The 57,296-nt window shown below is 36.8% G+C and overlaps 1 long non-coding RNA gene across 2 annotated transcripts; it reads right to left on the reverse strand.

The window, feature by feature from the left end:
- Window positions 1–13,068: 13,068 nt before the first annotated feature.
- LOC114100714 (uncharacterized) lies at window positions 13,069–38,384 on the reverse strand. 2 transcript variants are annotated; one of them, XR_003584659.2, is made up of 4 exons: window positions 38,308–38,384; window positions 31,118–31,181; window positions 16,544–16,606; window positions 13,069–13,191 (listed from the first exon to the last, which is right to left on the reverse strand). It is a non-coding gene; the product is annotated as an uncharacterized lncRNA (long non-coding RNA). The 2 variants fall into 2 exon arrangements; XR_011706917.1 differs by lacking the exon at window positions 38,308–38,384 and adding an exon at window positions 34,429–34,515.
- Window positions 38,385–57,296: the final 18,912 nt, after the last annotated feature.

The raw sequence follows: 57,296 nt of genomic DNA on the forward strand, positions 1-57,296 counted from the left end.
AACACAGATAATTATCTTTCAAGGGTTATAATGGAAATTGCCACTTCAAAATAAAATTGCCACAGAGAGCAATACTTTCTACAAAGAAGATTGTTAGGTAGAAAATATAAAATTGAAAAGCACAAGAAAAAGAAAAAGTTTTTTTTTTTTTTCTGTGATATCTTCTTAAAAAGATCCCAGATAGCTATAAAATAATGTTCCTACATGTAACAGAAAGGAAATCAGAAAACTCTTAAACATCCTTTAGTGACTAGCACTTCAACTTGCAATCAGCCTCATAATTTCATTGTATTCCACAACATTTACTGAGTGCTTGGTATGTGGTAGGTACTTAGAACACAAAGATCATCCTGGACTCAGGAACTCAGTTTAGTGGAGAAGAGGATAAGCACTGATAGGGAAGAAGCTAAAATTAATCAATTAATTTTGTGCTAGACCTATTTATTGCTAGGTCATTTACACACTTTTTTACTTTTAATACTGGTGGAAAACTTATGAGTTAGAGTGTTAGTCAAGTTTTTCTTGCTGTGACTTAAATATCCAACAAGTATGACTTGGAGGAGGAAAGGTTTTTTTTCTTTTTTTTTTTTTTTTTGCTGCATGGTTCCAGAGGCTTAGTCTGTGGTGGGCCTAGAGTCTGTTGCTCTGGGCTGAAGTTGAGAACATCAGAACATCATGGCAGAAAGGTATGCTGGAAGAGCACTGCTTCATCCATGGCAGCCAGGAATCAGGGGGACGGGAGAGAGACAGGGCGGGAGGGAAGGTCACCAGGAAATTCCTTCCAGGGCATGTGCCTCCATGTGACCCACCTCCTCTACCTATGCCCCACCTGCCTACAGTTACCACCCAATTGGTCCATTCAAACTAGAACGGACCATTTAGGTTACAACTCTCATAATCTAATCATTTTATCTCTGAATATTCCTGCACTGAACAGGAGGTTTTTTTGGGGACATCTCATGTCCAAATCATAGCAGGTAGCTATTATGTGGAATATCTACTATATCACTTAAGAACTTGAAGATCAGCCAGCAGGTAGGGAAACTGGTATTCAGCACTAAGTCTCCAAAGCTGTGATTCTTTTCACGCCAATATGCTGAAAAAGTGGTGTGTGTGTGTGTGTGTGTGTGCGTGCACATGTATGTGTGTGTGTGTGTGTGTGTGTGTATATATATATATATATAAATGTATATATATATATATATATATATAAATGTATATATATATATATATATATATATATATATATATAAATGTATATATATTTATTAAATGTATAAACACATGTGTAAACACACAGGTACATTAGTCACACATAGACATACATAGATATCCTTTCTAATCCAAATCAAATGTATTGTGTAGCAATGTGTTGTATAGTTTTCAGTAAATAAAACCTATATTTCTTTAAAAGATATTATTTTAAAAGATAAAAAAATAGCTGAGCATGGTGGTGCATGCTTATAATCCCAGTGGCTTGGGAGGCTGAGGCAGGAAGATAGTGAGTTTAAAGCCAGCCTTAGCAACTTAGTGAGGCCATAAGCAACTCAGGGAGATCCTATCTCTAAATAAAATATAAAAAAAGGACTGGGGACATGGCTCAGTGGCTTGGCACCCCTGGCTTCAATCCCCAGTACCAAAAAAAAAAAAAAAAAGGAAAAAATAATGCAATATCTGAAGGGCATCCCATTTGTTCAAATAATGCTATAACAGTTTAAAAAATTATATAGTAATCTCTCAGGGGCTTTGGCATGTTATAAAGTAATTATAAAACCAATAATCTAGTTATATAATAATGCACCCATTAGTGCATATGTTTGGATGGAGATTGCAATAATAGTGCAGGATCCAATCCTAATGATAATTTCCTTCTGCAATAAATATGCACTGTAATGTAGAGCAACAATGCAGTACTATGTTGAAGTTACATAATGAACTCAAAAAATGCTTGGAAAAATAAGTGAGTCAATTTAAAAATATGTAGTGACTTACTGATTGAAGAACTGCTTGAGTGAGGTTGGTGGTAAGATGACAGGAGAAAAATGGAGGTTATCATCACTGTTGCTGTTTTGGTGATGAATGAAGGTGGAGTGAGAATGTCTTGGAGGAGAGTGAGTGGAACAGAAAATGCCTGGGGTTCATCTTTGTTCTGGTCAAGGGAACCGGTGGACAGGCTCCTCTTCTTGACAGCTGAGACTGTGGATGAGTCTGAGCAGCTGTCTGCAGTCATAGATGAAGCAATAAGGCAAAGCAACAAACTCAAAATGGGCACCTCTTGACATGGCCGCTCTGGTAACACTGCAGCGTGCTTGCCCACAGTGTGGGTGTGGGTGTGATGTTTTGTTCATGCCATGGCGACAGCCACTTAAAATGAGTTATTTTGTTTGTATGATCCCAAATTTCCTTTTTTGATATTGAATATTCATGACTCCTTTGCTTCCTTTATCTCCAATCAATAACCATTGACAAACACCGAATGGAATGAATTCCTCAGGTGTAAGCACTATACTTTTGATGCTAACAGTTTCAGTGTTTTCATGGTCTACTGAATTCAGCTTCCTTAGAATGATTTGATAGTTTTTCTCTGTATCACTTCCTTAAAACCTTGCTAGTCAGCATCTAACAGCCAAGCATGATTCTTGTAAACTTCACTCCTTAATATTGTGATTTTCTTTTCCCAGCCTGATTGCTGTGTCTGAGAGTTTTTGGTATAGTATGCATCTCATGTGGCTCCTGATTCTCTTGGCCCTACCTCCCTCTCAGGGGCTGCACTTTCTTCTGCTTGAAGTCGATCAGCCACAAGTCTTGATAAAACATCAGGGTGTGGTACACACCATGTTGTAGGGACCTGTCCTTCCACGTGATAGGGACAGGTGATGAAAACCCAGAAGTCCACTGGGAGGCAGGAGGTGGGGAGGAACTATAATTGCAAAGTAAGTTTCCTCTCCCTTGGTCTTTTTGATGTTCTGTCCAGAGCATTGTTTCTCCATTCACCCTGTTCAGAGCCAAGCCACTGGGCCTAAAGGGTGCAGCTGCCTAGCAACTGCATGTGTCTTCTTGCAGCACATCCCACCTCTGTGTCTTGGGGGGGTCATGCATCACCTGGTGTTGCTTCTGATCCTTCACTGTCTGACATCACTTTCTTCTCATTTATGCTGTTCTTTATTGCACATCCACTAAAAAGAATTCATACTTAGTCTGTGCTGTTGACTTTGTTTTCTAGGTAATCCAGATGGGAAAACTCTATCATGATATCAAAAGATATAGGGAAGATCAGTACTAGAAGAAGGGATTGAGAGGCAGAGTGGAGGGAGAGTAAAGGCGAGACAGTGTAGAATGAGTTCTTATAAAACATGTTATGTGTACATATAAATACCCCACGGGGAATTTTTCCTTTATGTATAAGTAAAAAAAAACAATTAAATATATATAAATATATGAGCATAAGAAAGTCTAGCAGAGTAGAGGAAGGAAAATGGGGGAGGGGAGGGATGCAGGGAGGGAAAGGGGTAGAAAAGGGGGGCGGTGTTGGTGAACTGAAATAAAATTCCATGCATTTATGATTTTGTCCAGATGAATCCAACCATTATGTATAACTATAAATCTCTCATAAAAATCTAATATAAATTCTCCATCAAAGTGATGTTATCTGTGTGAGCCCTCTGCGTATGATCTAGTATGTTAAGATGGTATATGGATCCACCGGTGACACAAATGACTGGGTATTGAAAGGCAAAAGGGCCTCTGAGATATTGTTACTAAGCTCGGAAACAAATGTGACAGCATCAAATTAAAAAAATTCTGCACAGCAAAGGAAACAGAGCAAAGACACAACTGACAGAATGGGAGAAAATTGTTACCAGGAATGACAACTTTTCTGATAAGATGGACCTGGAGAGTATACAAAGAACTAAAAACTTCATACCAAAGAAGCAAATAACTCAATCCATAAATGGGCAAATGAACTGAACAGAGACTGCTCCAAAGAAAAATTACAAATGGCCCATAGTTATGTGAAAGAAAAAAAGATGCCCAACATCTTTAGCCACCAGGGAAATGCAAATGAAAACTACACGGAGATTCCATCTCACCCCAATCAGCATGGCAATTACCAGGAATAAAAATAACAATAACTGCTGGTGATGATGTGGGGGAAAAGAAACCCATATACACACTGTGAGAATGTAAATTCGTACAGGCACTACAGAAAATGGTATGTAGGTTCTTCAAAAAACTAAAATTAGAACTACCATATGATCCAACTATATCACTCCTTGGTATATACCCAAAGGAGTTAAAGTCACCATACTATAGAAATACCTGCATACCGGTGTTTAATGCAGCATAATTCACAAAAGGCAAGTTATGGAATCAGCCCAGTTGCCTGTCAACAGGGGAACTGATAAAGAAAATATGGCATATTCACAATGGAGTATTACTCAGCCATAAAGAGGAATAAAAGTATGTCATTTGTAGGAAAATGAATGGAACTAGAGATCATCATGTGAAGTGACATAAGCAGAGGGCATGAGACTGGAGTATTTGGTGTGTCGTCAAACAGAAAAGAGGAACAAGATAGTTGGAGAGGTAGCCAGGCACCAGATCACCTAGGGCTTTGCAGCCATGAATGAGTGACTGAATTATAGGAAAGGGACACTGCATAAGCAATGCCAGAGGGGAGAAAGTGTGATTTTTTCCCCCTGGAATGGTAAGGCTCCAGAAAAGAGTGCATTTGTCTAGAGAATAGAGTTTATCATTTTTAGCATAGGTTCATGGTTCTCCTCAATGTCACTTCAACCAACTGTGAAGCAATGGCATTTTTTAAAAAACTAACCAGGCATGGTGGTACATACCTGTAATTCCAGTTACTCTGGAGACACAGGCAGGAGGATTGCAAGTTTAAGGGTAGCCTCAGCAATTTAGCAAGACCTATCTCCAGATAAATTTTTAAAAAGGGCTGGGGAAGTAACTCAGAGGTAGGGGTCCTTCTGGATTCACTCCCCAGAACCTAAAACAAACAAAACTAGATGGATCTGAAATTGGGCAGGATCATAAACCTTAGGCTAAGGATTTTGAACTCTGTTCTTTAGGAACTGAGTAACCTTTGAAAACTTTTGAACTATGCTATCAGAATTATGTTTAAAGGGCTGTGATTAAGGGTGCAATCATTTTGCAGGGCAATTGGACAATAGTATATTAAAATTTAAAATGAACATGTGGTTACTTAATAGTAAATTTGCTTCTAGCAATTTACCTTAAATATTTACCTACATATATTTATACAAGGATTGTCATTGCTTTATGATACATAATAGGGATAATTAGAAATAATTTAAATATCTAATGATTATTTTATAGGGGACCAATAAAATAATCATGGGACTTCAAACAATGGAATACTACACAGTTGTTAAAGGAAGTATGGCAATTTTAAGTCTACTAATATGGAAAGATGACCAGGACATACTGTTAGTAGGAAAAATAAAGTTTTAAAAGAATATGCATAGTGCATTTCCAAAAAAGAATATACATATACATGTTTGTATTTACATAGATAAATATCTAAGGAGAGACAATAACCTTTCTGGCTTCTTGGGAGTTGTGGTGGGTTGCAATGCATGGGTGGGCCTGGAGAGAAAAGGAAGGAAGCATAGCTTATAATAGTGAACACTTGCTATTTTAAAAAATAATCCTTTTTAGAAGAAAAATGAAAAAAGATGTTTTATCCAGCCAAAAGCTATTGATGACAGCCTACTTAGAACATTAAAGCATTTTCTGAAAAAGTAATTTTAATAAAGGATAATCAATTAAAAGCCTATTCATATAAGGCTACCAGAAATACTCATCTCCAGTGAAATTAATCTGTCTAGTCATATGTTCTTGGTTTGAAGACAATTAAAACATTGTTTCAGAGCACTTTCTAAAACTTCATAATATTAAATATAATTTAAATTAGCTCATTGAATATAATTATTGGTGAACTTCAGTACCAATAACCGATGTTATGCATTGGTTGGAATTAATGTGTTCTCTGCTGATTTAACATATGTTTCATTTTATGGTCATTTTGATGCTGGTGGTCAGTGTTTCTGATGGATTTCTGTTCAGATATAACCTAGAAAAGATTGTGCACAATATTACCAAATGAATATTTTTGAACTTGGTTTTATAATAAAATTTACATGATATCATTTAAAATATTTTAATAATTCAGAAATATCAAATGCATCTGTTATTTACTGTCCATTTATTTTTGGTTCCGCTTCCTATTATCAACCATATTGTTGGTCCATGTTTTTGTATCTAATTTTGCTTCACAAACTAGATATACAATATTTTGGAGCTACCAGCATGGGATGCATCCACAACTGGATGTGGACCTCATTCAAGATGACATAGAGCTCACTCAGGGCCCAGTTTTCTTTTTCTTTTCTTTTTTTCTTTCTTTTTTTTTTTTTTTAGTTCACCAACGTTAAAATTGTGACATATTTAAAATTTGCCGTCATTTCAGTGTGTTTCTATATTTCATGATTAACTTCAGACAGATGATCATTATGTGACCACAAGCCAGTGCCATACACAGATTTTGAGATTTTCCTCTGTCTTGTAAAGGAAGGCTGATTGACATCACCTCCCTCCTGTGATTGATCCTTTTGTGGGGCTATAAGCTTCTCTATGTTCCTGCTATTCTCTACTCCTATTCCCCTATTGTTCTTAGCCATTGGGTCAATAAACCCCATTTTTTTGATAGTCATAAACATCCCTTTGAATATACCCCTCTCTCATGTCTACTGTCTATACTTCAACATGACAGGAGGTCCCAGTTAAATGGTTCTCTCACTACATTGCACAAGAAGTTCTTCCATATTTTCATTTCCATGATAGGCCCTGGAATACTGTAGACATTTAATAAACACTGGAATAAAGCTTGCATTTTAATGAAAAGTTTGATAGTTGTCTCAGATCAAATCAGCAAACATGCATTGAATATCCATGCTGTATGAGCTCTGGGAAAGATGCTCTAGAGAGTATGTGAGGAGGTCTAAGATCCTAGATTCTTAAAATCTATGAAGCACATAGCAAACAGAATGGCACAGTAACCAAAGCACAGAAACACAAGCGGTACCACGAGATGCTCTATCACTAATGACTAGATTTGCTACACAAAACATGAGTGCTAACACTTCAGGGGAGAACTTGGCCCCTGTGGCTTGCATAGACCACAAGGAAGGAGATGTACCCTTGGTCTGGGAGAGAAACTTGACTTTTTATGAGTGGAGAAGTCATTTAAGGCTGAAGGGAAGAACTGGACAAGGAGCAGAGGAGGGAGAGGGAGTAGTAGCCCAATCTCCTGGATCAGCTTTCTTGCAAAGTGGTGTTCTTAAGTATTTTTAAGAACTGTTCTTGAGGCTACGGATGCCTGAAGAATTTGATAAATATTTTAAATTCTGTTTCAAAAAAACATAAAAACAAATGCAAAATTTGATATGCATTTGTAGGAGTTTAGGTACACGCAGCCTTCCTACGAACATCAGAAGGGAATCCTAGTCGCGTCCGTAAATCTCTCCACTTTTAAACATCTCAACAGAAATTAATAGGAAGAGTATGAACATCTTGAAGCACCTTAGAAGACTAAATAGAAGTAAGGGGAAAAACAGAAAAGCATTCAATTTTGATTCAGAAATTGCTGTTTCTCTTTTGACCCTTTTATATATAGAACAAGGATGATGATGATACTCCCCCGGACCCCCAGATTGCTGGAATGAATAATGGTAATGATGATGTACATACACTGTATGGGAAGAATGTTTTTGTTCTATAGGGAAGAAAAAATTCTTGGATATTTTTGATTCATAAAGAACATAATTAAAATGGAATTTTAGAAGGAAAACTGGGAAGGATGGAAGGAAAGAAGAAACTAACAGCTGATTATAGAATAGGGGCAAATTCTGAGGTCCCCATGAGCGAAGGAAGCCATAAGTAGCATTCTCAGCGTGAATAAGAGCAAGACATTTTTTTTTTAAATAGGAAAGAAATGTTGCCTAAGGAGGAGTTAGCACTTAAGAATAATTCTTCCTTTAAGAGGTCACTTTTCACAGGAACTTGCTCCCACTTAGTAATTTAGAAAGGCACAATTGCAATCATTATAAATGTTCACTTAAAATTTTTAAGAAGTAACAGTAACTAGAGTTGGTAAATAGATGCCTCTCTTGGAGCACTTCACACTAGAGTACATAGGAAGCAGCCTGCGATGTTCCCAAGAATAATGCCATATGCTTGGTTTCTGTCGGGGACAACTGACACATCTTTCTGCTCCTCAACTTCTCCCTTTTGCTTCATGATGGAAATTGGTCCCCATTGGTCCACAGGTCCTTAACAAGTGATGGGTCTATCTTCTCCCTGTTTCTGGTATACTTTATTTAGACCTATCTTTATATTTGACTTTTCTAACAGTTTCCTAAAGGGACTCTCTGCCCCTATGCCAAGCTTTCCTCTATTTAATGTGTTCTCTGCAGTGTAGCCAGAATACTATTTCTACAAAACATGACCACATCTCTCTGCTACTTTGAACTCTTTGCCAACCCCTCAAGTCCTATTGCATCAAGTCCAAAGTCATTAGCATAGATTAAAATCCACCATTCTACTTCCCCAGAGTTATTTCCAACCATTCCTGTTGACATGCTTACCTTCTACATAGCTGGCTGCTCCAGAGGCTGCCATCTCTTCTGAGAGGTCAGAACTCTTTTTCTTTGTGAAAAAAGATTTCAGTCATTCTAGTTTTAACTTAATTATAATTTAAAATATGTTAATCATGGAAATAATACTGCAAGGTGTTCTTGCTCTGCCTCTCATGGCAAAGTGTGATATTCCTTAGGAGCAACCAGATTCACCTCCCAGATATTTCCAGTATTTTTGTTAGTCTATCAGATCTATATCTATCACCTATCAATCATTTTTCTTATTTTGAAATTTAAAGGTACTGTGATTTCCTCCTGTATTGCATTGTTTCTAACAAGTTCATAGCAATTTAATCCTTAGTTCTTTGCATGTTATGTTTTTTTAGTGTCTTTAAAAAAATTTCCAACACTTCACATGTCATAACATTAAGTCTTGGTGCCAGTATTATTTATCAGTAGGACATCAGGTGTCAATTGTAAATTCAGATCCTTAAGTTCTAAGACATTTTCTTGAATTAGTTCCTTGATAATCGTTTCCTTTCTATTTTCTTGGTTGTTTGATTTATCATTAAACATTTTCATTATATTGATGTAGGCTTCCAGGCTCTGGGGATACAACAGTAGATACAACGACAAAAAATACTAACTTTTTGGAATGTGTACATTTTATTGGTAGAGATACATAGACAGATATATAAAAGTATGTTAAGTAGTGAAAAATGCTAAGGAAAAATAAAAAAGGTCACAGGCTGGGGATATAGCTCAGTGGTAAAGTGCTTGACTAGCATGCAAGAAGCCCTGAGTGTGATCCCCAGCACCACAAAAAAAGGGAGTTCAAAATCCACATGTACCGAAGGAACAGTGAACAAACAAGTGTGACGATAGTAAAGGGTACAGATGGGGGAGCTGAGAGGGTGAAGTTGAAGGCAACTGAGAATCAGATCACGACAAGACCTCATGGGTAGCAAGGGAGCCTGCAGGGTTTTGAACAGAGGGTAAATGTGGTTTGACTTATGTCTTGATGGGGTGTTGAAAATGGCCTGAAGGAGGACAAAGATAGAAGGAGGGTACCACTTAGGGGGCTGTTATAAGAAAACACAGAGAGGTAATGTTGGTTCATATCAGTTAGTGCCAGTAAGGCTGTACACGGTGGTGGAGTCCTTTTTTGTGTCTTGAAGATAGAGGTGTCATGATTTGTGCACAGACCACATCTAGGGGGAAAGACAAAAGACAATCAAGGAGAGCATCAAGGTTTTGACTCGAGCTTGAAAAAAGAAGTTGCTAAAAATTGAAGAGGGAGCAGTCCAGAAGGAACAGATTTTTATTTTGGTTGGGAGGAAGGGGAAAGATAAGGGCAAGTTGGGAATTGGGCATTGGAAGCATGAGCTGTCCATCACACATTTAAATTTAGATGGAAATTGGCAGTTTGACACTTAAGTCTTCATGTTGGGTGGGGGGGACATGTGCTCTGGCCATGTAGATGTGGAAGTCAACAGCCCAGGTGGTTCATATGCCCACAGAACTAGACGAGATGGCCTAAGGAGGGGGGATGAAGGTGGCTTATAAAGAGTAGAGACCTAAGGAGCACCTGGAGACACTGTCCATATGTAGAGATGACTAGGAGACAACATAAGAGGCTGAGAGGAAAGGCCAGGTAGGTAGGAGCGAAAGCAAGCATACCTGGAGTTCCATAAGCCAAGAAAAGAAAGATTTCTAAGGAGGAGGGAATGATGTACTTTGTCCAGTGATACTGATAATGTATGATGAAGGATGGGAAATGAACTTCTTATGGCTGATTTTCAAGGTGACCAGCACCATGACAGGGTCAGTTCCTGCTCAGGAAGTGTGAGCTGCCTAGGAAATAAAACGTCTGAAACAATCAGTAAGAAATAAAGACAGAACCAGAAATTAGATATGGAAAGGGGAGCTTCTGATGGGTCTTCTAGTCCTAATAAAAGCTGGAACTGAACAACTCAAAAAAGGCTCCGATTCTTTATTTAAGGGGGAGTACATCAAAGGCAGGGATACGGTGTCAGCGGGTGGGGTCTTGGTTCAGTGCTTACTTCTCAGTGAGGCAGGGGTCTTGAGTAAACAAGTTGATTGGCATTTTGGCAAGCCACACCCATCTCTGAGAGGCTGTGTGGTTCCAGCAGGTCACCCCATCTCTGATGCTGTGCTGAACTTAAGATGGAACTAGGCAGGATGCTACATGAACCAGACATTCTCAAACCAGCAACATTACTAATAGGAGTTCCTGATACCAGGCTTTTCTGCCTAATGGTTTCAACACTGCTTTAGTTCACAGATGGCTTCCCACACAATTATCTTGATAAAAACAGTTTTAGTGGAGTGATAGTGGTGAAAATTAGATGGGAGTGGGTTAAGAGAGGTAAGGGAAGGGTTGTAAATAGCAGATGTATACAGCTCTTTTAAGGCGTCTTGATTAAAAAAGGAAAGAAAAGAGATAAGATGGTAGCTGAGGCTCTATTCTTTATTTTGAGGACTCATATCAGTCATATGTTAAATATTTTGGGTTGCTACTCCTTGGTTTATACCCAAAGGACTTAAAATTAACATACTACAGTGATGCAGCCACATCAATGTTTATAGCAGCTCAATTTACAATAGGTAAACTATTGAACCAACTGAGGTGCCCTTCAACAGGTGAATGGATAAAGAAACTGTAGTATATATACACAATGGAATATTACTCAGTCTTAAGGAAGAATGAAATTATGGCATTTGCTGGTAAATGGATGAAACTGGAGAATATCATGCTAAGCTAAATAAGCCAATTTCAAAAAACCAAAAATTGAATGTTTTCTCTGATATACAGATGCTAATTCACAATAAGGAAGGGAGAAGGCTAGGGAAGAATAGAGGTACTTTGGACTAGACAGAGGGGAGTGAATGGAGGGAAGAGAGTATGAAAGCAGAAATAATAAGAGAATGAATAGGACATTATTACCCTATGTGCATATATAATTACATGATCTTTGTAACTCTACATCATGTACAACCAGAATGAGAAGTTATACTCCACTTATGCATCATGTGTCAAAATGCATTCTACTGTCATGTATAACTAATTAGAACAAAAAAAAAATTTAAGAAAGGAAAAAAAATATTTTGGGTTGATTGGCTTATTTTCTTTCTTTTCCATTTCCCAGTTGTTTATCTTGTTCTTCTATTTGCTGGGAGCATTCTTGATTTTTATCTTAAAACCTTTCTGTTGACTTATCCTGCTGTCATTTTAATTTTAAGAACTTTTGATTTTCTGACTGTTCATTTTTCATAGAACTGTGAGCTTTATTTGTTCTTGTTCTTCATCTATCAAAAGTGTTATTGAAGTATAAGAAAATGAATATCTTTTACTAGCAATAAAGCTTATGATTTCAATCTAGTTATACTTTTTCCTTTTCAAAAAAGTATCAAAGGATATTCAAGGTATTCAAATTTATATAAAGGATAATACAACATAATCTTTGTGTTTAAGATATAAATTTAAAAAAAATTTTTAGTCTCTCAGTTTTGTTTTATAAATATAGCATCTTCAAGTTTATTTTTTTCTTGAAATTTTCTTACTGATTACTGCCTAGATCTCTATTTCTTATGTCCTCTCCATCCTCCTGCTTCCCCGACCTCCGCCAACCGCCATGTTTTGATATGTCTTTCATGTGAGAGGATGTGTGGAGATTCCTGCCTGTCCAGCATGGTTAAGAGTGTGGCCCTGAAAAACTCAGTGAAGCTTTATGTGTCTGGGCGGTACAGACCAGCTACCATCAGGCAGTGGGTTGCAACTCAAGTTTCTCCTTGTGAGACTCCAAATGTCAACATCTAGAGTTTTCTTCTCTTAGACCATTCTACTTTCTCAGAGAAGAATTTTATAGTTTGCTGCCTAGAGGTGTAATTCCAGGTTTAGGAAAGGGGCTCGAGAACCTCACCATCCAGTGCATAGATTTTCACATCTTCCATCTCTTTTTGGTACCTTGCCCCTACCTTTAGCTATGCCTGGAGTTTGAGTTAAGAACCCCGGAGGTTCTGTTCTTCTTGGCAGTAAGCTTCCTATCTTTTGCCCAGAGTTGTGGGGGGAATTCTTCTGGTACTACAGAATGGAGGACACTTAAAAACTCCAGACAGGTTTTTTTTTTTTTAAGCTGCCTTGAGAGGTGCCTTGTGATTCCAGTCTAAGCCATTTTGAGATTCCGTGGAGCAAATACACTCCTTGCCCTGGCAGGCCCCAACTCTAGGCTTTAAGCTTCAGCCTTCTTTCTACTGCTCTCCCACATGACAACCCTTTCACTATAGTAGTCCCCTGTATTACTCAAGGTTTTCATTGCTGTGACTTATGTATATCTGACCAGAACAACTAGAAGGAGGAAAAGTTTATTCCGAGCTCATGATTTCAGAAGTTCAGTCCATGGCTGGCTGACTTCATTGCTCTGGGCCTGAGGTGAGGCAGAACATCACAGCAGAAGGGCATGGCAGGGAAAATCTTCAAAGCTCGTGGCAGCTGAGAAGCAGAGAGTGGAAAGAGCCCGAGACAAAATATTAGACCTCAAGGTACACCTCCCAGTGACCCATTTCTTCCAGTCGTGCTCACAACCCAGCAATCCATTCAAATTATTAATCCATTAAACGGATTAATCCATAATTTATTCTATAGATTTCATAGCCTGATCATTTTAACTCCTGCACTGATACAGGAACTTCTGAGGGACAGCTAATATCCAAACCATAAAACCTCCCTTATCTACAGTTTTGCCTTCACAGTTTCAGCCAACTGTGTTCCAAAAAGATGTTTTGAGAGTAAGAAAGAGAGCACGTCCACATACATATTATTACAGTGTAGTTATATTTTTTCTATTTTATTATTAGTTATTCTTGTTAATTTCTTATTGTGCCTAATTTAGAAATTAAACTTTATCATAGGAATATATGTATTAGAAAAAGATATATATGGAGAGAGAAAGACAGAGAGACAGAAAGACAGAGACAGAGATAGTTTGGTACTATCAACCACTTGGGCATCCGCTGGGGGTTTTGCAACAGATCCCAAAGGACAAGTGATAATTAATTACTACATTACTTCTTCACTCATTCTTTTTGTTCTGTTGGTTTCTAAAGTTGGGGTTTAAAATTTACTGTGTGTAATTTTAAAGGTGATCACTCAGAGTTAAGGGTGTATGGTCAGGGCTCCACATTACTTGTGAGACCATGGACCCAGATCAGATGTGACTTTCCCTGAGAAGATGTTCACAGAGACTCCTGTGGTGAGTCTCTTATACTATCCATTATTTTGTCTCTTTATTGAATTTTAATCTCTAGGAGGGAAAGAATAATTACTCATTCTTGAAGCTCCTAACCCCAGCACAGGATTGAACGAATCTATCTGCTGAGGTTATCTGATAAGTCTTCTTGTAAATACCTGGTGTAGGTTACAAGGGCAGAATGATGCAAGAGCGGATATGTAACATTTTTATCTCTGAAAAATGACTCTGTTGCTTAATAGCTCTGTGAGGCTAAACAAGTTATTTAGCTTCTTTGAGCCTACTTTCCTTAGAACAATGATAGAAACAATTCCTACTACATAGGATTTCTGGGGAAAGAACTGAGTGTTTTACTATAGGTAGAACGTTTAGAAAAGTGGCTGACTGATAAGCACTCAGTTCACTATTTTAATTTTTAAGACAATCTTGGGATATATGTTTAGAGAGGATGCATGGTTTTTCTAGTACCTTTGTTCCATGGAACTATTGCACCTATGAATGTTTTTGATAAAATATGAAGAGTGAGTTCAGGGGAAGAAAGGGCGTGTATTTTAAGTCCTGGGGATAGGAAACCTGTTTAGGGAGAGGGTTTGATTTCCAAGCTTCTGTTACTTCATTCTCTTCATCTCTGGGAGTCTGAGTTTTCCTTTCTCTCTCTTTCCCTCTGAGGATTCTGGGAGGTTTATCTTTCTTCTGGATGTTAAAATTAAAGGTGGAAATATTTCTGAAGTTGTGATTCAGCTTTGCATATTTGGAGTAAGTTTAGAAGTAAAACCAGAAAGAATGAAACAATTTTTTAAAAAAGACATTCAGAAACTAAAGTGTGAAATAAAGTGCTTTTGGGGTTGTATGAAACAAGGAATTTTTTTTTTCTTTCTTTTTTTTTTTTTTTAGTGCTGGGGATCAAATCCAGGGTCTTGTGTATGCTGAGCAGGCATTCTACCACTGAGCTACACTTCCACCCCAGCAGTATGAGACTTTTATTTTATTTTTTTAATTATTCATATTTGGGAGAAAGGGAGGGGGCTTGTAGCATTGACCAATGAGAAGATGTACAGGATGTTGAAAAAACTTGTAGAACTTTTTAAGTTAGATACTTGTTTTGACACTTAACAGTAAACTGTGAAACAGTACTCTTGAGAAAAATGAAAATGAATTTAGCTGTTGAAATTGGGCAATTTAATTTTTCATTTAATTTTTATTACGGGATCTAGATAGTGGAGATATGTAGTAAATAAAATATACATTATTCCTGCTATGGTTCAAATTAGAGACTAATGGAAAATAGTCTTATTTATTTATTTATTATATATGACAGTGGAATGTATTACAATTCTTATTACACATATAGAGCACAATTTTTCATATCTCTGTATATTCACACCAATTTGTGTCTTCATACCTGTACTTTAGATAATAATGATCATCACATTCCGCCATCATTAATTACCCCCTGCCTTCCCTTCCAACCCCTCTTTCCTATCTAGAATTCATCTATTCCTCACATGCTCCCCTTCCCTACCTCACTAGGAATCAGCCTCCTTATATCAGAGAAAATATTTGGCATTTGGGTTTTTGGGATTGGCTAATTTCACTTAGCATTATCTTCTCTAATGCCATCCATTTACCTGCAAATGCCATGATTTTATTCTCTTTTATTGCTGAGTAATATTCCATTGTGTATACATATGCCACATTTTTTTTTATCCATTCATCTATTGAAGGGAAAAATAGTCTTTAAGTAAAACCCTACATACATAACTGTAAAGTGCAGGGCATTTTGAGAAAGATTATCAGGAATGGTGGTGGGAGGGTTGGTAATTAGTTATGCAAAGCCTTTTCTTCTGCAAGGATGTTTAAGATGTTTAAGATAATAGTTAGATAGAAGCCATCCAAGAAAATGTTGAGGGGGGAGAACTTTAGGCAGGGAATACTTGGTTATTTGTGCAGCTACAGAGTCCAGATAGGTTGCTGTTTGTTTCCAGGAGAGAATGGTTGAGTATGAAGCTGTAGAAGCCAATGAGGACCAGAAATTTGCAGAGCCTTGAGGAGACTGTTAAAGGCAATCCATGTTATTTCAAGGGCTAGGACGAGTCACTGAGTGATATCAGCCAGGACAGAAGCCTATTTGTGTTTAATGGAAGATTGCATTGGCTGCTGAAAAGGAAAAGCTTGGAGAGAAGCAAGAGCAGCCTTATGAGATAGAGGTTAATGCAGAGGTCTTGTGGCTAGGGAGTTAGCAGTGGAAACAGAGAAAAATGGTTGCATTGGAGATTCATTTGCAAGGGAAGTCAAAAGGACTTGATGCATTGGATGCAGGGGAGTGAGGGAGAGGGAGGTATCATAGATGACTTCTAGTTTTGGGAGAGTAACTAAATGGAAGAAGAGATTTAAGAAGAGTATCAGGAGTCAGGGAGAAACACCACACTGTGTAATGTAAGAGCAATTAATAAAATAATTTTTATATTTTTTTCCTCTCAGCCAATCCTTCAAGTTTTAGATCATGTCTCTTCATGAAAGCTTCCCTGGTCACTGGAGGTAAAGGTGTGTTGGCTCTCTCTTCTTGTCTCCTCTTTTGCAGTCCTGGTTACTCACCTGAAGTTTGCACATGCTGTTCTTATCCTGCTTGTCTTGACGTGGGTTGTTTTCCTTCTCCACCTAGATTTTGAATACAGTTGCAAAGCCTTTTTCTTATATTCCCCTGAATCCTCAAAATCATTTAGCAGAGCTTGGTATTATAACAAATATTTTTTGGTAGATAGAAAATGTTAGTGTAGGGTTTGGTACATAGCAAATATTTTTTGACAGTTAAATAAGTAGAAGTATTATCATTTTCAGAGAAAGTTTGAAAAGGTCATAGTATCGATAGTGATTTCTTCTCCTGTAGTCTGTTCTTAGAAAATAAAATACAGTAGATTATGTGCATGATTTAATTTCTCAAATCTCTGTGAGGATAGTCTATAAAGAACTTATTGAATAATTTATGGTGGATATCATTTATTGCAGCATATAAATTGAAAAAAGGGAGATTAAGGGGTTTCAATGTATTTATTTTTAAGCTTCTGAATTAACTTTCTCATGATTTAGAGATGCATGTTGCATTTTGAAGAACATAGTAATAGCAGGAATGAGAAGCATTGAAAAAGGACCAAAATATATACACAATAGTATGAGGCCAATAATAGCACAACACACACCTGCTACCTTCTGTTATAGTTTGGATCTGAAATGTCCCCCAAAGGCCTATATGTTAAAAGCTTTGTCCTCAGCATGGCACTATTGGAAGGTGGTGTAAACTTCAAGTGTGTGTGTGGGGCGCTAGTGGGAGATTTCAGGCTCTATGCATGCATGCTCTTGAAGGGAATTGTGGGACACCAGTCCCTCTCTCTGTCTGTCTCTATATCTCTCTGTTTCTCTTTCTCTCTTTCTTATCTCTCCTCCTCCACCATGCATTCTTGCCACAGGGCCGAAATAATGGAGCTAACTGGTCATAAATTGAGGCCTCCAAAACCATGAATCAAAATAAATCTTTTCTCTTTTTAAGTCAATTATCTAGGGTATTTTGTTATAGAAGCAGATAGTTAACATAGCTTACAGGCCACATGATTAATGGTAAAAGTAGGACAGAGGATGCTGACCCTTGGTTCTTTGATAAGACTTCTTTTCGGACTTCTCTTTCAACACAGACTAATCTCAAAACTGTCTTCTAGTCATACTGGTGAGTATACTGGTGAGTATTTCTGCCTGTCAAAGCTGTCTTACACAATTAACTTTGCCCCTGATCCTTTGGAGACATTTAAGTGATGGTAGGGACAGAGATCTTTCTGTTGCCACTTGTCTATCAGCTCCTGTTGCTACTTTTATTAGCTACAACCAGCCCCTTGCTAATATGAACATTATACAGAAGTAAAGCACATTTATTGGATATGCATACCAGGATTTTTTATCCTTTGACAACTTGGATATGAAAACCACTGCACCACCAACAAAAATCTGTGTTTTCAAGGAGCTCACAGTGATGAAGTCAGTTGTATATACAGGCCTTCAATTTTTCTCCATAGAAATTTTCTCCCCTATGGGAAGCTTGGTTATCTTTGCTTAAGGCTTTAGTATCAGGAGGGTCTAGCTTGACAGCTAGGCTTATCCATGTAGTAGCTAGTTAATTAATTGGGCCAGTTAATTAATCTCTTCAATCTTTATTAGCATCAATCCTAAAATAAAGGTAGTGATGCTTTTATTCTAGGATGGTGGTGAGAATTAAATGAGAAAATGTATTCAATGCTCCTAGAGTAGGGTGTTAGACACAGTGAGTAAAAAACCTTTCCTTTGCAAAGACAAAGTTGAAGAGGATGATCTATTTCCTGGGGCTGACTCAGACCTGTTGGCCCAAGGTTCCACTGTTTCTTTACAACCCATGCAGCATCCTTCCACGGTTAGCCTTCCACCCACTCCACCCATCCTCTCCCTCTAAATTGCCTCCCACCCACCATCAGAGGACATGACTTTCCCTTTCTCCCACTCCACATGGTTATGCAAGAGTGAGGCTTCTGTATCCTGGGAGCCCTATACAAGCAAACTTGAGAAGAAGGAGTTATTTCCAGCACCAAATGAAGCAACTTGTCTCTCACTTCATCTGTGAGTCAAGAAATTTATTGGTCATAAGTTTTGATATCATCTTCTTATTTGGAATAAACCCGATAAGTGGTTCACTCTCTCTCTCTTGGCTTTAGCTTTCTTGTTTGTAAAAGAAATGATTGTGAAATGAGAAGGCTGGGTTGCCTGTGATGACTGGAGCTATGATGGTGAGAAGTACTGGAAAAGCATTTGGCGGAACGATCATTGAGAAATCCAGAGATCTGGACTCAACCTCTCTAAAAGGGTGAACTCAGACTGGAGATTTAAGTGTGGGAAGAAGAGGAAAGAATTTATGTTGTAAAATATCCTGACTTAAATCCACTTTGCACTGCGATGTTCCCTTTTTTTTCCTCATTTGATCTAAAGATGAAGAGGAGGAAAATAATGACCTGAGAAAGGGATGGGTGGAAGGAATAACAGAATGTCACGGTGCTTATATTGGGGATGGGTTTGTCAGAGCAACCATCAGTTCTACCCCAGGACTTTCTTCCTTGGATGAGCACCAAAATCCATTGCTTTCTGGATTTGTCTCCAGGAAGGAAAATATTCAAAAGTTAGAAGCTAAACACTCTAATGATTCACTACAACGATTGTGCAAGAGTTTATCTAAAATCTCTGGAATGTATTTAGGTTTTCAGCCACTACCTTATTTTTGGGCAATGGTTTTCATAAAGTAAAAATTTTATAATTTTCTTGAAGGAATCCAAAAAAATTGTAGTCTCTGAGAGGTGGCTGGAATATGATTCCTAAGACTCTTCTTTCTCAACCTTTCCTTCTCACACAAATTTAATTTACTCGATGTCATTATCTTAGATTTCAAAATATGAAAAGTCTCATTATGTTCCTAGCCACTGTCTCCAGGAGATAGTATTCCATTGACTTGCCCGAAGAAAGACAGCACATTACATATAATCATGTGTTTCCTTATTCCGGCCCCTTTTCCCACAACAAGAAACCACAGCGCCAGCGTGCCACTTACGCTGTCATTCTATTCACTTAAAAATAAGTAGGCTTTTTGTCACCACCACTGTGACAGGATATATATATATATATATATATATATATATATATACACACACACACACACATATGTGTATATATATATACACACACACATATATTTTATATATGTATATATGTTCTTTTTACCTGTGAAAACCAGAGAAAATATTTCTTAGTATTAAAAATAAGCTAGTCCCTAGGAATTTAGACTTTCTATAAAATGCTGCTTCTGACACAAACCTCATTTGCAAGAAGAAAACTGGAAATGTGATGTGACAGAGATTGACAGGTTGGAAAAGGAAGTGTGGCAGGAGAAACTCTGCATTCAATGTTCAGCGGAGACTTCTTTGTGGGGATTCACTGTCCGATAGCTGGCTAGCCATGACAACCAGAACAACAGTGATGTACAATAATTAAGCCTTTAATTACCTTCTAGTCATTTACATGTGTTAATTCACTGTGTCCCAGGATTCAGGCTCTCGAGTCTCTGCTTTTACAAAGTTCTTACTCTTATGATCTCATTTTATGTGGGAAAATATATATATATATTTATATATTTCACCTCATAGAAGTCTAGAGTATTTGATTGTTATCAGAGGCTGGGAAGAGTGGTGGGGAGAGAAGTGTGGGGAGAGACTGATTGATGAGTATTAAGTTATAGTTACAGAGGAGTAAGAAGCTCTGGTGTGCTCTTGCACAATACAGTGACTACAGGGCATAATTATACACTGAATACTTCAAAAAGCTAGGAGAAAGGGTTTTGAATGTTTTTACCTTAAAAAAAATGATGAATGTTAAAGGGGACTGATGTTTGTTCTGATTTACACATTGCATGACATAAGCATGTATCAAAACAGTACATGGTACTTCTCCATAAATATGTATGATTTTTATATTTTAGGTATCATTTAAAATAAATTAATTTATTTTAAAAATTCCTCATTACTGTGGTTAAGTATTGGGAAGAATTAGGGAAGAGCATTCCAGAAAAAGGAATGGCAGGTAGAAATTTTGTAAGCAGGCAGGAAACCAGCTATGTTGAGGAGCAAAAATAGGTCCAGAGAGATTTGTACAGAAAGAACTAGGGGAGCAGTTTGTAAGTATGAAAAGTGTAACGGAGGCCACAGGAAAGAGTTTTCAACTTATTCTTTAGTCTTATGACTTACCTTATTCATTATTATTACTTTTTTTAGATATTTGAAGATAAACTTTCTTTTAATTTGTAACCAGTGAATAATCTATGCATGCTAGGAAAACAGATATTGGATTTTGTTTTCAACTTATAACATCTTATTCTCAATATTATAAAAAAATCATTGAATGTAGTAGCTTTTTAGTATTTGTAGTCTCTAAAATATCCAAGTATAAATTATTCACCAGATTTAATAACATCTTATCTGAACTAGGCCTGTTTACGACTCCAGCAGACGGTTCCTATTAGGTGCATTTTTCCTCTTGATCTTAAGATTCTCAAAAAAGTATAAACATGTAACATCTTTGAGCAATTTGAGCAATCACAGTTTTCTCTGCTAGTAAAGTGGAATGGTGATGGAGAAAAAGTCTTTTTAGCCAAATATAGACCCAAATCTAGATAAATATAACTTTATTGCCCATAACTTCTTTCTCAGGAAAACTTGCCCGTCTTCAACAGGATGGTTTCAGTTTAAGTTTATCCTTTTAACACATTGAGGCATTCCTTGGTGATCAGAACTAGAATATCCATTTACTAGGAAATTGGCTCCCAGATATCATCACCCTTAGTGAGGAATGTCCACTGTATATACAAGCACAAAGCATGTGGGTAGGTAGGCACTCAGCTTTTTATCACCATGACCAAAATACATGACATGAACAATTTAAAAGAGGAGAGTTTATTTGGGGCTCATGGTTTCAGTCTATTGTCAATTGACTTTATTGCTTTGGGTCTGAAGTGAAGAAGAACTTCATAGCAGAAGGGCATGTTAGAAGAAAGCTGTTCAAATCATGGCAGCCATGGAGCAGAGAGAGAAAGGGGTCAGGGACAAGTCATGAAGGAGATACTTCCTTCAACTGGGCCTAGTTTCTACCACCTCCTTGTAGACCATTCAACTATTAGTGGATTAATCCAAGATGGGGTCAGAGTCCTAGTGATTCAATCAGTCCCTCAAAACCCCACCTTTAGGACGTTGCTGCACTGGGGACCAAGTCTTAAACACATGTCTTTTTTTGCAAGGGATATTCTATATCCAAACCATAACAAAAGCTGATATTTGATTTTAGAGACTTAATTTTTTAGAGCAGTTTTAGATTCACACACACACACACAAAAAAAAAAATGAGAGGAAGTTACAGTAATTTTCCATATACTCCTCCTTACCTTCTGTGTGCACAGCTTTCCCCAATACAACATCCCCCGCCCCCCCAGGATGGTACATTTGTTAGAATTGATGAGCCTACATTGACACAGTGTAATCACTCAAAGTCTGTCTTTCACCCTCAGATCATTCTTCCTGTTGTGCATGGGTTTACACTAATGTATAATGATACAAATGTACCACTATGCTATTATACAGAATATAATAAAAGTTCTCTGTGTTCTGACTTTTCCTTCCTTCCTCCTTCTTAACTCTGGCAACCACTGATTTTTTAAAACTCTTCTCATACTTTTGCCTTTTCCAGAATGTCATAAAATTGAAAGCATACAGTATATAACCTTTTCAGATTGGCTTCTTCCACTTAGTAATATGCATTTTAGTTTCCTTCATCTGATTCACGTCTAGATAGTTCATTTCTTTTTAGCACTGAATGAAATTCCATTATCTGTATATGCCAGAATTGATCCATCACCTGCTGAAGGATGTCTTGATTACATCCAAGTTTTGGCAGTTATGAATGGATGCCAAACACTTATAAGCAGGTTCCTGTGTGAACATGAATTTTCAACTCCTTTGGGAAAATACCAAGGAGTGTGATTGCTGGATCATATGGAAAGAAGTTTTAGTTTTACAAGAAACAGCCAACTTATCTTCTATACTGGGTGTACCATTTTGTATTCTCACCAGAGCTCCTGTGCTCTGCATCCTCATCAGTATTTGTTGCTGTCAGTGTCCTGGATTTGGGCCATTCTAAGAGGTGTTTCGTGGCTTGTACACTAGTGTCTCACCATCGCTTCTCACTGCTACTGGAATCTCACTGTTGTTTCAGTTTGCTTTTCCTTGATGACATGTAACAAGGAGCAACTATTGAGCTGAAAAAATACCATCATTTTAAAAAAGACTCTAGTGGGGGAAGAAGAGAAATGGCTTTCCTATTCCTGGGCAGAACTAAAAAGCCAAGTTCTCTTAGTGTGATGGATATTTTGGAAGCTATAAATCTTTTGAGTCCTCTGTCAGAAGACAAAAATCAAGGATTGGGGATGTAGTTCAGTAGTTGGGCACTTGCTTAGCCTGTGAGAGGCTCTGGGTTTAATCCCTAGCACCACAATAAATAAGTGAAGAAAGAAAGAATGAATGAACGAACAAAAGAACAAAAGAAAGAAAGAAATAAGAAAGAGAGGAAGAGAAAAAAATAGATAAGGGTATTAACAACATCTCTTAAAAGGTGGACCCATTTGGACTAAGTGTTGATTATCTGAATCAAGAAACAGATGGGAGTGAGTAAAAGGGGATGTTTCCTCAGTAGGTTGATGTTTTTGGCAAGAGTACAGCCGATGTTGCAAGACGGGAAACAGTCTCAAGATGAAAATCTCTTACAGGTTGGCATTTGCCCAAAACTGAATGTTGACAGGGAAGTGCAGGCACACCCAAAAACATCCTGATTAAATTGCAGGTGTTGTGCAAAACCAAGTGGGAAGAGAAAGAGTTTTTAACTAGTAAGCAAATTCTGGTAGTTGCCTTACATCTGGTGTGCATAACAAGTGATATTATAACATCTCAGGACACAAGATAGTTAGGTTTTTGTTGTACAGCAGAATTTTGAGAATCATACACTATTTGATTTGTGTAATATTTTTCAGATTATCTTTTCTAATGAATTTTTTAGCAGAAATAACTCCCTTCAAATACAATCTTTTTTTTTTTTTTTTAATTTTTTATTGTTGGCTGTTCAAAACATTACATAGTACTTGATATATCATATTTCACAATTTGATTCAAGTGGGTTATGAGCTCCCATTTTTACCCCATATACAGATTGCAGAATCACATCAGTTACACATCCATTGATTTACATATTGCCATACTAGTGTCTGTTGTATTCTGCTGCCTTTCCTATCCTCTACTATCCCCCCTCCCCTCCCCTCCCCTCTTCTCTCTCTGCCCCCTCTACTGACATTCGTTTGTCCCCCTTGTATTATTTTTCCCCTTCCCCTCACTTCCTCTTGTATGTACTTTTGTATAACTCTGAGGGTCTCCTTCCATTTCCATGCATCAAATACAATCTTAAATGATACTCTACTGTAAAGAAGTAGAGCATATTTTATTAGTAATAATAACTTGATGAATTCAAACTGAACTAATTTACTCATTACATAGGCAATAAATGAAATCAGTGGTGTGTTTTCATTTGATTAACACAAAATATGGAATCAGAGCTACTGTGACACTTTTGATTTCACATAATCCTTAAAATCTAATTTATTTTAGTATTTTTACATTGTATAAAAATTATAATTAGCCTTGCAAATGAACTATAAACAAGATTTGTTTAGCAGATTACCATGTAACCTCAGGATACTCTTGTAGAAGCCTTTATTCTGAGACCCATTAAAAAATGAGTCAAACTGGAAATATAAGTTGGTGGTTTCCAATGTGTTAACATCTAGTACATGGCTTTTTGGAGTGTTTAAAGTACTATGATATTTAAAACATTTTTTAAAAACCCTTGAAATGCAAATTGAGGCTAACATCTGTTGAGATCTTTCCACAAAAGCTCTTCCAAGCCCTGAAAAGGACACTATTACTTCCTAGTGTGGTGTTGACCATTAGTTCAAATTTTTCGAGAACTGAAAAGTGTGTGATCCAGCAAAATAAACAAACTTAACCCTGTTAAATAAAGTAATTTACATTCTTACTAGGAAATGTCACAGTCGAGACTGAAATCTGGGCTTCTTGACTTCTTTCCTGTTTGATTTTCATGGAGAATAAATTCAACACAATATATAATGCTTAACTAAATGCCAATTTTATTCATTCAGTACTTTATTAGAACATGACTTGTGGGCTAGTATGCTACCTTTATAATATATCTTTCACCGGCTAGATTAAAGTTGCTTGCCTAAAGAAACTGAGCTATGTATTTTTCTGTAGTAGCTCGCACAGAGTGCATATCGTAGGCAACTAATCATATATATCACTTATGCATTTAAGAAGTATGTAAATTATTCTCAAGTAGACATCTATTATTAATAATTTACTTATCTAGGCATTCCATTGATGTTTCTAACTGCACCGTTTTCAGTGTATAAATTGATGTATCCATATTTTTTGTTTGAAACCTCATGAACCAATTTTATACACTATTAATTAATATTGAACATCCACTGTTTCTCCAGCACAGGGATAATTCTGTGGATACAGTGGGTAGTCTTGTTTTGCAGCTATTTATGACATTATAAATGCAAGAAACCATTCAATCAATGGATACTCATATTTGCTGAAGTTGTCAATACATGGGGCCATTAACAGGATGGTTGGTATAACCTTCTCTCATTTGGAATGGTAGCAAGTAGTAATCTTTAGGTGTGGGTTTATGTTGTGAGGAGATCAGAGTTCCTTCTTCAGAAATATCCTGGATTTGCTTGCCAGTATTTCATGCATTACTCCTATGTGTCCTTTCTGTTATCCACCAAGTAAAAGACTTGTTTGGGTCTCTGATTTTCATGACAAGATTTCAATCTTATTTTTTTTAAAGTGTTAGAATGAACTATATAAAATTGGCCTTTTGGGGTTGGGGTTGGGGCACCACATAAAAATAAAATAAAGATATTGTGTCCACCTAAAACTAAAATATAAATATTTTAAAAAATTGGCACTTTTATAGACCAGAAAATTTCAAAAATTGACAATTTCATGTGTTTTTGCATAGTTTATGAATCTTACTCAAATCAATCAGCTGTTTTCTGTCTGAGTCTTATCAAAAGCTCTATGGATAAAACTAATAGTAGAGATTCAGTTTAAAGAAGGGATCAACAAAGCAAATGTTCATATTTTAATGATATTAAATGAATGTTCATAGCATAAATGATACACTGATTTTCATTCTTAAATTGCTCTTTTAAAAAAATTTTTTTGAGTTTCTAATACGTTTTTTTTCTAGTTTGCACGTCTTTATCGAGGACTTAAACATTTTAAATTCCGAAGTATCAAATTTAAGAAGTTCTTCTATTTCTTGAGTGCTTCTTTGCTCATCTGTTCTGACTGTTTCTTTGAACTCTTTGTCGATTTCATCTAGTGACTGATAATTCTTATTTTTCTGGCATGAGTTCCCCCATTTCTTGGCTTGAAGTTTCCCTTTCTTGGTTTCCTCCCTTCTTTTCCTGGAAAGCATCCCTAAATAAGTTCCTGAGGAGAGGACATGTGGAAAGTAAACATTCTGAATCTTTCTGTATCTTAAATGTTTTTACTTTACATTATATTTGATTGCTAATTTGACTAGGTATAGAACCATAGGTTTCAATTTTTTTTTTTAACAGTAAAGTCATTTTTTGGTTACGACTGTTTTTTTTAAAGAAAGTCTTAATTTACTTCTTAATCTATTTATATTTTATTTACATTTGTAACTTTGAAATGTCTTCAGTATTTAAAAGAAAGATTAAGAATTCATTGATATCATTATTAGGGGAAAATACAAGCAAATCTAAGAAAAGAAGGGAGAAAACAAAGTTGGATATATTTTTATAACTAGATAGACTTTATTCGCTGATGAACTGGGTAGTGTTCTCTGATTCACTTTCCTTTCTATATAAATTTTGTTTTTCATGGAGCAACATTGTATCATTTCCTCCCTTTTGTTTAATTTCATGGGTACCTATCATAGTTCAACATCAAACATTTTGCCAGAATTGTAAAACTTCTCCCAATGTATCCAAACACATCAAACTATCTTACAAGCTCATTGAAAAGCATTGATGTCTCCCTCTTGGAAGGATGGGGTTTGGTGCTGTCTAGTGCAGCAGAGTGGCCATTGTAGTATATATCCCTCACTATCATGGAAAACCCCTTCAACTCTCTCCTGAATTAGAGATTCTGTTTCCTTCTTTCTGCCTCCTTGTTCCTCTTTCTTGTTTACTTTCTCCATCAGTTCCAGAGAAAGGGCACATGACAGACATTTATTTATTTACTTGGAATCTTTCATGTCTGGAATATTCTTGGTCTGTTCTCACTCTTGATGAATAATTCGGGCATGGGGTTCAATATTGAAAGTCATTTTCTCTTAGAATTTTTTAAAGCATTTCTCTACCACCAAAGCATGACATGGGTCTGATTCTCTGCTTATGTGTGTAATCTATTTTTCTTTCTGATTTTGGAGGATCTAAGACCTTTTCACTCTTGGTATTTCAGAAGCTCATGATTTTGTGTCTGGGTGTAGATTGACCGGTCTTCATTGTATTGAGAATCGTGCAAGCTCAGTTCTTATAAATTTTCTTAGATTATTTCTTTGACAAAACTTGCCCAGTGTTTTCTTTGTTCTTTTCTTCTGAAGCATCTGTTGGACATTCTGGCCTGTGGTTCTGGTTCATTCTTTATCTTTTATTTTACTTTCTGGATCACTCTCTTCCTTACCCTCTAATCCTTCTACCACACTTTAACTTTTTTTTTGTATCATATTTTTAATATCAAGAACTGCTCCTTGTCTTAATAGTCTATTAAAAATAATATCTTGCCTTCCGTTCCATAGAAGCAATTATTTATCTCTGCTGGGGTAATAATTTATTTGGGGAAGGGTTTTTCTGTCTCTACTTTCTCATCTCTCCTGGTTTCTTTTAGTGATTGTTTGGTGTGGTTGCTATTGTTTGTTAGAAGTTTCCTCAAATATTTGTGCTCTCTGGGTCTTCTCTCATGCACAACTTTGATGCACCAGAAGGCTGACTGCAGACTCTGGTAAGCTTCATTCTGGTATGATTGGATTGGATGTTTCACTGAAGGATCTACAACCATCAGTGTCTGTAGTTTTTTCTTACAGGTTGGTTTTCCTAAGATTTCCTACCAAAGGGCCTCACTGGTTGCTGGTACAGAAAATGGAGCCCTACTATGCAGTATGTCAGCCATCATTTCAATGTTTCATTTTCAGTATGTCACTTCTAATTTGACTTTCATGATGTATGCTCCAATCTCTGCTTCAATCTCTATAAAAAAGTAATTTTTCTTGGGTGGTGAAAGGGAGGTCCCCAAGCAAGTTCGGATTGCTAGATCTGGGTGCAACTGGTTTTTGCTTTCTGATTCAGAAGTTGCTTTTAAGTATCTACCTGTTTCAGCCCAATTCTTCCCTCCCCGTCCAGAGGTAAAAGAAGTCTTCAATTTTCACACTTTCCAACAATCTTTACAGTTGATAAACTTATTCCTTATCCTACTCCATTATTGGTATGTTTAATTTTTCCCCTTTTTTAGTAAGTTCATCATCCCCACTTGTTGGCTTTATAGATTCTAAAGTTTTGATATTGTCATTTTATTCTCTTTCCTCATATTCTTTGTAGGTTTATGTCTTTTTTTTCCATCTCCCTAGTATTATTTTAATGGAGTGTGGTAAGGAAATGATGAAGACATATGTTTAAATTCCCCATGTTTAACAGAAATCTGTTTTATTTTTAATTCAACATGTAATAGCATATTAAAATTGGGGAGGATTTAAAAATAACAAAAATCACATTAGTTCAACTATTTTGCAAATTCTTTTTTCAAATGTTTACATTTTTTTCCTGGTTTTACTTACATCACACATACTCCTATTTACTTTGCAATTTAATATTTCATCATACACATTTTTATATTTTCCTCAGAGTATCCGTAGTTATAGCCTTATAACATTTCATAAGTGTTGATGTCATAATACTAGCTTATCCAGTCTCTGATACTGGGTTCTAATTTTCCTCCATCATTTATAATATTGAAGCAAACATCTCTACTTTTTGACATTTTTTGCTTCCTGCAGGAACATTCCTTGCATTGCAATGGCTGGATCCAAGAGGAAGAACATCTTTATGAGTCCTACTACATATTTCTGTATTGATTTTCCAAAACATGCATTCCAAATTTTAGAATGCAACATAAATTATTTTTATTAGCAACTTGGTCCTTCAGAGATTGCTATGGTTTGAATCTGGACTGTTCACAGGTGAGGTGGCGCTTTTAGATAATGACTGGATTGTAAGGGCTCTGACCTCATCAGTCCATTTGATGGATTAATTCATTGACAAGTGCATGGACTACTGGGAGGTAGGACCCAGTTAGGGGTAGTAAGTCTAATGGAGTGCCAGGAAAGGGCTTAACTGTCCCCCACCTCAGCCCCAGCACTCTCTCTACCATAATGTTTGGCCTCATGTTGCAACACTTATAAAATGTTATTGCTCTGGGCCAATGGAGTAGGCTGAATATGGACTGAAACCTCTGAAACTGTGAGCCAAAATAAACTTTTACTACTCTAAGTTGTTCTTGTCAGGTATTTTGGTCACAGCCATACAAAGCTGACTAACACAGAGATCTTCCCTAAATCACAGATTTTTCTCAAGAGAAATGATTTCCTTAAATGATCTATGGTATACAGATATGTCTGAGAATCTGATTAAGGCTATGGGCCTCCTTCCCACTAAAGTGAAAAGCCTCAGCTGCATGTTGACACTCTCACGAGTGCACTCATATCCCCATCTTGACACATAATTTCAGGCCCCTAATGAATTCCTCTGAATCCCATTCTGTGGACTCTGGGGTAAGACCTCAATGTTTATAGAAAGCAACCTCCAGAGCTTTGAGCATCAGAATTCATTATAGTAGAGAAATTCAAATTAATATAAAGTGGAATCGCTGAATCTGAGGATCTCATAGTCTAGATTTCTTGCTCTTTTCCTTGCCATCATGGGGAAAAAATCTAGGGCCTTGGATTTATGAGGTTAAATCTAGTGCCATGGAGAAGGATGAGGAGTCGATTCTTCTAATCTTGGCCCATTTCCTTCCCCTTAACGTTGTTTTCTTTGCCCTGAAATGATTATCTCGAAACATGATCACCATAGAGGTTGGGCACACAAAGTTAAGCCAAAAAAAGAGCAAAAGGGGAAGTTTCAACAGGGATGGGGTGTGAGAAAATTGAAGAAAAAGAATAGAAAGAAGAACATGTGGAACTAAGAGGAGACTATTCTGAAGTATTGTACAATCAAACATGATAAAACGCATATTGAGGAACTGAAATTAGAACTCTCGGTAACCATGGGAACATCACAGTTATGGCTCAACTGTTAGAAAAACAGTACTGGGATTTCTTTGAAATGGAAATGATTGTTTAGATAATGACACATCTCTAGTATGTGGACTGATAGTGAAGTTCCAGTTTAATAGGAAATAGTGGGCCAAAATGTGAAGATCTTTTAAAACCCAGTATTCTAAAACATTTCTCTTTAAAATAAATGCAATTAAGGAAATTCTATCATTTGAATTTTTTGCCACATGATTTCTTCATGATTTTATAGCCACAATATTTCCTATATTCCATAGTTTTCCATTTCCCTTCTCTTTATATTTGCTATATTTAGTAGTTTTTCAGTAGCTTGCTCCTGGAAAAATGTCATGTGAGGTTTCTATTATTCTAGTCTCCAGATCCCAGAGTTAATTTTAGAAAGAGAATTTAGAAGTTAGATGCAGAGTAATCTTAAAAGAGAAAATTTATCTACTTATAAGGAAGTACTGAGGTCTGTGGTATTTTTTGCTATGAAGAAACTTTACAATAATAATATAGCAAAATAACATTTATTTCAAACTCAGCCATACACTAGGATCTATGCTTTTTGATTACAAATATAAACAGTTCTCCTGATTTGTTTTTACCACATTCCATGTTTACAGAAGATTAAACTAAGGTTTAGAGAGAAGTAAAGTAGTTGCTCTAAGGTTATCAAATCAGTAAATGACCTTGGTGATTAGACCCCCTGAACCCTCAAACTTTATGCTCTTTCTAACTCTGTGTGGTCTAATTCACAGTTGATTTATTTCAGTTTGTTAAGGTTGAGAACATCTGTGTGTTGTTTATTATTCTCTGCAAAATCAGGAATTCTTACTGCTGATCCTGATGACTCTGGTAAACTCTTTCCCTAAATCATTAACCTCCTGAATCTTCATGGCTCAATTTAAAATGCTACATACTTGCACTAAATTTTTCCTTTAAATGTTCAGTAGGGCCATCTCTCCTTTCTGGAATTTTTTGTGAAGTTCAATTTTGCATTTCTTTAGAACTTTCTCTTTTATCATATCCACATTTGGTTCAGCTACTTGACAATGTCTTATATACACTAAATGTCCACCGGACACCACCACCTCACTCATTGTATGTAGTTTGTTTTTGTTGAATTACCTGATTGTGTTGTTCTCTGTAGGTCTTCAAGTGATGAGTAGACAGATCAACAGAAGATGAGAATCTGCAGAAATGTGGACAACAATTAAAAAGACTATAATGTTTTAATCTTTTCTCACCTTTTGAGGAAGTTTTTATAGGATAGGTAGAGGATTGTGTAGAAAGGATTTTTTTTTTTTTGGAAAAAGACAGAAAGAAATTCCATTAGTGTTCAAAAAGACACTGGGGGGAGTGGGAGGAAAAAACAAACAAACAAAAGAGACATCAGGCTTAGGCCTTCATGCAACTGCCTGAAGAGGAGGATTTTCTAATAAAAATGGACTTATTTTCAGCAGCTCAGCACCTCAGGAAAGTACAAGTGTATCAATGTTTATAACATCAATGATAATCACAACCAATATGCACCTCAAACATTTCATTTCTATTGAAGATTTTCCAACTATGCTCAGTGTCAGATGCACTGTTTCCTTCTCTGTATCTGGAATATTGTTTTTGCAGACCTGGCTACTTTCAGATAAACCTGATATTTGAAAACTTATTTAAGATAAGACAGTCATATTCAACATGGGTGCATTTTCTCTGAATCAATGATCAAACATCTGAACATCTTTTCTGAAAGTTCTAACAATAACAGATGGCTTTAAAAGAATAACAACGATGGGTTGAGGTTGTGGCTCAGTGGTGGAGCACTTGCCTAGCATGTGTGAGGCACTGGGTTCTATCCTCAGCACCACATATAAGTAAAGGTCCATCAACATCTAAAAAAGAATAACAATGATAATTTTCATAGCTTCCATTTAGATAATATTCTTTATCTGAAAAAACAGAAACTCCCTAAACAAAAAGCAAGCCCTCCAACTTAACGAAATTAGCACAAAATGCTCAAGTAATATATACTCATTAATGGTAATAATTGGTACTATTAATTTAGAGTGTCCATAATTTAAAGCTGATGGTGATAATTTGATAAACTCTTCTGTATGACTTAAATGATTGGTGCCTTTAAGAAGTTAAAAGACTACCTCATTTAATGTTGGATCATATGGATTCATTAAGCTCTCATTGGAGCAAACCAGGGAGATCTAAGTTTCTTCCTCTGCAAGTCTTATCTGTCCATCACCAGTTGCAAAAGGTTCATAGTCTGGGCAGAATTCTACATGGAAATGTATTTTCAGTTAGATATGCATCTGTGGGAGCCCTTGGATTTTTCTTGGGTGATGTTGCTGCCTCAAATTGACATAATCTATGCATTTTTTTTCTGAATTTTTAATTCAGTGTTAGTTCCGTGAAAGGAATTAGCTACTCTTATAGTATGTGTTGTGTTTGGAAGGTTTATAAATTACAAAATGTGTGGAAAATAAATTATACTTAAATGCTGGTTACTATCATCAGGGTCTCACATTTATTCATACCATCAACTGAATTTAAATAAAGCATTTATTTTCTATGACTATGGTAGATGGAGTGTTCTCCCCATCTCTCTGCAAAGATGTCTGTGTTCTCATGCCTCGAGCTTGTGGATAGGCTACCTTCTTTGGCAGGTGGTGGGCTCAACCTAATCACATTGATCCTCAGAAGGGGTGAGCCCTTTCAAGATAGGGAGAGAAAGAGGTTCCAGGGGAACATGCTAAGAAAGATTCTCATGAACCAAAGAATGCCAGTCTTCTCTAGAAGTTAAAAAGGGACATTATTCTCCCTTAAGATCTTTTCCTTTCTGGAGAGAAAAGAAGCAGCCCTGATGATTTTAGACCAGTAAGATCCTGTGAGATTTCTGACCTACAGAATTGTACGAGAATAAATTTGTGTTGTTTGAAGCCACTCTATTTGTAGCAATTTGTTTGGGCTGTAGTAGAAAACAAAATGCAGTGACTGAGCTACACTTTGTCCTGAGCCTCCATCCCTTTAGCTGTCAGGGAAAGCACTGTACACTTATGAAGTGTAAGTATTTCAATCCTTTCCTATTTCAAAGGAGGTTGAGGTTGCTCCGTCACTGTTGGGTAAAATGTAGCTCTTCCAGATTTCCTGTCCTTTCTTCTGTTCTTTCAAAGATGGTTCACAGGCAAACAGGGTGGAAGGGGCCCCATGTGTCTTCCTGGAAATGTGGGAAAGTTGATTTATTTATGAGCAGCCTCTGGTTATGGATCTGTTTCCATTTATCTTTGTTTGGTGGCCTCTGCTAAATGTGTTGATATTATAGCTGGTCCTACCTAACTTTTGTGTCTGCCCTGGGAGAGGGGTGATTTGGGGAAAAGGAAAATAAGAGTCACAGAGGATCCTTTCTAGAGAGGAGAAAGAAGTAAATATGTAATCTGTCCCTTGAGGCTTAACCTAGACCCTGCCATTGCCTATGGTCATTGAGGCCCAATCCATAATCAGCCTTGGACTCTGCTGTCCAAGTGGATTCCTTTCACTCTGCCATGGCTCATTCCACGTGAGAGCTATTAACATCTTCTGCATGCTATGCCCAATCCACGGGAGGCTCTTCTAACAAATATATGCCCTGAGTTTTGGGCCATTTTGTGTCGAGATTCCTGTTCCTATCTGATTGTACCTGAAGCATTTTCCCCCGTCTGTGCACAGTGTTTTCCTGTGGTGTGCAAAACCAGGAATCCGACCTTCTCACGCAGCTTCCCTTTGTTCTCTTCTTAAACTCTCTTGTATTCAAAACTGTAGATTTCTTCTCCTTCTTGACCTTGGAAGATTCTTTCCCTGCATCTTTCTTTCCTTTCCTCTAGGTACCAGCTTCACTTTTTAAATCTTAGTGGGAGGGCTCTTTTCTTCACACTGGAAAAGACATGCTATTATCTGAAATGGCTCAATTTCCCTCTTGATGGAAGAGTTGCAGGACAACAACACATTAGAAACTACAAAGACTGAAAAATGCAATGGTTTTGAGCGAGTGTTGGCATATGATAGCCTGCAAGCTGGCTGAACTGTTTTCATAAATAAAGTTTTATAGGGACGTAGCCATATCTACTCATTTGCATATTGTCTCTTGTTGTTTTTGAGCTATAATGGCAGAATCGGAGAGTGCAATAGATACATATGGCCAGAAAAATCTCAGAATATTTACTATCTGGCCCTTTAAGATAGGAGCTGCTAACCTCTAGTTTAGCATATTAATTATGTTTTGCTATGTAACAAATAACCCTCGAATCTGGCGGCTTAAAACAACCAACAGTCAGTATCTCATAGTTTCTGTGCATCAGAAACCGAGGCTTCTGTAACTGAGTGAGTCTGGTTCAGTCTCTTAGGAGACTGTAGTCAGGTCTGCAGTCCTTTCAAGGATTGTTTTGGCTTGAAGAACCTACCTCCGGCTGGCACAGGAGATTGTTGGCACATCTCAGCTTCTCATGACTAGAAGCTTCTGTCTTGTGCCTGACAGGGCTCACCATGGGGCTGCTCCACATGATGGTTGCTTGCCTGAGAGCAGGTGATCCAAGGGGCAGGGTGGGGTAGAGAGAAGCAGTAGTCTTTTATAACTAAATTTGGATGTGACATCTTTTAACTTTTACCCCCATTCAATGTGTTAGAAGTGAGCACTAAGCCCAGCCCATGTTCAAGGAGAGGAGATTTCACAAGGGCTTGGATACCAGGAGACTCATCTTGGAACTAGCTATTACATTTAGTAACTCTTGCTCCCAAATTCTACTTTCTTTTCTTTTTTTAATGGTCTTCCGTCACTGTAGCTCTTGAATTTAGGACTATGAGTAGTGAAGTCCTGAAGTCACTTTAGTAAACAGCCTGATTCTAAGACAGATTGCTGGTCTGGTCAGCGTCTGTGAGCCAAACCCAGGCTGAGAACTTGAAAGTTGAGAAATACTTGAGGAAACCCTTAGGACACACAGGGCAAGGATTCAGAGAGAACAGAGACCAGTGGTCAGGACAAGGCTGGTTTGTGGCAAGGCAGGCAGTTAAAGGAGCACTTCATCAACAATGAGAACTTTTATTTGTTAATTCTTTAACATTCCACAAGTATTTATTGAGTTCCTACTAAGGCCCAGGCACCACTGAAGGCTTTGTGAAAACAGCAACAAATTGGCAAGAGAAGATGGCCTCAGACAGGAAACCTCTTACAGCAGGTGCTTCCTTTGGATGTTGACAGCCAACTAGCGACTTCCCAGGATTTGACCCTTTTCAGTATTTTTGGCAGAAGATATGTACATACAAAGATAATAGGTAGAGTGAAGAGTGTGTTCAGGGAAATAGAGGCAGGTCCTGGAAATGTTTTAATGCATTTGCAGTCTCTCCCAGTTTCAATGAACGTTTTAAGAATGTTCTTTGTGAGAGGTGGAGGCAGGAGGATCTTGAGTTTGCAGACAGCCTCAGCAACTTAGCAAGGTCCTAAGCAACTTAGGGAGACCCTGTCTCAACAGAAAATATAAGAAGGGTTGGGGATGTGGGCATGTATCTCAGTGGTAAAGAACCTCTGGGGTCAATCTTCAGTACAAAAAAAAAAAGCTTCCCAAAAGAACATGCTCTTTGCCCAAAAGTTAGAGTCCCTGCACAGTCTTAAAGGGTCTATGAAAGCTATCAACTGTTGAAAGTATCCATATACTGCTTCATGTTTGTATTAACCTGTTTTATTGAGCCATTTTAAAAAATATATTTTTGATTAGTCTCAAACAATGTTTGTTTAATAACTGGATCTCAAATTTAGGTATAGAAGCCTCTACCCAAACCCAAGAATTTCTCTTCCTATTGAGATGGATGCAGAGAGGAATGATTGAGGGAAGAGGGGGCATTTTCTTGGTTCATCTAGGAGATGTCAGATTGATGAGGATGAGCTGTAAAGGCCTCTTTCCTATGCTGACTGGGTGGAGAAGTACTCAAGGTGGCCTGCCTCTAGGACAGTGTAACAGTTTTTGATCTGTAAAGTTAATTTCCTCTATCTGTGTAATTGAAAGTCAGTTTTAGGATCTCATTAGGCCCAAATAGTCCATCGCCTGTACTTGCAGCCGTGGTTTATTGGTGTGGAATTTTTTAATGGATCTCTGGAAGAGACACTCTGGACTCTATGGAGCTTATAAGAATGTTCATTTCGATGGTCTGCATTTTAAAAAGGAGAGATTTGGTGAAAAACAGAAAACCTTGGAAATTTATTGTTTTGAATGTGCATCTGTGAGAAAAATGGATTTTTTTTTTTTGAAACTGACTCATTTATTTTTAATTCGCAAAACTGCAAGGATTTCTATTCATTGTTACTCTACATAAATATTTTACCATGTATAAACTTTCAGAGAGTAGATAAGGAGGGGGAAAGTTCTGGCTCTGTAGTGGCCTGGCTCAAATATCCTTTACCTCTTTATACCTTTTTACTTCTCTTTCTCAATTGAGAAAGAAATCTCAACAATTGAGATTGTATTTTGACATATCATACATACATGAAGTATTGGAAATGTAATTTAAATGATATAATGGCTAAGCAAAATATTGAGTTATACTAGATAGCCACAGCCATAGCACTCTAGCTTTGAGTGCTTTTTCTTGGAGATTATTCTATTCAATGCCAATGGTATTAGCACCAGAACAGACATGAAGACCATTGGTACAGAATAGAAAACACAGAGACAAACCCACATAAATATAGTTATTCATACTAGACAAAGGTGCCAAAAACATACATTAGAGAAAAGATAACCTCTTCAACAAATGGTTCTGGGAAAAGTTGGAAATCCATATGCAGCAAAATGAAATTAAACCTCTATCTCTCACCCTGAACAAAACTCAAATTAAAGTGGATCAAAAACCTATGCATAAACCTGAGACCTTGCACCTACTTAGAAAAAGTAGGCCTGAATTTCCATTATGTCAACTTAGGAACCAAATCCCTCAATAAGACTCCTAAAGCGTGAGAAGTAAAATCATGAATCAATAAATGGTATGGTCTAAAAAGCTTCCTCACTGCAAATAAAACAATAAAGAACATGAAGAGAGAGCCTATAGAATGGGAGAAAACTTTTGTCACCTGCACCTCAGATAGAACATAAATCTTTAGGATATATAAAGAACTAAAAAAACTTCATACCAGAAAACAAAAAACAAACAAACAAATAAAAAACAAAAACCCAAATAACTCAATGAATAAATGGGCAAAGGAACCGAACAGATACTTCACAGAAGAAGAAATATGATCAATCAACAAGCATAAAAAAAGTTCAACATCTCTAGCAAATTAAAATGAAATGCAAATTAAAACTATACTGAGATTTCATCTCACTCTTGGAATGGCAATTATCAAGAATACAAGTAATAATAAATGTTGTGAGGATGTGGGGGAAAAAGGTACACTTCTACCTTGCTGGTGGATGTGCAAACTGTAACAATCACTCTGGAAAGCAGTATGGAGATTCCTCAGAAAACTTAGAATGGAACCACCATTTGACCCAATTGTACCATTCCTCAGGGCATAATCAAAGGACTTAAAGTCAGCATACTGTAGTGATGCGGCCACATCAATATGTATAGTGACTCAATTCATAATAGCTAAGATATGGAACCAACCTAGGTGCCCTTCAACAGATGAATGGATAAAAAATATGTGGTATATAGAACCATACACAATGGAGTATTACTTAGCCATAAAGAAGAATGAAATTATGGCATTTGCCAGTAAATAGATTGAACAGAACAGGACACTATCATGCTAATAAGCCAATCCCCCCAAAACCAAAGGCCAAATGTTCTCTCTGATATGCAGATGCTGACTCATAATGAGGGGGGAGGGGTGGTTCACTGGATTGGATAGGGGGAGTGGGTGGGGGAATGGAAATGGGAAAGGCAGTAGAATGAATCAGACATAACTCTCCAATGTTCATATATGAATACAGTGTAACTCCACATCAGGTACAACCACAAAAATGGGAAGTCATACTCCATGTATATATGATATGTCAAATACATTCTACTGTCATGTATAACTCAAAAGAACAAATAAAAATAAAAGTAACTTTAAAAAGAATATTACTAGTAAAAACAATTGAGATAAAATTAAATATTCATAAAAAACTATGCACATAAAAATATTAATAATATCTGATGCCAGACACACAAATGTCTCACACTTATTTGGCATTTAGAGGTGAAAGGTTGTGAAACACCAAATACACCAGAAGAAAATAGGCAAAGGGCTGAGTTTGAGTGAGTAAAGGAAGATAAATCAGATGAGATTGCACACTGATGACACTCACCAGGCTTGCTCAACAGCAGAATCAGGCAAACAGCAGGAGAAAAAGGAAACATTTTGGCCGAGTCAGCCACCCCCAGCATCTCTCTTCAAACCCTCACTAAGAAATCCCCAGCACTGGATGAGTTATTTCCTCTTTCTGCATTATGAGTACAATGGGAAAAAACAGGCCCTAGGGCTGAAATATTGAAGTTAGGAAAGAGTGGCATGAGTAATAACACAATAATGAATTAGACAGAAAGGCCTAGAGGCACACATCTTCCATTTAGACAGCTTGGATTGAGTAAAGTCCATTTTGGTAAAGAAGATATTGGACTGGCTTTCCCACCCCGTCCCCCCGCCCAATTTTGTTTTTTGTTGGTGCACTATAGTTGTACATATCGATGGGACTTGTTGTTACATATTTGGACATGCACACAATGTAATAATATAATTTGGCCAATATCACTCCCCAGCACTTCCCTCTTCCTTCCCTACCCTCCCACCCTACCCCTTAGTCCCTTTCCTTCATGATCTCCCTTTAATTTTTAGGAGATACACCCTCATTTTTGTTTTCCTTTTAATTCTCTAGTTTCCATATAAAAGAGAAAACATATGATACTTAATCTTCCGAGTTTGACTTATTTTGCTTAACACGATGATCTCTAGTTCCAGTGAGTTGTCTATAAATGACATAATTTCATTTTTCTTTATGACTGAATAAAACACAATTTTTTTGAGTGTGTGTGTGTATCACATTTTCTTTATCCATTCATCTGTTGATGGACATCTAGGCTGGTTCTATACTTTGGCTACTGTGAATTGTGCTACTATAAACATGGGTATGCATGCATCATTGTAGTAAGATGGCTTTAATTCTTCAGTCAAGAAGTGATGCAGTTAGGTTACATGGTAGTTCCAACTGTTAATGATATTAAACATTATTAATGTATTTATCAGCCATTTGGATTTCTTCTTTTGAAAAGTGTGTGTTTAGTTAATTTGGCCATTTATTAATGGGATTATTTGATTTTTTTGTGTGTACATTTTTTGAGCTCTTTATATATCCTAGATATTAGTGCCCTGTCAGAAGAGTAGCTAGCAAAGATTTTTTCTTGCATTCCGTGGGTCCTCTCTTCACATTCTTAATTGTTTCCTTTGCTGTACAGAAGCTTTTTAATTTGATGCTGACCCATTTATTAATTCTTGGCATTATTTCCTGAACTTTAGGGGTCCTACTGAGAAAGTCGTTGCCTGTGCCTAAAAGCTGGAGTGCTGACTCTATATTTATTTCTGGAAGTTGCATGGTTTGTGGTGTAGTTATGAGGTCTTTGATCCATTTTGGGTTGATTTTTGTGCACGGTGTGAGATAGGGTCTAGTTCCATTCTTCTACATGTGGATAACAAGTTGTTCCAGCATCATTTGTTAAAAGACTGTCTTTCTCTAATGTGTGTTTTTGGCATTTTTGTCAAGGATCTGATGATTGTACCTGTATCGGTTTGTCTCTGTCTTCTATTCTGTGACATTGATCTATGTGTCTGTTTTTATGCCAGCTAGTTACTGTAGCTCTGTAGTACAATTTGAAGTCAGATATTGCCCTTTTAGGCTTAAAATTGCTTTGGTTATTCTTAATTGTTTATTCTTCCAAATGAATTTTAGGACTGTTTTTTTCTGTGAAATTCTATGAAGAATGTCATTAGTACTTTGATGAGAATTGCATTGAAACTGTAAATTGCTTTTGGTAGTATGGACATTTTAACAATATTCATTCTGCCTATTTATGACCATGAGAGGTCTTTCCATCTTCTGAAGTCTTCTTCCATGTTTTATAGTTTTCATTGTAGAAGTTCACCTTCTTGGTTAGATTTATCCTTACATATTTTATTGATTTTTTTTAAAGGTTTTTGTGAATGGATTGTTTTCCTGATTTCTTTCTCAGTAGATTTGTTGTTGGCATATAGGAAAGCTATTGACTTGTATATGTTGATTTTATAACCTGCTACTTTGCCAAATTTGTTTAATAGCTGTAGCAGTCTTTGGTGGCGTTTTTGGATCTTTTAGGTATAAGGATCAAATCATCTGCAAACAGTGATAATTTGACTTCTTCTTTTCCTATTTATATCTCTTTTATTTCCTTCTCTTGCCTAATTGCTCTGGCTAGAATTTCTATCATTATATTAAATAGGGATAATTAGAGTGGACATCCTTGTCTTGTCCCAAATTTAAAGGAAATTCTTTTCAGTTTTTCTCCATTTACTATGAGGTTGGTTTTGAGATTTTCATATGCTGCCTTTATGATGTAGGTTTCTTTATCCCTAGTTTCTTCCGTGTTTTTTTTTTTTAATCATGAAAGAGTGCTGAATTTTGTCAAAGGCCTTCTCTGCATCTATTGAAATTACTAAGTGATTTTTGTCCTTAATTCTGTTAATGTGATGAGTTACAGTTATTGATTTGCATTATTAAACCATCTTCGCATCTCTGCAACAAACCAGCTAGGTCTTGGTGTGCAGTCTTTTTAATATGTTATTAAACACAAGTTGCTAATATTTTATTGAGTATTTTTACATCTAAGTTCATCAGGGATATTGGTCTGTAGTTTCCTTTCCTTGATGTAAGATATTGGACTATTTTCAAAGTTGTTTTCATCTCTTGTCCTTTCCCCTTGGCTTTTCTCATTAGCACCTCCTGGCTGGGTTCAAAAGCCACGGCACCTCCTTCCTCCCAGTCTATAGCCCAGCCACATTTTCTTTAGATAAAAATGCTTTTTTCAAAGCCCAACTTAATATCCATTTCCTCTAAGAAAACTTCTGAATTCCTCCAGTCCAGTCCAAAAGGATTTTCTCTTTTTTTTTTCTTCTTAATGAATATCTTTAGCCCTTTATTAAATAGGTCACACTGGCCTCTGTAAGTGACCTTTACCTACAAGTTATTTTTACATTTTGTCTTCATTATTAAGTTAAAAATGTGAGGGCAAAAGGCTTGCCATGAACATCTTTATATTTTCTGTAAATATTACAGAAATATTTTAATATTTAAAATATTTTAATAAATAATATCTACTCAGCAATACGAAGGGTATAATAAGTCAATAAAAGGAGTCACTATTTATTGATTTGAAGTGTAAACTCTTAATAATTTGTGAGAGGAATTAGGAATTAAGGTAAAAGTACCCTGTTTCTTCTGAATAAAACTAATAAGATTCTATCTTGTTTTGCTTCTTTGTAGAATTGTGATGAAATCAAGAAATCTATTTGTTGTTTTTAAAAATCTCGAGGAAGCTATTTTATTTTATTTAGAATTGTTTGACTTAACAAAACAAAACAAAAAAAGGTAATTGATTCAACCTATCTTTGAGTTCCTTGGAGGCATGGGGCCATGCGGTTACTGTGTTGACTGCAGCTTATCCTTGTGATAGGTTCTGGAATATTTAAAATTTTCCCCCTCTGCAGAGAAATATCCTATTTAAACGGAGCCTGGGGGAAAAAAAATAAGCAGAATGACCTCGTTTTTTTGCCCTTCCTGCTCCCTCTCAAGCCTCTCACACTGTACTCTCTAGGCCTATAGGCAACACTTGCGAGATGTGTCTTCCTTTCCTAAACTCTTTGCAATTAAGTGGCTTTGATCTTCATCACACTTAAGAAACAGTTTTTGAAAAGGTCAGTAGTGACTTCCTTTTTGTCAAAATCTCTCAGCAGCATTTGCAGTTGATCACCTCCTCCTTGTGACTCTCCACAGCCTTGGCTTTGACCTTGTTCCTCTCTAGTTTTTGTCCTAGGGGGAGGGAGAATTAATTTGTTAAACACACATCCTGGTGCTGGGAGTTTTCTCAGTGCCGTTGTATTTGAGCCTATGTCAGCCCTTGGAGGCAGGGGACATTCTAGTACACCATCACTGCAGTATGAATTTGTTTTGTTTCCTTGGTTAATTATTTCCTACAGGTGGGGCTCCTGGGGCTCAGCTGGTTACGTTAATTGACAGTGGATTCTACCTATGAACTCCACTGCCTCTCTTGTCGCCCACAGTGCCTGACACAGCAAGTCTTCCCTGGCTTAATAAATATTTGTTGACTGATTGTAGATGAAAGTGCCCCGACCTTGAAAAGGAAGACCGACAGGAACATGGATCAGGGTTTGGTTGAATATCTTTTTGTTTCTCAAAGTGCTTGTAGAGAGCAGGGAGCAGCACTGTCAGTCATGTATCACCTTATAAGAAGAAGTAACTCATTCATAAGAAAATCACATGGGACATTAATCTAGAAAACCATTAGCCACCATCACGTGTAGGCCAGAGCAGACTTCCTTCTGACCATAGGAGAACCCTCATCGGGAAGTGACTGAACGAACCCTGAGGTCTCTGTCTGAATTAGATCAGGGCGATTATATTTATTATCGACTCTGGGCAACTTTGCCTAGTTTCTGCGTCAGATGCGCTGAATTTGTACTTTCTATCTGACACACAGACACTTTATCTCTCATTTCCATGTGAGATTAAGGCTGGCCGTGGTGAGATGGGAGCGTGGGGGCAGTGCTGGTGAAGTTAGTCTGTGTCACCCTCTCTGTTTCCTCTTACAGTCCCTTTATCCCCTTTCAGTTCCTCCTTTCCCACCAGGTGCAGCTGGGTTTTTGCTTCCCCATTGACTCTCTCTGGCGTAGGGGAAGTGATGGGAACTAACTTTTGCGTGTGTGCCTACTGTGAAGCAGGCTCAGGATTGGACATTCTCGAGTCACTGCTGCATCTAGATCTCTTGGTAACTCTGTAAGGCAGCTTTTGCTATTTCTATATCACAGATTGAAACTGAGGTTTTGAGAGGGTAGGAAATTTGTTCAAGTCTCACAGCTTATATAGACAAAGGTGGGATTTGAAGCTTGACCTGACTTCCAAACGTCTGGATTCCCCATGTTGTATAAGCCTGTCTTCTCAGAAGGGAAGAAATGAGATAAAATGGTTTAACAGCTTTGTAGCTTATGACAGGGACAGCAATGTTCTTCCAATAAAACCCCAGCAAATTTTTGCCATGGTTAGCAGGCCGAAGCATTCAGGGTGGACGGGGCAGTATTTTGTCTGTTGGTACATGTGACTGATTGGGGGATAGGATCCTCTTGTGCTTACATGTGCCCCATAGCATTGTAGCTGACCTCTTCATGTACGCATCTTTGGCCACTTGTGCTCCATTACCTAGCCTTCAGCACTTAGAGACTTTTTTTTTTTTCTTTGATGGATGTTCTTTCATTAGTCCTGGGAAAATGAATTTAGTGAGCTAAGCCTTCCCTTTTAATCAAAGGAAATGCCTACTTTAAAATAAGGAGCAAAACTCTCCCATGAGCACTAAGTTCATTGATCATGGGGCTGTGTCCAGGATCCAGATGAATGCCTTTGAGTCATGTCACATGACTCAACTGTGAGCTTGCTTGATGCTGCCTGTTAGGAGTTTAGGGGCTTCTGTGGGGCAAGGATCGTGGCAGGAGCAGTACATGGTTGAAAATGAGCACACTTACAATATTCTAAAAATAATTTAAAGAACTGTGATTAGGTCTGGATCCTCAAAATAAACCTAAGTTTCGTGGTGATGATTTGTTTATTCTTACATTTAAATATATTTAGGTTAACTTACTGTAGTTAGCACTTTAAGAAAACAAGCAAATCAAATGCTGATCATTCATTTTTAGTCCTAATTTCCATACTAAAAATCATATAATTGAATAATTGACATTTAAATTTATGTATGACTTTTATAATTTTATCATAAGATGGGTGATTGGGAGGGGAGGGGGGATAGGAAGGGATGGGAAGGACAGCAGAATACAACAGACACTAGTATGGCAGTATGTATAAATGTGGCTGTATAACCAATGTGATCCTGCAATTTGTACACGTGGGAAAAATAAGAATTCATACCCCATTTGAATCAAATGTATGATATATGATGTGTCAAGATCATTGTAATGTTTTGAGCAACTAATAAAAAAATAGTTAAGAATAGATTTCACAAATGTTTCCTTTTAATATAATCAAGATTTAAAAAGGAAGTTATTTTAAATTTAGATATGGATATCAGGTTAATATAGGTCTTTGTCATGATTAAAATATCTAGCTCCACAGTCTTTTGAATACTTACTCTTATTTGATTTTATACATGTATATTTAAAAAATTATTTTGTAAAAATTTTAAAAGGTAATAAAATTATATTATCTGTGAGACAAAAATAAGATGGGTGATTTTTGCATTAAGGACTTTGTCAGTTTTCCTAAGGGCTTCTTTTAATTATTATTTTTTATTCAATTCTCTTTTTCTTTCTTTCTTTTTTTTTTTTTTTTTGCTATGCCTGTTACATCAGCATTTTTACTGATTTCCTACTCACTAATTTATTAATATTAATCTATCTCTGTCTGCTCCTATTTGGTGTGTTGGGGTGTGTGTGTGAGAGAGAGAGTGAGTGAGAGGGAGGGGATCTAAGAAAGATTCTCAACATCACTTTCATCAACCAGTGGAATCAAAAATTTTAAATCCAGAGTTCTGCTGGAAGACTTCTAATTATCTCTATTGTGATGCCTTTTAAGAGATCTGAGAAGTGGTGCAATTTTGATTCGAGGTGGGATAAGGAGATGGTAAGATCAAATGGCACTTAAGTTCCAGGCCTGTCATATTCTTGTGTTATGCTTCTCGAAAAAGCAGGGGGTTCATTTAGCTTCCTTTGACTTCACTACTGATATCTTTGTTTCTTTAAACCTCATTTATAATTATATTCTATATAAATTTAATTAATAAGAATCAGTTTTTGTCCTAGCATTTAGACAAAGAGAACAGGTTATTTAAACAAACAAAACAGGTTATTGGCAAAGGATAGGCCTGCTTATTCATCTCTCCTTTCTCCCCTACAGAAATAGGTATGTCCACATATTTGAATAACAACATTATTTGCAAAGTATAGAGGAATTTCAGAGAGAGGACAATACTTGCTTTTTCCTGTTGCTGCTTTAACACGCTGTCAACTATGTAAAACAAGATTTTTTCCTTTCTCTTATTAAAGCTGGATGAGGGAATTTGGTTAATTCTGTCTCTCTTTCCACTAGATTGCCAACTCCTTGACAAAACTCGTCTTTTTTTGTTCTGTGTCCCCAGGATCTCACTTAGGAACTCCATTGATGTCTGTTATATTTGTCTTTAATTGATGTAGAAATGAAGAACCTCACTTAGAAGGAAGGAAATGGTAAATGGTTGTGATGGGAATGAAGCGAGCTGTACTGACTCAGTGAGGACAGGAAATAAAACACGGTTGACAGGCAAAAAGAAGCCAGGACAGAGGGTAGGTTCCCTGCAGTGTGTTATGAAAGGGGCAGAGGCCAGAGTGGATGGCTATTCCCCTGGAAAAGTGAGCAAGCTAGAACATGCTGGCCTGAGCACATGCATGCTTGTAAACAGACTGCTAGTGACAGGCCACAACCAGCCTCTATAGTCACTTTCCATACTGCGTCCTAATAGGAAATGACACTCTCTCAGCAAGTGTCAATATGACATTTAGTCTGTGATTAATACAAGGCGATGGCATCTCCTTAAAAATGGAGATTTCCAATGACTGTACCAGAAACTTCCAGTCACTAACAGAGGAAGGAGACATTTTTTGGAAAACATGTTTCTGTTGAATGCACTCATATAGCTGAGAAGGAAAGTTAATTAAACAGATGAGAAACTTCCTGAGAGGCATTGGATCAAACCTTATTTCCTCCAAAAGAAGCATGAAAACCGTAATAAGTGGCATTCACTGTTTGGGGACTTGGCCATCCTTGGTTTGCTTTTACTTGGTGGGAAGAGAAGAAGGTGATACCCCTGCTTTTGGGTTGGGTTCACTGAGTCACCAACTTTGGTTTTCTCTTATGCAGAACGTGTCTTAAATTGAGCTCCAGGTGGTCTGACTGCCTTGATGCAGTCACTGTGCCCAAAAGGACATTCTCAGCCATCTCTCTCTGCTTGTAGTAGCTCAGGAAACAGAAACAAATTTTGATTTCAGTGAATCCAAACTTTATTAGCAAAGGAGATATGAAGCATGAAGGAGATGAAAGCATGAAGCTCCTGCCAAGGCCACACACATCTGTTAACATTCTTTTGATTGCTTCCCGTTTGGCTTATTCTTGCCACCTCTGTCTCTCCATCTCAGAGTATATAAGTAAGATTTCATTGCACTGGAACTTTGTGCATTATCTCATCATCATTAGAGAGCTAACACTGACTTAGAAGATCAGAGAGTTGAAAGCTCTCTCTGAAGGGTATGAACCTTCACTTCCATTTCTCAGAGTTTCTGCTTCTCTGAAATAGGGAAGAGTGTAGGTCTTCGTTTCCTAGTGCCCCACTTGTCTTATCATTATTATTATTTGTACTTTGCAAAACTGAGTCACTGAAACCTATTTCCTATTTCACCACCCTGCAGACATGGTGTCATTATTAAGAAAAGAAACCTTTTTATTCTTCGTGGGTTATCAGGAATATCTAAGTTGTAGATCTCTATCACAGGACATTAGTTTGTGATATAATAGCTGTTCTTAAGAGTTGCTCTTTCAGTCTTCAAAGTTAGTAACTATTGGGCCAACTGAAGTTCATAAAAGGTAAATCAAGTACCAGATTTCACTTAAATACATATGAAAGATGAATAAAGAGAAATTGTAACCATGCTCCTTTTCAATTGGAAATTATTGGAGGATTTAAAAAATATAGAGTGCTGAGAGCAAACTATCAATGAAAACGAGATTTGGATAGCTACTACATAACACACTGCAGGCTGATGCAGGAAATAGAAAACCCCCTGGGTTGCACACAGAGTCAGCTTGATCTGCAATATTTTTCTTGAATTCACAAAGGGACTCCTTTAACTAACTAAGCAATTAAGCTTGACACCAGGATCCAAATACATGAAAGCAAATTTATAAGATATTGAGAAGTTTAGACACACTGAAATTATCTTTAATATCATGTACAAATTTATGAAATTTACCATGATAGATTTTATAAGGAGGTGAATTTACTATAGGAATTCCACATAATCTCAATTAATTTATAATTAAAGGCTAAAAAGAAACAAGAAGTCATGTGAACTTGAATTTTAGAAGAACCAAATTTTAATATTCTTCTCTGCTTTTTCTTCATTCTGTATAACATTATGCAATTGATTTCTTCACCCTACTGACCCCTAACCTCATCAAATTACTAGAGGGTAAATGTTTAGTGGAGGTAGAAACAGGAGTACACAAGTCATGTCTGCCATGAGATATGTTTTGTTTGCTTCTAGTGTGCTTTAAAAATTTTCAATTTATTGTCAACCCTACAGCAAAAATCTAAGTTTCTGAACTCTTGAAAAATAAAGCGAGTTTTTGTCATTAGGCCAGTAATTTTTGTTGGTTTGCTTGCTGGTTTCATTTGCAATACTGGAGATTGAAACTGGGGCCTCTTGCACACTAGCTAAGCACTCCATCACTGAACTACATCCTCAGCCCTTTTTATGTTTATTTTGAGACACTATCTTGCTAAGTTTCCCAGGCTGTCCTTGAACTTGCCATCTCCCTATCTCCCAAGTAGCTTGTATTAAATATGTGCCTTACTATGCCCAGCAGGCCTATAGTTTCTGTATGGCTTCAAGAGAATGAAGTTGTATAGAGCCCCTCCCATCCCATGTCCAAGAGCCATAAAGTATAGAATTGGACACAGTTCCCGCCACCCTAGTTTTCTTGTCATTGGGTGTGAGTTGCCATTTATGATTGAGGACATGCTGTTGTTTTTTACAGTGAAGGTAAGATAAAATTTCAATTTTTTAAAAAAACTACATCCTTTTTCAAAAGCAGGCAAATACATAGATTGAGAAGAGCATATATAGTTTCATGAAAAAGAAAAGTGAGCATATTACTCGGAGAGACAAACACTATTTTTAAATGTTTAGTTTTAATCAAAATGCCTGTCTCACTAATGTTCCCTGCTTAGTCTACCTTGAGTTAATGTACTTATGGCCCTTTTGGGAATTTGAGGATAATGTAAAACAATACTTCTGTGAATAAAAAATATTTATTTTTTTCATTAAATATATTTATGGCACAAAATTATATCTTCAGGGATAACAATGATTCAGGAGAAGTTGAACTTTTTTATTCACTTTTTTTTCCTTCTTGATGAGACTTCTACATTGGGCTCCTATTCTTTGGGTACATATTTCCATATTTATCTGGGTAATTCTTCTGTCATTTTCACAGAGGACCACTGCTTCGAGTACTGGGGCTCTGACTTCCTAATTTTTGCTCCTGGGGGAGCATACGTGTGTGTGTGTGTGTGTGTGTGTGTGTGTGTGTGTGTGTGTGTGTTGGGGATATTGGATTGGGAGTAGTACAGAAGGGAGGAGCTGTAGGAGTTGGCTCATTCTTCACCATGATTCCAGATCAGAACTAGATGTTAGAGGCATGAAACCAACAGAGCTGTGCTTTCCCAAATACTGATACTGCCACTGTACTCTTCCCACTGAGAAGATTGAATCACCAACCTTCTTTATGTCTCTTGTTACTATTGTAAAAAAAAAATGCTTGGTTCACCAAAGATTTATTAAGCAGTGTATAAGTGTATATTCATGTTCAAGATTTTTTTTTTACATGTAGATCAACTCTAGATCTTGTTTATTTTTTTTATTTTTTATTTTTTGGTGGTGCTGGGAATTGAACCCAGGCCTTATGCATGTAAGACAAGCACTCTACCAATTGAGCTATATCTACAGCCCTAGAGTTTTTAATTAAGTAAAAAATTTGGAAGTAGATTAAGAGGTCTCATAGGAACAGTCCAGGCTCCTAAGGACCAAAGTCTGGGATTTTAGAATGGGCCATCATTCTGGAACAGTGAGCTTGCAAACATTATTGTATAGATGCCCATGATATCCATGAATGGAGATTTTTGTCAAATTATTTTATTTTATTTTTTGCCAGATTTGATATGCAGTGAGAAAGCAGAGGACAAAGACCTGAAAATTTAGATGGGACTGCTACACATGTAAATATGAAATAGTTTGATAAGACATAAACATTGCAGCATCAAAAGATTGTGTCCACTGGAGAGGCAATGGTAGACAATGACAGATTCTATTCAATGATAGAGAAAATTTGGAGATAATTCCTCTTCCATCAGGTAGTCTGGATGAATTAACGTCTTTCCTCGGAGAAACTTAGATTCTCATTACATCAGGTTGAGCCATCAGGATCAGGATAATAGAACATACACTGCAATGGCATACACTGTTCATGCAGGACCAGAGAAATCACTGATAAATGAGAAAAATAAACTGTTTTTCCATTTTTTGTACCATCCAAAATTTTTCTGTCATATTAAAAAAAAAGCAAGAGCAAGTACAGGCAGAGTACAAGTTCTCTCTCATTCTTTCTCACTCTGTATGTAGAGGAGTGTGTGTACGTGTGTGTGTGTGTGTGTGTTTGTGTGTGTGTGTATATGTGTTATGGTTTGGATTTTTAATGTGCGATAGGCATTGCCAGCCTATGGTACTACAGGGAAATGGTGGTGGAGCCTTTAGCAGTTGGCCCCCGTGGAGGGACATTAGGTCAATGGAAATGTGCCCTTGAAGGGGACATTTAGACCCTGGACCCCTATTTCCTTTCTTTGCTTCCAGTTTCCATGAGGTGAGCAACTCCTCTGCCATGCCATCTCACCATTATGTACTGCATTGCCATAGGCCCAAAGGCCACAGGGCCAAGAAGCCATGGACTGGAACCACTTCAACTTTGAGCCAAAATATATATTTTTCTCCTTTTAAGTTGTCTACATCAGGTGTTTTGTCATGGTAATAGAAATTTGACTAACATGATATTTATTTGTATCCTTATCTTTATATATCTGTGTAATATAAATAAATTAATACAGGCATATAATAAACACATCAAACAATGTAAACTAGAATATGCTCACCCCCTTTCTCAGGCTCATAATCAATTGCTCTTAATAATAATTTTCTACTAAGATTGATTAATATATTCTAAGCTTTTTTTCTAGACATATGGCAAACACATGAACAGAAATATATGATTTTTGCATAAATTGAAACGAAATGTTTATTTCGTTTTATCATTTATTATTTAAAAATTTTTTTTTACAATTTAATTTTTATTCACAGTACATTTTGGGGCACATTTTCATGTCATACACATGTATCCATATAATTTGAAGAAATGATCATGTCACATTATATCTGTTTTAAAGCTTAATCATTTTTTTTTTTGAAGAGGGGGTACCAGGAATTGAACCCAGAGAGGCTTAACCACCACCCACATTCCCAGCTGGTTTTATTTTTTATTTAGAGACAGGGTCTCACTAAGTTGCTTAGGGCCTCGCTAAGTTGCTGAGGCTGGCTTTGAACTTATGATCTTCTTGCCTCAGGCTTCTGAGCTGCTAGGGTACAGGCGTGAGCCACGGTGCCCAGCTATGGTTTTTTTTAAAAAACTACCTTCTTAAGGACATTTATACTATTTCCAGCTTTTCTGACTTTCAAAAAAGTTCTTGCTGAGTATGGTGGTGCACGCCTATATTCCCAGCTACTTGGGAGACTAAGGCAAGAGGATTTTACGTATGAAGCCAGCCCGGGGAACTTAATGAGACCCTGACTCAAAATAAAAATTGAAAGGGCTGAAGATATAGCTCAGTGGTAGAGTGCTTGCCAACTATATGCAAGGTCCTGGGTTTAATCCCCTAGTACTGAAACAAACAAACAAAAAACAAGAAAAAGAAAAAAATTCTATAAGAAATAGTTATGATTTGTAGACTTACTTTCATAAGCAGAATTCCCAGAAGTAGAATTGCTTGACCAAAGCATCTAGGTATACATTTAAAATATTTGTAGGTATTGTCAACTTGTTCTCCATAAATTTAAGATGTATTTATATTTCTAGATACATTCTAAGGGGCTGGGGATGTGGCTCAGGCAGTAGCACGCTCGCCTGGCATGCGTGCGGCGCGGGTTCGATCCTCAGCACCACATACTAACAAAGATGTTGTGTCCGCCAAAAACTAAAAAATAAATAAACAAAAATTCTCTCTCTCTCTTTAAAAAAAATAGATACATTCTAAGAATTTTTCTTTATAAATGCCCTCAGCAAAAAAGGTATTTTTAATCTAATATGGATAACTTTGTTATCTTAATGCTTGAAATTGTATTTCTTTATTAGTGAGACTTTTGTATTATTGATCGCATAGAATTTTCCTGTGTATTACTTATTAAAAATTTTGGTCATTTTTTTTCCTTTAGTTTATCCCCATTTTACTTCCTTTTTATTGATTTTTTAAAAAAAAAATGACAGTGGAATGCATTACAATTCTTATTAGGCATATACAGCACAATTTTTCAAATTCTCTGGTTGTATATAAAGTATGTTGACACCAATTCATGTCTTCATACATGTACTTTGGATAATGATGTCCATCACATTCCACCACCCTTGCTAACCCTCTGCCCCTTCTCATTCCCTCCCACCCCTCTGCCCTATCTAGAGTTCCTCTATTCCTCCCATGCTCCCCCTCTCTACACCACTATGAATCAGCCTCCTTATATCAGAGAAAACATTCAGCATTTGTTTTTTTGGGATTGGCTAATTTCACTTAGCACTATTTTCTCCAACGTCATCCATTTACCTGCAAATGCCCTGATTTTATTCTCTTTTATTGCTGAGTAAAATTCCATTGTGTATATATGCCACATTTTTTTTATCCATTAATCTACTGAAGGGCATCTTCATCATGTGGGATTAGGTGCCAGCTTCCTTAATAAGACTCCTATAGCACAAGAATTAAAACCAAGAACTAATAAATGGAATGGATTCAAACTAAAAAGTTTCTTCTCAGCAAAGGAAACAATCTGTGAGGTGAACAGAGAGCCTACATTCTGGAAGCAAATTTTTACCCCTCACACATCAGATAGAACAATAATCTCTAAGGAACATAAAGAACTCAAAAAGCTAAGCACCAAAAAAACAAATAAACCAATCAATAAATGGGCCAAGGACCTGAACAGACACTTCTCAGAAGAGGATATACAATCAATCTACAAATATATGAAAAAATGTTCATCATCTCTAGCAATTAGAGAAATGCAAATCAAAACTACTCTAAGATATCATCTCACTCCAGTCAGAATGGCAGCTATTATGAAGACAAACAACAAGTGTTGGCGAGGATGTAGGGAAAAAGGTACACTCATACATTGCTGGTGGGACTGCAAATTGATGCAGCCAATATGGAAAGCAGTATGGAGATTCCTTGGAAGTCTGGGAATGGAACCACCATTTGACCCAGCTATCCCTCTCCTCAATCTATACCCAAAGGACTTAAAATCAGCACACTACAGGGACACAGCCACATCAATTTTTATAGCAGCACAATTCACAATAGCTAAACTGTGGAACCCATTTTACTTCTTTTTTTTTTTTGGTACTGGGGTTTGAACCCAGGGGCTCTTAACCACTGAGTCACATTCCCAGCCCTTTTTATTTTTCTTTTGGGGACAGGGTCTTATTAAGTTACTTTAGGGCCTCACTAAGTTGCTGAGGCTGGCTTTGAACTTGTGATCCTCCCGAGCCTCTGGGATTACTGGTGTGTGCCACCACACCCGGCCCCCTTTTACTTCTTACCTCCTTTTATTTTATAAATGTTAATCTTAGTATTTTCTACACTTGGCAAATATTTTATCCAGTTTTCCATTGGGTCACTTGTCATTCTTCAACCTTCTGTATTTTTCCCTCTGAGCATGTCAAGTTGAAGAGATGGATTTATTTTCACTAACATTTGTGTTAAATGAATAGTAGAGAAAATACAACTTAATGACTCAGGTTAATTAAAAGAAGACCTTGACTTTTATATTGAATTCACTGATTTTTAGACTAACTTCTTTTACAGTTTTCATCACAAAACTAATAGAGTTGATAGAAACCATTAATAGCTTTTTTGTTTCTCTCTCCCATTTTCTTTCTGGTTATTTTTTTTTCCCACACCCAAAGGACTCCATTGGCATTTTTGTTTCACTTCCATGGTGACAAAGTGATAAGTCATTATAGGTAGTTTAGTAAACAAAAGACAGAATATATAGGTAATAGATTTGTACTGTAAATTCAGTTCTTTTATAAAAAAATGTAGATGATATTGCCTGTTCCTTGATTTAGAGGGATCTAGAAATAATAATTTGTATCATGAATATGCAACTCTCTTGGCCTTCATCATATCTTGCTGGAGGTGGCTGGTTGTTTGCAGGTAAAGGGTGAGCCCCTGAGATGTCCTGGTCTATATGGGTCAGTCACTATGTACTCACTGCCACATTTCATCCTTCTAGTGACCTCCTGAGAAATGGATAAGAAAGTCCTAATTTTTACAGGCAATAAAACAGGCTTTGGCCCATGAAGCAGTATGCACACAGTCATAATACAGTGAAAGAGAGATATGAACCTGGGGCTGAATGGAGTGACCTTGAAGAAGTGTAGGATTGACAACAAAGCTGAGTTTTCTTTTTCTTTTTTTTCTATTCTGTCTTATCTATCTATCTATCTGTCTATCTATTTATTTATGTTGTGATGCTGGAGATCGAACCTTGTACATGTGAGGCAAGCACTCTACCAACTGAGCTATAACCCCAGCCCTATTCTCTTCATTTTTGACAGAGTCCTTGACGTAGGTTTCAATATCTATTGACTGTATTTAAATGTCTGTGTTCTTTTTAATGTTCCATGCTGTATCTGGAACAAGGATGATAGTTTGTCTTCCTCTTAACATTATTATAAAGTTTATCTTTCATTCTCAAATGAGAGCAACAGCTTCATTCTTTATTTTTGTAATTTATAACTTATTGATTGGTTTATTCAAGCTCATGCAGGCTCCTGAAGAGGAAGAATGATGAATTATCTAACATTGCTTTTAGACTAATTTTGGCTGAAAAGCCTCAACCTGACTAAACTGGAAATTTTATGTCTTTATTGAAGAATTATGGGTCTATCCTCTTTTCCAAATTAATTTTTCAAACCAAAGTAAATTATAGGCCACAGAAAGGTTTTGTGCAATTTGTTAAAGAAACTTTACCAAGTACTTAACACTGTGTTATATATTAGGGATATTATATTGAATAAAATGTCTCCTATAAATATAAAATGTATGTCAATACAAAGAGAATATCATAACATGATATACAATCAAAAAACATTTTCCTCATTAGAAATGCTTGCTAGAAATCTAGAAATAATAAGTTAGCCATTTAGGAAAATTTCCCCATGCATATACCTCTGATAAGGTGCAAATATTTTAACATATTTGAGGCAATTAACCCTTCCTATTGTGCTTCTCAAAGAGAATAAGGCTATGTCCCAAGGAAGCGATTGTTCTAAATTTATTATTCAATTCAGCTAAACAATTGGTTTTATTTTTCTCCTGAGTAAAAATTGGTTAGCTGTTCTTTTATCACATTTCAAACAAATTATTTTTTCTTCATATACTGAATTTGTAATTTTCTGGTTTTCATTATGGAAACAACAATTAACAAAAAGTGAAATATACCAAAAACCCCAGGAAGATACATGTTTTTGAATACTTTGTTTACTATAGTCAAGTATGCATCCAGATAATTTCATATTATTGTACATCTTCTGTAGTTCTTCATTTAAAGAAGTATATTTATTCTGTGGATAAGTCTTAAACATACTTTTTTTTCTTAAAAGAGAAATACATGGTGTATATATGTTCATAAGATCTGAGAAAGAAAAACAGTTTCGTGTAAGTTTATCTTACCAAAGTCAGTAATCTATATGTCCCTTATAAAATATCTTCCAGCACATGCTGAAAAGATTTTCTCTTTGATTAGTAACACAAAGACAATGAAAACAGGTAGATTAGGACAAGAAGCCAAATGACCTAAGAGGATTAAAAGATTAATGCCAAGCAGAGGGAGGCTCTCTGCTCTGCACACCCTCCAGGCTATACAGAGCAGGCTATATATCTGCAAAATAGAGGCTCTTTCAGAAAATGTCCTTTATCAGTAAGAGTTTAGCTTGCCCTTGACCATTTGGGGCACATGAGATAAATAGTTAATGAAGGTCTTTATGAAAAACACAATAGCACATTACATTTCTTACTCTGAAATTCTAGGGCTCTTTCAGTTAGAAGAAGAGAGGATCCTAGTGTTACCCTAAATATCAAAGTCTGTAATTTTACTCAGAAAATAGAAACCAATTCAACAAGCTACTATTATAATGCTGTGCATTGATGAATCTTAGATCCTCAATTTCTGTGCTAAACAGCCTCCTTTCTGTGGCAAAAATGAGTTCAATTTTCACTTTTATCCTGACAAAACTTTACCATCATTCTCCTAAGGCCTAATTAGAGACTTGGATTTAAAAAATGTTTCTTTAAAATATTAAGCAGTAGATTTAACAGAAAAGTGTCCCATCCTTTGTAGACTGTTCCAATGACAGATAAGAATTGAAGCACAACTGATACGATAGTTTTATCATCAGCAACACAATGAGGTTTCTCTAAATCCACCAGAAAAAGGTCAGACTACTGGCTGCATGAATGTGGCATACCCAGGAACCCAGGTAGGGGGAAGCTGACTATTCAGTTAAGAAATAGTAGAGACTAGCAGATATAGAAAAAGATGCTCAACCTCATGAACAATTAGGAAAATGAAAACTAGAATGACAATAGTACACTGACCAGATTGGCTAAAATCAGGTTGCAAAATCACATCCAAAGGAAGCTTGGTATTTCTGAGGGAAGCTGGAGATGTACATAACACATGACCTGGCAATTTTGGGAATGTACCCAGGAGAAATGTTTGCAAATGGGCCCTGGACCTATGTATAATGGAAAAGTAAATTGCAATACTAAAAGTAACATAAATGAACAAATGACAATTACAGGCAACATCGATGGAAATGATCACGATTGAAGGGTTCAACAAAGGAATCAAAGGATCACGTGCATTATGTTTCTGTTCCTAGGAAATTCAGAACAGACTAACCAAACTCTATTGCTTGGTATGCATGCATAACTAGTAGCCCTGAAAAGAAAACACAAGTAAGGATAATGGTTTTCTCTAGGAGAGAGGAACACATAGGCAGCTTCTGGGTTGTTGATAATATTGTATGTATTGATCTGGATTGGACTATTTGTTGAAATAATTATCACAAATTTCAAAGATACTTTATGTACTTTTCTATGTGCATGTTATATAGTGCAATAAAAATAAACACATACTCATAAACACAGGTTCTGAGATTATTGTGCACAGCATGTGATTATACTGTGCCTAATACACTAGATTGGGCTTAAGTGTATGGAAAGCAGTTCAGGACTGACATCTAAGAAGAAAATGTGCACTGAACTCGAGGTGCATTCTCTTTTATGTAACATCATTGCTTGACCATGATCCAGGATTGGGTTATTATCACACAAAATCCTGTTCAATTCAACCAACTTCATTCATTCTTGTGACTGTTCACTTAGGCTTTTTGCATTGGGGTATTAATCATAGGTATTAATATTTTAAATTAGAATTGGTTGGGAATCTCTAAGAATTGCTCAAGACTTTTGTTTTCATTCCAGTGCTGCTTTCTTTCTAAATGACGTGCAAATTGGTTTCTGTTAGCCTCTTTCTACCTCAAGTGGCACAGGCTGTGGTCCATAGATAGGAAAGGAGAAAATATGTTCAATGATTTTTTTTTTTTATCATCTCCAAACATACGAGCAGGAGACTATCTGAAAGATGTTTTCATCTGACTAATTAGGTTAGAAATCTCAGGAGAAGAGTCCTATTTGCTATATTTTAATGGAAATGCTTGTTTCTGCTTGAGAATCTTGCAAGAACAGATTTCTCCTTTGGCACTTCCTGCTGAACTTCAAGTAGGAAGGAAAAAAAGAGCCTTTTCTTTCTCATCATTTGGGAAACTTAAACTTGGGCTGCAAGCAACTCATGTGCAAAGACTGTGACTTCTTAATTTTGCTAAATACATATTGT

The sequence above is a fragment of the Marmota flaviventris genome, chromosome 3 (genome assembly GCF_047511675.1).
Source record: "Marmota flaviventris isolate mMarFla1 chromosome 3, mMarFla1.hap1, whole genome shotgun sequence".
Classification (NCBI taxonomy): domain Eukaryota; kingdom Metazoa; phylum Chordata; class Mammalia; order Rodentia; family Sciuridae; genus Marmota; species Marmota flaviventris.